The sequence below is a fragment of the Taudactylus pleione genome, unplaced genomic scaffold, assembly GCF_031769625.1.
Source record: "Taudactylus pleione unplaced genomic scaffold, aTauple2 ptg000135l, whole genome shotgun sequence".
NCBI lineage: Eukaryota > Metazoa > Chordata > Amphibia > Anura > Myobatrachidae > Taudactylus > Taudactylus pleione.
Genome location: NW_028284537.1, coordinates 12,178,612 through 12,250,700, shown reverse-complemented (window position 1 = coordinate 12,250,700; position 72,089 = coordinate 12,178,612).

Genomic DNA, 72,089 nt, shown 5'->3' with positions numbered 1-72,089 from the left:
TGTACATTGGGGGTTACAGCACCCTTTAACGGTCAAGCCAGCCGACCCTTTACTTATGACACAGGCGCACGCTTGGCACTACTTTGTTGATGCACGTGCGGCTACTGCGCACACAATTCACAAACACAGAAAATATTTTTTTATTTGGATTGGAGTGTACTTTGGGGGTTACAGCACAATTTAACGGTCAAGCCAGCTGGCCCTTTTTCTTATGACACAGGCACACGCTTGGCACTACTTTGTTGATGCACGTGCGGCTACTGCGCACACAATTCACAAACACAGAAAATAATTTTTTTTTTGGTTTGGACTGGAGTGTACTTTGGGGGTTACAGCACCCTTTAACGGTCAAGCCAGCCGGCCCTTTACTTATGACACAGGTGCACGCTTGGCACTACTTTGTTGATGCACGTGCGGCTACTGCGCACACAATTCACAAACACAGAAAATATATATTTTTTTGGTTTGGACTGGAGTGTACTTTGGGGGTTACAGCACCCTTTAACGGTCAAGCCAGCTGGCCCTTTACTTATGACACAGGCGCACGCTTGGCACTACTTTGTTGATGCACGTGCGGCTACTGCGCACACAATTCACAAACACAGAAAATATTTTTTTATTTGGTTTGGAGTGTACTTTTGGGGTTACAGCACCCTTTAACAGTCAAGCCAGCCGGACCTTTAGTTATGACACAGGCGCACGCTTGGCACTACTTTGTTGATGCAAGTGCTGCTTCTGCGCACACAATTCACAAACACAGAAAATATATATTTTTTTGGTTTGGACTGGAGTGTACTTTGGGGGTTACAGCACCCTTTAATGGTCAAGCCAGCCGGCCCTTTACTTATGACACAGGCGCACGCTTGGCACTACTTTGTTGATGCACGTGCGGCTACTGCGCACACAATTCACAAACACAGAAAATATATATTTTTTTGGTTTGGACTGGAGGGTACTTTGGGGGTTACAGCACCCTTTAACGGTCAAGCCAGCCGGCCCTTTACTTATGACACAGGCGCACGCTTGGCACTACTTTGTTGATGCATGTGCGGCTACTGCGCACACAATTCACAAACACAGAAAATATATATTTTTTTGGTTTGGACTGGAGTGTACTTTGGGGGTTACAGCACCCTTTAATGGTCAAGCCAGCCGGCCCTTTACTTATGACACAGGCGCACGCTTGGCACTACTTTGTTGATGCACGTGCGGCTACTGCGCACACAATTCACAAACACAGAAAATATATATTTTTTTGGTTTGGACTGGAGTGTACTTTGGGGGTTACAGCACCCTTTAACGGTCAAGCCAGCCGGCCTTTTACTTATGACACAGGCACACGCTTGGCACTACTTTGTTGATGCACGTGCGGCTACTGCGCACACAATTCACAAACACAGAAAATATATATTTTTTTGGTTTGGACTGGAGTGTACTTTGGGGGTTACAGCACTCTTTAATGGTCAAGCCAGCCGGCCCTTTACTTATGACACATGCGCACGCTTGGCACTACTTTGTTGATGCACGTGCTGCTACTGCGCACACAATTCACAAACACAGAAAATATATATTTTTTTGGTTTGGACTGGAGTGTACTTTGGGGGTTACAGCACCCTTTAACGGTCAAGCCAGCCGGCCCTTTACTTATGACACAGGCGCACGCTTGGCACTACTTTGTTGATGCACGTGCGGCTACTGCGCACACAATTCACAAACACAGAAAATATATATTTTTTTGGTTTGGACTGGAGTGTACTTTGGGGGTTACAGCACCCTTTAATGGTCAAGCCAGCCGGCCCTTTACTTATGACACAGGCGCACGCTTGGCACTACTTTGTTGATGCACGTGCGGCTACTGCGCACACAATTCACAAACACAGAAAATATATCTTTTTTTGGTTTGGACAGGAGTGTACTTTGGGGGTTACAGCACCCTTTAACGGTCAAGCCAGCCGGCCCTTTACTTATGACACAGGCGCACGCTTGGCACTACTTTGTTGATGCATGTGCGGCTACTGCGCACACAATTCACAAACACAGAAAATATATTTTTTTTTGGTTTGGACTGGAGTGTACTTTGTGGGTACAGCACCCTTTAACGGTCAAGCCAGCCGGCCCTTTACTTATGACACAGGCGCACGCTTGGCACTACTTTGTTGATGCACGTGCGGCTACTGCGCACACAATTCACAAACACAGAAAATATTTTTTTTTTGGTTTGGAGTGTACTTTTGGGGTTACAGCACCCTTTAACAGTCAAGCCAGCCGGACCTTTAGTTATGACACAGGCGCACGCTTGGCACTACTTTGTTGATGCAAGTGCTGCTTCTGCGCACACAATTCACAAACACAGAAAATATATATTTTTTTGGTTTGGACTGGAGTGTACTTTGGGGGTTACAGCACCCTTTAATGGTCAAGCCAGCCGGCCCTTTACTTATGACACAGGCGCACGCTTGGCACTACTTTGTTGATGCACGTGCGGCTACTGCGCACACAATTCACAAACACAGAAAATATTTTTTTATTTGGTTTGGAGTGTACTTTTGGGGTTACAGCACCCTTTAACAGTCAAGCCAGCCGGACCTTTAGTTATGACACAGGCGCACGCTTGGCACTACTTTGTTGATGCAAGTGCTGCTTCTGCGCACACAATTCACAAACACAGAAAATATATATTTTTTTGGTTTGGACTGGAGTGTACTTTGGGGGTTACAGCACCCTTTAATGGTCAAGCCAGCCGGCCCTTTACTTATGACACAGGCGCACGCTTGGCACTACTTTGTTGATGCACGTGCGGCTACTGCGCACACAATTCACAAACACAGAAAATATATATTTTTTTGGTTTGGACTGGAGGGTACTTTGGGGGTTACAGCACCCTTTAACGGTCAAGCCAGCCGGCCCTTTACTTATGACACAGGCGCACGCTTGGCACTACTTTGTTGATGCATGTGCGGCTACTGCGCACACAATTCACAAACACAGAAAATATATATTTTTTTGGTTTGGACTGGAGTGTACTTTGGGGGTTACAGCACCCTTTAATGGTCAAGCCAGCCGGCCCTTTACTTATGACACAGGCGCACGCTTGGCACTACTTTGTTGATGCACGTGCGGCTACTGCGCACACAATTCACAAACACAGAAAATATTTTTTTTTTGGTTTGGAGTGTACTTTTGGGGTTACAGCACCCTTTAACAGTCAAGCCAGCCGGACCTTTAGTTATGACACAGGCGCACGCTTGGCACTACTTTGTTGATGCAAGTGCTGCTTCTGCGCACACAATTCACAAACACAGAAAATATATATTTTTTTGGTTTGGACTGGAGTGTACTTTGGGGGTTACAGCACCCTTTAATGGTCAAGCCAGCCGGCCCTTTACTTATGACACAGGCGCACGCTTGGCACTACTTTGTTGATGCACGTGCGGCTACTGCGCACACAATTCACAAACACAGAAAATATTTTTTTATTTGGTTTGGAGTGTACTTTTGGGGTTACAGCACCCTTTAACAGTCAAGCCAGCCGGACCTTTAGTTATGACACAGGCGCACGCTTGGCACTACTTTGTTGATGCAAGTGCTGCTTCTGCGCACACAATTCACAAACACAGAAAATATATATTTTTTTGGTTTGGACTGGAGTGTACTTTGGGGGTTACAGCACCCTTTAATGGTCAAGCCAGCCGGCCCTTTACTTATGACACAGGCGCACGCTTGGCACTACTTTGTTGATGCACGTGCGGCTACTGCGCACACAATTCACAAACACAGAAAATATATTTTTTTTTGGTTTGGACTGGAGGGTACTTTGGGGGTTACAGCACCCTTTAACGGTCAAGCCAGCCGGCCCTTTACTTATGACACAGGCGCACGCTTGGCACTACTTTGTTGATGCATGTGCGGCTACTGCGCACACAATTCACAAACACAGAAAATATATATTTTTTTGGTTTGGACTGGAGTGTACTTTGGGGGTTACAGCACCCTTTAATGGTCAAGCCAGCCGGCCCTTTACTTATGACACAGGCGCACGCTTGGCACTACTTTGTTGATGCACGTGCGGCTACTGCGCACACAATTCACAAACACAGAAAATATATTTTTTTTTGGTTTGGACTGGAGTGTACTTTGGGGGTTACAGCACCCTTTAACGGTCAAGCCAGCCGGCCTTTTACTTATGACACAGGCACACGCTTGGCACTACTTTGTTGATGCACGTGCGGCTACTGCGCACACAATTCACAAACACAGAAAATATATATTTTTTTGGTTTGGACTGGAGTGTACTTTGGGGGTTACAGCACTCTTTAATGGTCAAGCCAGCCGGCCCTTTACTTATGACACATGCGCACGCTTGGCACTACTTTGTTGATGCACGTGCTGCTACTGCGCACACAATTCACAAACACAGAAAATATATATTTTTTTGGTTTGGACTGGAGTGTACTTTGGGGGTTACAGCACCCTTTAACGGTCAAGCCAGCCGGCCCTTTACTTATGACACAGGCGCACGCTTGGCACTACTTTGTTGATGCACGTGCGGCTACTGCGCACACAATTCACAAACACAGAAAATATATATTTTTTTGGTTTGGACTGGAGTGTACTTTGGGGGTTACAGCACCCTTTAATGGTCAAGCCAGCCGGCCCTTTACTTATGACACAGGCGCACGCTTGGCACTACTTTGTTGATGCACGTGCGGCTACTGCGCACACAATTCACAAACACAGAAAATATATCTTTTTTTGGTTTGGACAGGAGTGTACTTTGGGGGTTACAGCACCCTTTAACGGTCAAGCCAGCCGGCCCTTTACTTATGACACAGGCGCACGCTTGGCACTACTTTGTTGATGCATGTGCGGCTACTGCGCACACAATTCACAAACACAGAAAATATATTTTTTTTTGGTTTGGACTGGAGTGTACTTTGGGGGTACAGCACCCTTTAACGGTCAAGCCAGCCGGCCCTTTACTTATGACACAGGCGCACGCTTGGCACTACTTTGTTGATGCACGTGCGGCTACTGCGCACACAATTCACAAACACAGAAAATAATTTTTTTTTTGGTTTGGACTGGAGTGTACTTTGGGGGTTACAGCACCCTTTAACGGTCAAGCCAGCCGGCCCTTTACTTATGACACAGGCGCACGCTTGGCACTACTTTGTTGATGCACGTGCGGCTACTGCGCACACAATTCACAAACACAGAAAATATATTATTTTTTTAGCACTTGGGGGGAGCACCCCTGATGGACAGAGCACCCCCTGGACAACACTACAGCACCCCTTTTGGACTGGGACACTGCACAGGACTTTGGAGTGGACACAGCCCCTATGGAGAACTGACTGCACAACACAGTCCAGCCAGCCCCTATGGACTTTGAAGTAGTGGACACAGCCCCTATTAACAACAGCAGCACAGCACAACACAGCCAGCCCCTATGGACTTTGAAGTAGTGGACAACAGCAGCACTACACTACACTACACAGCCCAGCCAGCCCTAACTCCCACCCTCCCTCTTCACTGTCCACAGCCGAGTGAGAAAATGGCGCCGACGCGGGTACCTTATATAGGATCCAAAACCCGCGAGACTCGGAAGGCGGGATGATGATGTTTTGCCTCGATTTCAGATCCGAGTCAGGCGGGAAAAGTCGAGCCTGACTCGGATCGGACTCGGATCGGGGGGGTTCGGATTTCCGAAATCCGAACCCGCTCACCCCTAGTTAAAAGTATGACAATAAAGTATTTTATACAGGTTGAATTTAATGTAATGAAATCAAACATTTATTTTTTCTTCTCCATAATCTTGCTAATTTGACTCCCCCCTCTCTCTCTCTCCCTATCCCTCTCTCCCTCTCCCTCTCTACCTTAGGGGTATATTTACTATAGTCAGCAGTTTTAGAAGTGGAGATGTTGCCCATAGCAACCAATCAGATTCTACTTAACATTTAACTAGCACTCTCTAGAAGATAATAGCTAGAATCTGATTGGTTGCTATGGGCAACATCTCCACTTCTAGAAACTCAGACTGGCCACACATGTTATGGTTCTCATTCTTACCTGAGTATTGAATGACAGGTCCACTTTGGTCACATATGTAATCACCCCAAATTGGGTGAGTTCAGAATAGTTGGTGTAATGGTTAGCACTACTGCCTTTTAACACTAAGGTCTTGGGTTCAATTTCCACAAAGACGCTGTGTGGAGTGTTTATCTCTTCCCCGTGTTTGCTTGGGTTTCATCCAAGTGCTCTATTTTCCTTCTGCAATTCAAAAACTGGTAGGTTAATTGGATTCTGACAAAAATCTTTCCTAGTTTATATGTGTATGTGTGTACAGATGTGTCCATGGTCATCTAGCCTCAATATGCCACACAGCACAATCAGCTTGGTGTGCGTGAGCTGCCAGATTCCATGCAACACTGCTAACGTTGCGTGTTTTTTTTCTGTTGAAAATGCATTTAGATGGAAATGTTAAGTGACTAGTATGCACAAGGAGACTATGCTGATTAATTTGATATGCAACACACATATATATATATATATATATATATATATATGTGTGCGACTGAGTCTATAAATGGAACTTGGCATGGAAAAAAGCTGTGGCTGCTGCTTCATGGCACTTTGCATGCTGATTCACAGACTAAGTCGCACACAGGTATACAAGTGTCACATATCAAATTTATCAGCCCAGTCTCCTAGTCTCCTGGTTCATCCTAGTCCTTTCCTAACTCCATCCCATTCTCTCTTATACCTCTAAAACAGCAGTGAGTCTAGGCAAAAGTCTCTTCTGGATTAGGGATCAGTGCCATTGGCAGGGCCGCCATCAGGGGGGAACTACTAAGACTGGAGACCTGGGCCCGAACACTCAGACAGCTCCCCTCAGTGGCCTACCATGCTAAAACAGCCTCTGTCTCTCACCCCCTGGGTTAATTCCTAAACTGGGTGCCGGACCGGCTGCTTAGCTCTGTATAGGCAGCGTCTAGCCTCTTTGGAGCATCTGCACATGTGCAGAAGCAGGACTGTAATGAGGATGCTCCAGCCCATCCTTTGCCCAGCCGACTGCCTACCTATTGCCGGGCACCTGTCTGCTGGTCTTCCTCCTCTGGTGATGATGACAAAGCTGCATCACTGGGGGACCCCAAGAAGACAACGAGGAGCAGGCTGGTGCTCAGCTGCCTAACAAGTAGGAATGCCAGCTTCCGGGGCCCAGGAGGACTATGCAGAACCCAGACCACCCATCAACTTAGGTGAAATAAGGTTATAAATCATGGAATATAACAATATATTATTTGAGGAGTGAGGTTAAGGGGGGAGAGACTAATTAAATAAATAGAGGGTGAGGGTAGAGATATGTTATATAATGGGAGGGGGTGAGAAAAATTAAACATAAAGGGTGGGGTTGAAGAGTTGTTTGCAGGGGGAAGAGGCCATAGATAGATAGATAGATAGATAGATAGATAGATATATTTATATTAGGGATGTGCGCCAGCCCCCGTGTTTTGGTTTTGGACATGGATCTCCCCTGGTTTTGGATCTGGATTGGTTTTGCCAAAACCATACCTCCGTGTTTTGTTTTTCGTTTTGGTTCTGGATTTTTTCTTAAAAAATAAAAAAAACAGCTAATATCACATAAAATGGGCCTTTTATGTGCCTTCAGTATTAATAACCTCAATAACATTTATTTCCAGTCATTTCCAATCAATTTTGACCACCTCACAATATAATTTTTTTCTTCTAGTTAAGGCCAAAGGTTACATCCAGCTAGCTGGCTGACTAAGCTAAGTGACATAGTGGGCTGTACTAACATTTGGCAGTTCAGCTTCCAATTTCCAACACACATACAGTGTGTAATACAGTGTTGGTTGGATACACCAATAGTGCACTTACTGTGACAGCAGTGTCGGCAGAGCGGGATTGTTGAAGATGTCCTCAGAACATGGAATGGCAGTGCTGCAGTGCTGGCAGAGTCCTCAGTGCAGGGAATCGACGGTATCATCTGAGTGGGGGTGCCAGCAGTGTCTTCAGTGCAGGTTTGCTGGCTGTGTCGGCAGTGTGGGGGTTGCTGACGGTGTCCTCAGTACATGGAATGGCAGTGCTGTGGTGTTGGCAGTGTCCTCAGCAAGGCTGGTTCTCCCATTACGCATGGTACGCAGCTGCGTAAGGCGCCACATAGTGAAGGGCGCCTCAGCTGCATACCATGCGGGCCATGGGCAGACTGTATCTCTGTGACAAAGCTGCACCGCGTGTGTAGCGCTGACCAGACGGAGTTCGGTCAGCGCTACACAGCACAAACACACAGCCGCCGGCTTCGGCAGCTGTGTGTTTGCTTTAGCAGCTGATGAGAGTCAGACAGACTCTCATCGGCTGCTGCTCCCACTGCCAGAGCCAGACATCTTCCGGCTCCCGCAGTGGGTAATGGGAGTGATGTCATGACGTCACTCCCTTAATGCAAAGCGGCGGACGGAGGAGCTGATGTCGGCTGCGGGACCAGGAGCAGGAGCAGGTTTCAGGTAAGTGGTTTTTTTTAAACATTTCTTTATTACGTCTCTACTGTGGAGGGGGGGAGGTGGATTACTACTGGGGGGCTACAACTGGGGGCACTACAAGGGGGGGACTACTACTGGGGGCATTATAAGGGGGGCTACTACTGTGAGCACGACAAAGGGGGCTACTACTGGGGGCACTATAGGGGGGATTACTACTGGGGGCACTACAAGGGGGAGGATACTACTGGGGGCACTATAGGGGGGATTACTACTGGGGGCACTACAAGGGGGAGGATACTACTGGGGGCACTACAGGTGCGGATTACTACTGGGGGCACTACAAAGGGGGGAAAACTACTGGGGGCACTACAGGTGCGGATTACTACTGGGGGCACTACAGGTGCGGATTACTACTGGGGGCACTACAAAGGGGGGGATTACTACTGGGGGCACTACAAGGGGGAGGAATACTACTGGGGGCACTACAAGGGGGGTAAATACTACTGGGGGCACTACAGGGGGGATTACTTCTGGGGGCACGACAAAGGGGGGAATACTACTGGGGCACTACAAGGGGGGGAAATACTACTGGTGGCACTACAAGGGGAGGATTACTACTTGTTGCACTACAAGGGGGGCTACTGCTGGGAGCACTTCAGGGGGGGCTACTACTGGGGGCACTACAGGGGGGATTACTACTGGGTGCACTACTAGGGGGGATTACTACTGGGGGCACTACAAGGGGGGATTACTACTGGGGGCACTACAAGGGGGGGATTACTACTGGGGGCACTACAAGAGTGGGGACTAATACTAGGGGAACTACAAGGGGGGGACCACTACTGGGGGCACTATATAAAGGGCACTGCATAGGGGGTACCACTACTGGGGGCACTGCATAGGGGGACTACTACTGGGCGCACTATATAAGGGGAATACTACTGGGGGCACAAGGGGCACTGCACAGGGTGGACCACTACCGGTGGCACTTTAAAGGGGCACTGCATAGGGGGGCACCAAAAAATATACTCGCTTACCAAAAAATTTGGGCTAGGGCCGGCCCTGGTCCTCAGTGAAGGGTATCGGTGATGTCGGCAGTGCCAGTGGTGTCTTTAGTGCAGGTTTGCTGACTGTGTCGGCAGTGCAGGGGTGTTCTCAATGCAGGTGCCAGTGGTGTCGGCAGAGCGGGGGTGCCAGCAGTGTCCTCAGTGCAGGTTTGCTGACTGTGTTGGCAGTGCAGAGGTGTTCTCAATGCAGGGTGCCGGCGGTGTTGGCAGAGCGGGGGTGCCAGCGGTCTCCTCAGTGTGGGAGTGCTGGCAGTGTTGGTAGTGTGGGAGTCGCTGACGGTGTACTCAGCACGTGGGGCAGCAGTGCAGGGGTGCTGGCAGTGACAGCACCGTTGGTGTTGGCAGTGCGGGATGCTGCCAGTGGGGGTGCCGACGGTGTCGGCAGCTGGGGGATGGTGGGTGCTGTCTTCTTTTGCTTCCTGACTGTGTGCATATTAAATGGGCTTAACGCTAATTGGCTGAGAGCCATGACAGATGGCTCTCTCAGCCAATCAGCATTAAGCCCGCTCAATAGAAAACCTCACGACCCAACAGCGGGATCGCAAGGTTTTGCCTCGGGTGAGGGATCCGGGGCAGGCAGTGAAACCCGCTCATCCCTAATTAATATGTATGTGTATATATATATATATATATATATATATATAAAATTATTAGTGACAGGGACAGCATGCTTCACATGAAGTTAATGTGGAGCAGCAGGTTTGTGCAGAGATGGAGCTTGGTAATGAGATCCAGTCCAGGTTTTCCTAGGATCAGTAATAAGCCACAAGCAAGGCTAATTAGCAGCACCTGTTATCTGTCTTTAAAGTTTTGATGTGCAAATCCACAATGCTTCTGAATGTGATTCAGTCACCTCGGCGATACGCTGGGGGTGTGGGGTTACGATAGGAAGCCATATGGATGTGTTACCAACTTGCTTGTGTAAACTGCCATGCTGTGAAGTATATGCTGTGCGAAGTTTACCTGATGCTGTTCACCTGCCTGAGAATAAAGGAACTGCTTGAACCTTTTAAATCAGCGTATGTGATCCTTTTCAAATTTGGCGCCCAAACAGGGACACATTGCTGGATGCTGCTACATGGCAATTGGAACCCAGAATACAGTTAAGTAACCTGGCAGTTGTTTTCACAGCTTGTGCAAAATTTTTGTTCTTATGCATGTGGCTTGAAGCTAGATATATTGTTTGTATGTTTATCTATGGTGAAGCGGCTAGTGAGATAAACTGTACACAGGTAGAGTGGTGTTAATTTGCTCTAGTTTAAACTGGCACAACAAAGAGAGTTTATAAAGCCTCCTTGGTTTGTCCATAAAAGGATAAAGCAGAGTGGAATGGAGGAGCTTTTGAAAAGTTTTGCTGAACTAGCAGCAGGGCAGCAAGCACAGGTGCAAGGACAGCAAACTTTGATTCAGTGTCAAGACTCAAATTCAGTTATTACATGCGCAGTTAACTGAAATGAGGAAAGGTGAGCAAGAGATGTTACAGAAGCCTACCTCATCCGATGACATTGAAGCTTTTCAGTGCTAGAGAAGAAGGCGGTGAGACAGTGGGGAGGAGGACCCTGCTCCTAGGAGCTTACAATCTAGGGGAGAGGGGAGACAGACAGATGGCATGAGTGCATAGAGAGGGACCTGAGTGCAGGAAGTAGGCAAGGTAGAGATGGCTGAGGCAGGAGGGACAGACTTGGTGACACGGTTATGTGGTGGAAGGGTATGCTTTGATGAACAGGTGGGTTTTCAGTGCACGTTAGTAGCTCTGCAAGGTCGGGGAAAGCCTGATCAAGCAAGGGAGCTCATGCCAGTGAAGGGGGGCTGCACTAGCAAAATCTTGGATATGAGCATGAGATGAAGTAACCAGAGTGGAGGAGAGGTAACAGTCATTGGCAGACCAGAGTGAGCGGGAGGGAGTATGTAAGGAGATGAGTTTGGAGATGTAAGGAGCAGTAGACTTAGAGAGGACCTTGTATGTGAAGGTGAAGAGTTTGAAGAGCAATCTGTAGGGGAATGGGAGTCATTGCAGGTTATGGTAGAGGGGAGCAGCAGAAGTGGAATGGCGGGAGAGGAAGATAAGTCTAGCTGCAGCATTGAGAACAGACTGGAGGGGAGCAAGATGGCAACGTGGGAGGGCACTAAGGAGAAGGTTGCAGTAGTCGAGCTGAGAAATGATTAGTGGATGAATATTCAGTTTGGTAGCATTCTGGGAGAGGAAATGCCTAACGCGAGTGATGTTGCATAGCTGGAACTGACAGAATTGAGCCAGAGACTGAATATGGGGTGTGAATGAGATGGTGGAGTCAAGGGTGACACCCAATCAGTGAAGTTGGGAGACTGGGGAGATGATGGTATTGTCAACAGTGATAGTGAGATTGGTTGGAGTGGAGACTCTATTAGGGGGAAAGATGATGAGTTCGGTTTTGTCCATGTTGAGCTTGAGAGACATCCAGGGATGTGATGGCAGAGAGGCAACTGGATACCTGAGAGAGGAAGAAGGGGAGAGTTCAGGAGAGGAGAGGTATAGTTGCATGTCATCGGCATAGAGGTGGTATTGGAGGCCAAAGGAGCTGATGAGTTCTCCTAGTTTAGACATGCACAGGTAGAAGAGCAGTGGGCCCAGGACAGAACCCTGCGAGACAACATTGATTAGGTAAGAGGTGAACCAGGCATGGAAGGTGTTAGAGATGCCAAAGGTCTGAAGGGTGTGAAGGAGGAGAGTAGAGTATGATCCATGGTGTTGAAGGCTGCAGAGAGGTCCAGGAGGATGAACAGAGAGAAGTGGATCCTGGATTTGGCTGCAAGAAGGTACTTTGTGACTTTGGCTAGGGCAGTTTCAGTGGAGTGGATCAAGGATGGAGTTGTCAGAGAGATAGCTGGTGATGCGGCTGTAGACAAGCTGCTCAAGTAGTTTGGAGGCAAAAGGGAGAAGAGAAATGGGGAGGTAATTGGCAGGTGAGGATGGGTTGAGGTTGATTTTTTAAGAATAGATGTGACAAGAGAATGCAGAATTCTAAAAGGAGACTCATTATCATCTGAATACTGCAAGAAGGAAATCCCCATACAGATATCACTAATTAGTCACACTATAAATAAAGCTATACCAAGGCCCACCCCCTTCATCCTTGACAAAGGACCCGTGGAAGGTACTAAACGCGTTGGAGATTTGAAGGAGTGCACAGGAAAAGAACAACTGCCACTGCCGCTACAAGCCCACTGAACATCCACCAGCGCCCTCTGTCATAAAGCAGCTCCAGCCCGGCTGGACACATGATCGCGGCTCAGATGGGAATCTGCAGCTGAAGTCAGCAGTCAACGCCGAGCTAGTTAGGGTGAGTCAGGTGGCAATAGCACAGCGGACCCCTCGTGGGGTACATGCAGAACTGGCAAACCCCCAACTAGTCTATAAAGACTATAAACATTAATTCCATAATACTGTTTATGCCTTTTCTCTCCTTTGCTGTTTTTTTCTCTATTCTCATATTTATTTTTTTATATTTATTTTTGTTTTATTGATTACTGATTATTCATTACATTCATATATTTTAATTTTTGTGCGGTCCACCAATTCTAATCCATACCAGCGCTCATATACCCATATTTTTAATCTGACCACTATTTATTGAGCTGCAGAAATACAAGCGTGACACACCATTTTTATTTTTTACTTGGAAGAAGGATTACTTGGCGAGGGAGAGGGCCGAGCTATAGGAAGAGAGGACAAACTTTAAATAAAGGAAGTCCGCCATAGAGTGAGATTTCCTCCAGAGGCACTCGGCTGTGTGCGAGCATTTTTGGAGAAACTGGGTCAGTTTGGAGTGCCAGAGTTGGGGTTTGGACTGACAGAGGGGGACAGAGGAGGTGGGAGCAATGGAGTTACAGTAAGTGCAGAAGTGAGGGTACATTTTGACTAACGTGCAGGATCCTAGGTTTAAGTCATACGTCATGTCTTTCTTTCCAGCGGACAGATCTGGAGATGCAAAGAGCTGTTTGTAAGGAAATTGTCAGATCAAGCTGCACGTGATGTATTGATGGCTCCTCCTTCAGTTTCTCCAGCAAGTGCGGCTGCCAGGAAAAAACTAAACTTTCCCAAAAGACCCACTGGTGATGCAGATGAGTCAACACAACCAAGTTTTGACATCTGGTGGGGTCTAAAAGAATTGCTTACAATTAATGAGACCTTTACGGTGACTCCATCTGATACAGTCACCATTCAAAGAAAAGTTAAGGACTATTTTAATGATAGCATCCAAATAGGCATCAAAATGAACTACAAATTTCACCAATTACATCCAAAAATAACAGGCACCTGAGACTGTAATGTTGGATTCCAAGCAGGGACAAATTAATATTGTGTGAAGATGATTTACACACTGATGAAGATGAGGTATCAGATGATGATGGTGCCAACATCATGCCTCTGTAAAGCCAGTTTGTGCATGGAGAGATCATTGCCAGCAATGTCAGCTGCCCGTTGGTACGTTGTGGGGGCCCAAACACACCAATCACTTCAGCCACAATTGGCATTCCCTGAAGTGATTGCTTTGTTAAACTGTGCTTGTCCTGTTTACTATATACAACATAAGAGTGGGTGGAAGGGTCCAAGGACAATTCCATCTTGCACCTCTTTTCTTTGCATTATGTGCTGTTTGGGGCATTGCTGCCTGACATTTTTAATTTTATTTATTAAACTGCCATCCTGTCTGCCACTGCAGTGCCTTGTTGGAAGCTGAACTGCCACATGTTAGTGCCGCTCGCTGTTGTTGCTTATTCAGCCAGCTAGCTTGATGCAACCTTTTGGCCTAAACTGGATGAAATCAATATTGTGAGGTGGTCAAAATTGACTGGAAATTACTGAAAATAAATGCTATTGAGATTAATAATATTGTAGGAACAAAAACAGGCCCAAGTTACTGTATGTGATTTCAGCTATTTTTATGATTTTTTTAGAAAAAAAAACAGATCCAAAACGCGCAAGGGTGGATATGTAAAACCAAATCCAGATCCAAAACCTTGAAGGAGATACAGATCCAAAACCAAAACACAGAGGTTTGCACACATCCCTAATAATAATAGCTTCTGTTCAGCTCTTATGAGTGCTGAACTTGTTTACATGGAAAAATAAAAACACAGCATTCTGCCTCCGCGGTGTGACATTAGCTATATAATTTGTGCCTCCCTTTATTTCAGTAATTGAGGATATCCCTTTAGGTTCAAATAATAATTATTATAAATTTATAAGTGTCATTAAAAGTACAATACAATTTATGTCATGGGCAAACGTAATACTAAATTTTATAAAACATTTTCACTATTTATAGACCATAAATTGATATTATATAAAAAAATTATTTTTTAAAAAAGACAACATCAGAAAAATAACATTGGGCTGTCGAAGCTGAATAATTGGCTAAGACAAGTTCAGGTTAAAATTTAATCGCGGCGATGCCATCTTGCGACTGGCCACAAGACGCCATCTTGAAAATGAGATCCCAAGACGCCATTTTGCGATGGCCACCTAAGCGCCACCTAAGCGCCATTTTAGATAAACTCACATTTTAGTACATGTGGCGATAATACTAATTACACCATGCGTTTGCATCTTTCACCATTTCTCATACACACATTAATACACACAATTGCGCTGTTAACTAGTCGCATATTAGCGAATGCATAGGACTTTGTATGAAACCACTGTTTTATTAGCTTTATGCGCCGCATCTGCCCCAAGTTAACCAGCGTCCTTATTTCAAACCCTGAATACCCACACATTACATATTCACACATAAGGTTCAATAAGCTCTAAAGTATATGATTTAAGTTGGCTCAGTTAGTTTAAATGCTGAGAAATAAAGATATTTGATAACTAAGGTATTATACATGCTAAACAAGTCATGTTTGGAGTTGTACTGATGCGTATCCTTTTTACATTATTCCGGTGTTATCGGTGGGGAGATTGCATCATGCATTCCCGAGTTATGGATCGCAGAGCCTGCAAGCAACAAAATGTATATTTTAGAAACAACTGTTAGGATGCTATGAGAGGCGTGAAGAGGAAGACCCCCAGCTGTTAGAGGCAGGGAGAGTCTGTTTGAACCAGCCTGTTAAATGTGCTGTAACAGATGCTTCACCCCTGAGAACCAATGATATCAGCAACAGACTTCCCTATTGTCCTGTATATTCTGGGGGGGTATAAATATGAGTGCATGAATGCTGGTTCTGAGTCTTCGTGCTGAATGCTGAATGACGATGGGTCTCTTGCTGATGCCTATCTCTGGGTCCGGAAGCGCCTGCGTATGTATACTGTACTTGGGTCTGTATAATTTCCTTTTGCGCCTAAATTGTGTCTTGATCAATTGCGTGTAACTGTGAACTTTTACCTGAATATCACTTGTGCTTTGGAACCACAGATTCCACATCTAAGTCTTTATTTATGGTGTGACTGCATACGCAAATTAGCGTTATCCTTCGAAGGTATAGGCAGGACATTAGAAGGTATAGGCAGTACATTAGAAGGTATAGCAAGGTGTGTATAGAGGTTCTGATCCAGTATCGTTAGTTGGGGGCTCGTAGTGAAGTCACTTTCCTGCTCACACGGTACATACGGTCATCGATATTTCAGCAAAGGGTGGAGTGGCCACATGCAGGGTTTGCCTGCAACCGCTTTGTGCTGAAAGATCGCTCTCTGTCTCCGTGTGAATCAAGGGAGCTGACTAGAATCCAGGGACAAGAGAGGAAAAAGTTTGTTTTCCTCTGTTGATAGAACCTTACGTTTAAAGGGGTGTCACAGTACTGAGTAAGCGGCTAAGTCGCAGGTTTGCGCATAGCAAAGACGCACTTTTGTTTACGCAGTTAAAAAGCCATTATACGGTTGTGTGGTAGTCGCATTATTGTGTATGCGACTGGTCGCACAATAGCTTATACGTACTTCCGGTTGTGCTGCCACGTGTTTGAACAAAGCCATTGAGGTTTTCAGTTTTTTCTATTACCAATATCTGGGTTAACGTGTATTTTTCTGCGCAGGAAAAAGTGTGTAACAGTGAATACTTGTTGAACAAAGTTAAGGGCATCGTATGATCCTTAAGGGCTAGATGCAAGGGTTAGCCTAGCCCCTCGGTAAGCAGCTTTACCGTTCTATTCACAGTAGCAGGTGTACATGTTGTCTTTGTTGTAGAGAGGTGCATGAGAGTAGCCGACATATAAACTTTCATAGGTGTGGAAGTTGCCTTACTAATTCTTATCCGGGTGTGGAAGTTGCCTTACTAAATCTTAACCAAGTGTGTGGGTGCCGCCGTCTTAAATCGTCCACAGGTAAGTGAAAGTGTCTTGATTGTCTTTCACCGGCTTAAATCTTTATTGAAAAGCGTAGGAGTTGTCTCAGAATGGGAGCCACGCAAACAGTAGCGATGTTAGGCAATGATGTGCTGCTAATGGAGGCGCCGATCGGATTGGCCCGTTGTATCATGCATACCAAGTACGGTACTTATGCAATAAGGTATTGTGATTTATGGTTAAATATGACGAGGAAGAGTGTTAGACCGTTTCCCAGAATTGGTAGTTTTGCTAAAAATGTGTTAGACAATGTCCGGGATCACATCAGTTTGATGCGCTCCCGAGAGAAAAAGGTTAAATATTTTGAATGTTTAAAACTGTGGCAGCATGAAGGGGATGCGTGGCTTAACAATGTGCAAACGACGCAAACTAGCGTCATGAGCACATTGTCAGAAAATACATCCGCGACGCTAAATTGCAATACGGGCGAGCCGCAAAATGGCACGCACGTGCGACAAGGTAGCATCATGGAGAGTATTGCCAGCAGTTCATGCTCACCTCCCCCACCTTATGTGGATGGAGTTGCAAGTACAGTTACCAAAAATACCCATAAAAATGTAACAAGCAATTTGTACCCTCTCTTAAGCAATTATAAAGAAAATGTTCATGATGCGGATGATGAGCCTATTGTAATGTCTGCCATTTCCCATGCTGTGCAGATGATAGATGCTGCATCACCACAATCATGAGTGATGCTGCCATCTCGATCGGTAAAAGCAAGGGAAGTGTTAATGCCCTCTGCACACGTAGAGGAGGTTGTTCATACCATATGTAGCAGCAGCAGACTAAACCCCCAGCCAGGTAACCAGGTCAAAGGTAGCAGCGCTACCGGTCTGCATCCCATTAGGACGATAACTGTTCCAAATGGAAATGCAGACGCAAACGGTGTAGTGCCCACGATGGAAGTAGTAATGCATTGTCCTTGGACAAGAGCTGAACTAAATTCCATCAAATGATTTCCCTGATCCCAAAAAGGAATTAGCCAAATGTCAAAGATTTTTGAGAAATTTGGGTAGTTCACATGAACCCACTAATAAAGATTGGTGTATGGTGTTAAGGGCCTGTCTGCCACGCAATACCGACGTGACAAAATTTATCACGGATTGTGTACTGGATGATGACGTTCCCTTAACAGACCAAGTAAACCAAGGTAACATTTCCCGCATTGTAACTCAATTGGGTATATATTTTCCAGTAGTAGTTAACTGGAACTAAATTTTCACCATTAAGCAGAAAGAAGAACCAACTGCACCCAGCTTACAGACTTGTCATTGCAATGGGCATAGAAAATGCCCCTTTGTACTATAGATACCTGCAAATGTTAATCCAGCCTTGTAGTGATGAAGTACAGCAGAGCAACCTGCCTATAGTCATGCTGGACACTGGTGTCAGCAGTGTGACATACACAGCTTTTATCATTATTATCCATTATACGTAATATCCATTATTTATGTAGTACAAACATAATATAATGCGCTTTACAGAAAGAGAAAATTGCAGCACAGACAGTGAAACAAGAAGCATAGAGGTGTCTGCTCATATCATTTTACAATCTGAAGGAGAATGAAAAGCTTAACACAAACGGAATGGGGGTAAATGTAATAGGATGCGAGGTTTGTACTTGCCTAGGCTCACCATGAGGTTTTGGTGAATTTGCATAGTAACATTTCAGATGTAATAGGCTGTGATTAAGAAGCTAACAATGTTAATCTCCCATGAAGTCCAGTGTGTTTGCACAAGCTAAACACAGAGTGAGACTGCAGAAGATTACTGCGATCGGGCTCTGCAGGCTATCACCCAGTACACTGGGATAGAGGATATTAAAGATAGCACTCACCACAGGGGGATGATAGTTACAGTACTTGTGGACGGTCTGAAAGAGAGTTTAAAAACTCAGGTTCAGACCTCACAGCCTGGCTGGTGGGGACTTACAATAGATACTCTAATAGAAACCGCCATTGAACATGATAAGAACATCTCCAAAAAGAGAGAAACCCAGAGCGAGAAACTAATGGCTGTCAGTATACAAGCTCTGGAGGGAATGATGGTAACATCACAGCCAACAGACACACTTGCACTTGCGCGCACACACTCACTTCTGAACAAGTATGTGCTCTCACTAACCCCACTCAACAACAAACACAACTCTATCCCACTAACCTGATGCAACCACAGGTCCCAGGCTATCCACCAACCTCTTATCCCCCACAATACCCTTATCCTCCCTATCCTTACCCATATCCACCACCTTTACCCTCTGCGCAAACCTCACAACACCACATCTCTTTACCCGAAACACGAACATGTTTTAACTGTAAACAAACAGGACACTTAAGTAGAAACTGTACAGTAAAAGGAGTAGGGATCTCACATCAGGGAAGACCTAGATATCCCCATAAGGGATATGCACAGAGGCCAGCAAATGTTCAGCAGGCACCAGCTCCAATTTTAGCAGTAAATGCTTTATTGGAGAATGGTAGCCAATGCCAGGGGTCAGGTCATACCTGTAGTCTACAGATGGTCAGGTTAACGGGAAGTACTAGGGAAGAACCGGTCATGATGGTTGATGTAGCTGGTACTGAATATCCTTTTCTTGTAGACACAGGGGTGACCAGGTCGGTGATAAAATCTCCCGTTAATTTGCAGGTGACCAACGAGACAGTACCAACAATGGGTGTAACAGGTAAAGTGGAACATTATCCTTTAACAAAGTCCACAGAGGTTACTATTGGGCCGTTGCATACCAGGCATTCTTTTCTCCTGGCTGCTGTGGCTCCTACTAACCTACTGGGCAGAGACTTGTTATGTAAGATGGGATGTGTTATATATTGCACCCCTGATGGTGTATTTTTAGATATCCCAGAGAGAATGGTATACGAGGTGCGGGATATGCTAGACACTCCACAAAGGATAATGTATCACTCTACCAAATGCAACCAATTTCACTGTCATTGACCTCTGTTCAGCTTTCTTCTCTGTGCCTCTCCATCCTGACTGTCAGTATCTATTCGCATTTACATACAGAGGTTTACAATACACATGGACACGATTACCCCAAGGTTTCATAGACAGCCCCAGTATCTTCTCCCAGGCATTGCACAGCTGTTTACAATCTTTTCAACCTGCCAATGGATCTGTTCTAATTCAATATGTGGATGATTTATTGCTATGTTCTGACTCGTTTATGTCATGTTTGAATGATACTAAACTTTTGTTACTTCATCTCTCACAAACAGGACACAAGGTGGCTAAGGACAAACTACAGCCATGCCAATCCAGAGTAAAATATTTGGGACACTGCCTAGCCCAGGGGTTACGACACCTTACAACAGATAGAATCCAGGCCATACAAAACATGACACTGCCGCAGAATCAACAGCAAATTCATACCTTCTTGGGAATGTGTGGATACTGTAGAATGTGGATACCAGGTTTTTCTATTTTGGCCTTACCTTTACAGGAATTAGTCTCTTCCTCAAAGCCCGATTGTGTCATACACACACAGGAATCAGAACAGGCTTTCCTTAATCTTAAGGATAGTCTGACAAGAGCTCCTGCATTGGGAATACCTGATTATGAAAAACCTTTTGATTTGTATTGTACGGAAGCAGATGGTTGTGCTGCAGGTGTCCTTACATAAAAACATGGTGATGCCAGTAGGCCCGTAGCATACTACAGTGCCCAATTGGACACGGTAGCAAGATCACTCCCCACCTGTTTGAGAAGTGTAGCAGCTACCGCTTTATTGGTGAGTAAAAGTGAGGACATAGTATTGGGCCATGATATGATTGTCTACACTCCCCATGCTGTATCTGCTCTGTTGAACTCAGCTCAAACCAGACACGTCTCCTCGGCTAGGTTCACCAAATGGGAACTAGCTCTAATTGCTCCTGCAAATATTACTGTTTAACGTTGCAGTACGCTGAACCCAGCACCATACCTGCCATATGTACAACATGATGTACAAAGGGTGGAAGGAGAGGAGTTGCTGGCGGGAGGTGAGTTCGGCAGACATAATGATACGCACGATTGTATGACATATCTGAATCAGACCTTTACTGCTAGACCTGACATACATGACACACCATTAGAGAATGTGGATGTAACTTATTATACGGATGGGAGTTGTCATCGACAAACAGACACAGGTGAATTATGTACAGGTTATGCTGTTGTAAATGACACAGACATCATAGAAGCTAAACCTCTCGGTCCTCCTCACTCAGCCCAGGTGACAGAGTTAGTAGCACTAACTAGAGCATGTGAACTGGCAGCAGGCAAATCTGCTAACATTTACACTGACTCAAGGTACGCGTTCGGGGTGGTGCACGATTTTGGGTCTCTATGGCGTCTGAGAAATTTTATGACAGCAGCAGGCACACCAGTTGCACATTCCCGACACATAAAACATCTTCTAGAAGCAATCCAACTGCCCAAAGCAGTGGCAGTAATTAAATGCAAACCCCAGACATGTGAGGATGACCCGGTGTCACTGGGCAACAACAGAGCTGATGAAGCTGCAAAATGGGCAGCAGGGTTAAAAATGTTTCCTCCAACTGAAACAAGTATGTCATTTCAAACTATTGATATGTTGAAATTAATTGAGATGCAAAATTTGTGTTCAATTCAGGAGAAATCCATTTGGAAGTCCAAGGGGTGTGGGCAAGAGTTCTCTGGGCTCTGAAGGGACGGACATGGTAAGCCAGTAGCCCCCAAGGCAAATTACACCAGCCTGGCTGAGGCAGCACATGGTCTGACTCATCTGGGTAAACAGGGTATGTGCAAGTTGGTGAGGGCATACTGGTGCGCACCAGGTTTTTCTTAACAAGCAGAGAAGATAGCAATGTCCTGTCTGACCTGCTTAAGAAAGAACATAGGGAAAGTGATCCCTACCAAACCGTCCTGCATTCCACCGACTGATGGACCTTTCCAGGTGATACAAATTGATTTCATCCAATTACCACCCTGCAGGAACCTTAAGTATGTATTAGTGTGCACAGACGTATTTTCTAACTGGGTTGAGGCTTACCCAGCGGCCACTAATACTGCTGCGTTTACTGCTAAGAAAATAGTTCAGGAATTTGTATGCAGGTACGGTATCCCTAAAATCATCGAGAGTGACAGGGGAACCAATTTCACAGGTGATGTTTTTCAAAATATGTGTAAGCTGATGGGTATTAATAGCCGACTTCACACCCCCTACCGACCGCAAGCCAGTGCCAAGGTAGAGAGGATGAACGGGACTATTAAAAATAAGCTAAGTAAAATCATGGCAGAGACTGGACTAGGATGGCCAGAAGCTTTACCTTTGGTCGTACATAGCAATAGCATAAGGACCACTCCTAGACCTCCTCTGAATCTGTCCCCATTTGAAATATTGTTCAGTAGACAACCTCACTTGATTATAAGTCCACAGGAAGATCTAAAGGGTAACAATGAGGTAACTGAAGTATCTTATATCAATGAGTAAGCAGTAAAAGCAACAGAAGCAGAAACTGAAATTGTTGTCTAATGATATGCCTGAAACGAACTGTCATGATGTTGAACCAGGAGAATATGTAATGATCAGAAATTTCTTGCGTTCAGGTTGTTTGACTGATCGGTGGGAAGGTCCGTACCAGGTGCAGCTGACAAGTACTACATCTTTGAAGGTGGCCGAGAGAGATACCTGGGTCCATTCCACTCACTGCAAAAAGGTCAATCAACCAGTGGAGAAACAAGTCGGAGACAAAGCTGATGGCGTGGATCTGTCGCTCGCGAGCTTGTTCCGGGAGGATTGAAAAGGTCGTAGTAAGATACCTGAACTGAGAGAAATTTGCAGGTCTTGTTGTAACAATGGGCGGGCCTGCTGTGTTCATTTTCATATTCTCTTTTAGAGTGTTCACCATCCTGGTCAGTCCGGGGATATCCAGTGTCTGTGATGGGGGACCGATTGAGGAAACGGGAGCTGATGGCAGTGCTGATGGAGTGGAATCAGGAGGAGTGCAATGCCAATCAGGGGAGTGTCTTTCCAATCTTAGTACTGTTATTGTTAAAAGAGCTGTCATTCCGGATACTCGGGGAAGGTGTGGAGGGTTATCGTCTGAAGATTCCTGTATTTGTGAGCTTTGTGGGTCCCTAGTTGATGAGAACTGTATCCAACGGTGCCAACCTAAATATAATCCGTACTGGGGTAGGTATCCTCTAGAGGATTATCATAGCATGGTAGGAAAAGTGTTAAATCAAACTGATTGCTGGGTGTGTTCACATGTACCCTAGGGACAGCATAACGTAGGGTTGGTGCCATTTCCGCTGAATATCATGGAAATTTTAGAATCACAAAAAGGGAAAACATTGGATGGAAAATTCCTCTCATCCAAACCACCTCATTTCAAACTCTATCAATTCCAAGTAGATAGATCACTTTTGTGTTTGAACATAACCAACCCCAATAAACCCGGGAGTTGGGAAGTGATGGGGAATAATCAGACGATGACCTTCTCACAAAGAGCTGATAATGAGTCCATAAACTATGATTTATTGCGCTCCATTAAGTCTGGTGGGAAACATTTTAGGTATCGGTATACATTGAGTTCCACCAAAGAAATTATTGGTAAGGTGCCAAATGGTTATTTTGCTAAAATAATACAGCCAGAAACTTGCATGTATCAGATGGAAGAACCAGAAATAGGATTGTTTGCAAGGGAAATGTGCTTAATGATAATGATGCATACCATTCCTTATGTTCTCCCTGATAATGTATATTTCATCTGTGGAAGAAAAGCGTAAAAATGGCTCTCCCCGAGTTCCGAAGGTTTGTGTTACCTGGGAAGAATAGTCCCAGAAGTTATGACCCTCACACATGTTGAAATGCTGGGTATACATAAAAACACACCGTCACCATATCTTCACACACAATATGAACACAGAGGCAAAAGATATACATAAAGCCACTCAGTTAATCAGTGAGACAACTGGCTTTCAAGTTCTGGTCGCATTGGACCCCACCAGGATCGCTCGGGGTACATTAAATTTTAGATATATCCAGGAACGTGCTAAATTAATAGATAATATCACTGAGATGTACGATGACACATTTAGGTATACAGGGAAAGAATTGCAAGCGTACAAGAAAGAACTGGTGCAACACAGGCTAGTGTTGAATTATTTAACTGCTGTTACTGGAGGGTATTGCGTAACATTGGCCACCCAATTTGGAGTAAAATGTTGCACCTATGTCACCAATGATACCAGCGACCCTAAGGAGGTGATAGACCGGAAGATGGATGAGATTCTGCAGCTAAAGTGGGAATTTCACAAGAACCATGACGCTTCAGTGGCTGAAGTAGGGGAACAGATAGAAGGATGGGTGTCATGGCTGAACCCAGTAAAATGGTTCTCAGGTCTAGGGGAATGGGTCCAGGAAGTGATCGCCAGCATAGGCAAATTCTTAATCCTTATACTGATTGTCATCATAATAATTGGCATATGCGTCCGGTGTGTTCCTATTGTGTTGAAGTGTGGAAAATGTAGAAACAGAGTGAAACGAAAGAACGAAACTATGATGGTGGTCAGTAATGACAATATGTATACTGAGGTAAATATAGAACTGCATTACAACCCTGAACTAGGAAATACAATCGTTTGATGTATTATATTTAGACATGCATAGAATGTATTATTGAAATGTTATTCATAGAACACCTCAGATGATGTAAAGTCTCAAATTCCCCTTCAAGACTGCTATTATAAGACTGGTGCATTCCCTCACCTTTCACATGATCTCCCAAGATCCGCGGTGTGCATATAATAGTAGTTTTATGACCCCACCCAGATACTCATTATTGATGGACAAAGAACCACCTTGTGCCATCCCATAATAACACCAAATAATATGTAAATGTAAGCCTAAATTAAATTCTAATAACAGATTGTGATAGCATGTTGTTTGCTATCAAATGGTGGACTGTTGAAGCTGAATAATTGGCTAAGACAAGTTCAGGTTAAAATTTAATTGCGGCGACGCCATCTTGCGAATGGCCGCAAGACGCCATCTTGAAAATGAGATCGCAAGAAGCCATTTTGCGAATGGCCGCCTAAGCGCCATTTTAGATAAACTCACATTTTAGTACATGTGGCAATAATACTAATAGCACCATGCGTTTGCATCTTTCACCATTTCTCATACACACAATTGCGCTGTTAACTAGTCACATATTAGTGAATGCATAGGACTATGTATGAAACCGCTGTTTTATTAGCTTTATGCGCACGCATCTGCCCCAAGTTAACCAGCATCCTTATTTCAAACCCTGAATACCCACACATTACATATTCACACATAAGGTTCAATAAGCTCTAAAGTATATGATTTACATTGGTTCAGTTAGTTTAAATGCTGAGAAATAAAGATATTTGATAACTAAGGTATTATACATGCTAAACAAGTCATGTTTGGAGTTGTACTGATGCGTATCCTTTTTACAGTATTCCGGTGTTATCGGTGGGGAGATCGCATCATGCATTCCCGAGTTATGGATCGCAGAGCCTACAAGCAACAAAATGTATATTTTAGAAACAACTGTTAGGATGCTACGAGAGGTGTGAAGAGGAAGACCCCCAGCTGTTAGAGGCAGGGAGTGTCTGTTTGAACCAGCCTGTTAAATGTGCTGTAACAGATGCTTCACCCCTGAGAACCAATGATATCAGCACCAGACTTCCTTATTGTCCTGTATATTCCACGGGGGTATAAATATGACTCACGAACGCTGGTTCTGAGTCTTCATGCTGAATGATGATGGGTCTCTTGCTGATGCCTATCTCTGGGTCCGGAAGCACCTGCGTATGTATACTGTACTTGGGTCTGTATAATTTTCTTTTGCGCCTAAATTGTGTCTTGATCAATTGCGTGTAACTGTCTGAACTTTTACCTGAATATCACTTGTGCTTTGGAACCGCAGATTCCACGTCTAAGTCTTTATTTATGGTGTGACTGCGTACGCAAATTAGCATCATCCTTAGAAGGTATAGGCAGGACATTAGAAGGTATAGGAAGGTGTGTATAGAGGTTCTGATCCAGTATCGTTAGGGCATACACTCAATATAATCCTAAATACTGTATATGAATCTCTCTTACTGCTTGAGGAAGCTTCCCAGCCTGTAAATAGCTAAAAAGTTGTACAGTATATGTTATAATATTACACTTGTCCATGACAGAAATTGTTTTGTACTTTTAATGCCACGTATAAATGCATTAGAAATGTGCGCTGAGCCCCGTGTTTTGGTTTTGGTTCTGGATTCATCTTCATGTTTTGGTTTTGCAAAACCACCCTCAAGTGTTTTGGTTTTGGATCTGGGTTTTTTAGGAGAAAAAAAGTTTTAAAAACAGCTAAAATCATGGAATTTTTGCAATCCAAAACCCGAAATTCAGATTTAAAATCCAAATTCTGAACCGCGGGAAGATCAGAACTGTCTGGATATCCTCAGGAAATAAGAACCGCGACTCACATCTGTCTGGATTCACTGAAGTCGGGTGGTTTCGGATTTCTGGAGTACCGGACCTCACATCTCTAAAATTTATAACAAATGTTATTTGAACCTAAAGGGGTATCCTCCATCCATTATTGAATTAAAGCCTTTATTAATGGTGTTGGTATTACCCAAATGTATAATAGCTGTGATAATTACTTTGACCTCTCCCAATCTGCACATTAGCTCTCCCTATATCGATGAGTAAGGGTAGATCTAATCACAGTATAGGGTCATAAGGCCTGATTCACTACCAATCGCAACTGCGATTCTGCACACAGACAATTGTTGCGCTCTGCGTATGGTCCGCAGTGCACATACGCGAACCAGCCACTGTGATCAGGACTGCGATCGCAGTGACTATGCAGACCCATCAAAGAGTGATTTACAGTACATGCTGTTTGTGGGTGGTGATGGGGTTGGTCGGCAAAACATAGGCGTGCCAGTGCACTGGAACGCCATTGCAGGGGTGTGCATAAATTATCCACTTTGATGCTGTGCGCAGCCTGAGTACTCATAGTTTGCAATGAAGTTAGCAATTACTGGGTAAGGTCAGAGCTTGTGCAAGTGTGTGTGAGGCTCCAATTGTACTCAATGGTACTGATGGTTTCACTGTGGCGTGTGTGCAGCTGCTAATCACTCAGTTGCGTGAACACCTGCATTGCATACAAGAGGTCACATATGCGCAAACCCACTGGGGAGGCAGTGAGGAGGTGGTGGAGGGATCTGCATGGTGCCTCTTCGCATCCCTGGGACTACTTCCCATAGGAAGGAGCAATGCTCCGTCAACAAGTGCCATTCGGAGTTTGCTGAATATCAGGTGGTCCTATCAGACCCCTGATGATGAATGGCTCATTACCATAAATATGCAGAAATTAGAGTTTCCGCATGTGTAACGGGCATTAAGGGATGATGAATGGGATAATTTTTCTATTTCTTCATGTGACTATTTAAGCTTCTTGCATAAATATGCTTTGCAATGTCTTTTACCATCCATGCCTGTGAAAGTTCTTCTCCCTCCATTCAATCTTCGAAGTGTTGAGCCGAACATTATATTTGGTTTTGAAGTCAGGGTAATCAGTACTACCTGAGTATATAGTGCTTGGTTATTGAAATCGCAATCTCCGCTTCTGGTGTCCAATTCACTGACTGTTTGCTTTTAGTGAGAATAGTCACAGAGGCAACAAGGATAACATTTTAGTTAAAATTAAATATACTGTTGTCATGTCATTAATTTTTCTTAGGAATGCCCTTCTTCTTTATTCATGGAGATGGTATAGTTAGTGTTCCTATCTAACTGATTAAAGTCCATCTAGAGTTGGAGGTACATCAATTTTAGGGTATTTGGTTGGTAGATAGACCGTAACTATATAGACACCAGAAGGTAGACCGTGAAAAGATCAACATGGTTAAAAGGTTGACAGTCTACATGGTCAAAGGTCTACATGTAAATGGTTAACACAAAAAAGATTGACACATGTTTTTTCTTGATATTTTATTATTTTTAGCGTCAGGATTAGGGCTAGGTTCAGGGTTAGGATTAGGCACTCGTAGGAGGCTTAGGGATAGGCTGCAGAAGGGGATGGTTAGGGTTAGGCACCAGGGTAGGGTTAGGGTTATGGTTAGGAATAAATTATAAATAAAAAAATGTCGACCTTTTCCGTGTTGAACATTTGCATAACGACCTTTTGAACCTGTTGACCTATGTCCATGTTGACCATTTACCTGTCCACCTTTTAACCCTGTCCACCTTTTGTCTCAGACACCAGAAGTTAGACAGGCAATAGGTTGACAATCTATTGGCTGTCTATCTAGATAATGTCTATGTATCAATCCAGACCCCAATTCTAGTGTCATAAATTTGTGTATTTCCTTTGTGTACATGGATAATAAAATGCATTCATATCTAGATCTGAGCATATCTTAGACTTTTTATACTTAACATCTGTAGAGGTGGAGTGGGGCGGAAAATTACAAGTTGAGTATAGTGAGATGTACAGTACCTACAGTAAGTGTAGCAGATATGGAGCCCTAATGAAACTTGGATGGATCCTCTGATGTGCTTCTTAGGAGGTGTATCTTCTGCAGGTACTAGAAGCCTGGGTGTTGGATATGTGGTAATGATAATGATGTGATGACACAAGCTGCACTATCTTGTCACTCATGATTGGCTCTTTGTGTTGACATCATTCATAAAATCAGCATTGAGACCTAGTTAAAAAAAACTTTTGCAATGTTTCTTCAGTGGTTTTGTAACCACCTCCCTACCCCATTATACTGTATAACTCTGGACTTTGTGTAGTACCATCCATTTCTAAGATTTGGTTGACAATAATAATTACCCCTTTTATTCAATTCCCCATGTATGGATAGGAATTGTAGAGGTTTATGTTCTACTGCATATATGTGCTATAATTTCCAATTCATTTATTACTTTTGCCAAGTGTTAATTGGATTGCAGTGTATGCTAGTTAAAGGTTTATGGGTCGCAATTTTCATTTCTCAAGATGCCCAGATATGTAGGAAATTCCACCCCAATATGGGATTGTGGAGTATAGAAGATAACCACACCAACAAATATGCCAGGGAGCCATGGAATGTTAAATTGAATTTCACCAAGGTAGGAGGCATTCTGAGTATTGCAAAGTAGTTACTTGCTTTTACACAAAAAAATTTGCTTTTTGGTTTCTAACTGAGGAATAGCAATTCAAGATCCTTGTGCAAATGACAGCAAAATAGAAACATACATTAATGATTGTCAACAAAGTATATTGAATCACAGATGTAGCTCATAGTTAAAACTCTGGTTTATTTGCAGGTTATGCTGGGCATACACTGTCCAATTTTTGGCCTAATGAGCTGATGATCATCTGATCGGCCAATAATTAGACAGTGGATTGCCATGATCGCTAAGTAATTATTGGTCTATCTGACATGCTGTAGTCATCCAGCATGCCTTATAGATCCGATATGCAATTAATGCCTAACATTTTCCATGTTTATTCACAAGGGAGGAAAGGGGAAATGTTTCCTCCCAAGGGGAGGAACCCAGATATTGTGTGGCCATACACTGTGACATATCTCTATGTATGGTAACATTATCTTCTGGGTTAATGCATGTCAGATAAAATATCTGTCAGTCTGACAGACATTTAATCTGACAGTGTATACCCAGCTTTGGCAATGCTCAGATAATTCATCCTTAACAATCTTATCAATAAACAAACAAGTGCACATAGGGTACCAAAATAAAGAACTCTACAGCTCTGAGGTTTGTTTCCAGTAGTGAAAGGTTTCGGTGGTTCCTTATTGTTGTGAACTATTTTATTCAGGGGTGGTTTGGGTGCAGTCATTCCCATAGAATGTAAATCAGAACTAAATGCTACATATGATTATCATCACCACTTGTAGCAGTATCTCATTCCTGAGTGGTTGTGTGTCCTTTAGGATGACAATGTCCCTATTCACAGAATAACAGGGATACATTTCTCTACTGTTCAATTTCAGGCATTGGTAGACTCTGTGCCACAAATAATACATATACTGGCTATAAGTTTGGTGTTTCCATATATTTTGTCCACTACCTTTAGATCCGTTAGATTATTTTCTGCTATTTTATCAGAGTGCTCATTTCTTGACCAGTATTCCAGATGTCAGGTCCTAGGTCTACATTTTCATGCGATTGCAGCCTTTGAATTCAGATATCTTCTTGTACAGTATGCGGCTATATAAAATTAGGACAAAGTCAACCCTTTACCTAATATGTATACATTAATTCACACATCTCACCCGGATTAACCCAGTCATGGCTCCTTTGCCAACCAACCATGAACACTTTCTGGTGAAGCTCAACTCGCTTCCTCACAAGTCTTGACCCTTTCAAGGTCCACAAATAGAGACCATTCCACTGAAATACTGGAACTTGGGCATGCCCTACAGATGTCACAAAAATATTGGTGCAGTTCGCAGCTGTCACGGCCAGGGTTTCTCGGCATGGTGGTCAACGTCTAATACCTGTGAGGTCACTGTGGTGGGGGGTGTCTGGCGGCGGTGCTGGTGTTTGGCGAGGGTCATTGGCTGCGCATGGTTCTGTGCGGGCACATTGTCACTAGGAGCTGGTGAGGCCTGGCGGTGTTTCCATTCCACTTGGCATGGGCACCGCCATCTTGCCTCCGGCCATGTGATTCAGTTGTCCAATCCTGGTGGGTCATGTGCTCTCTCCAGCCAGTCATAGCATGGCACTTGGTATTTAGGAAAGTCCAGAGTCTTCCTTCCTTGCCAGTGCAATGTGTTTCTCAGCTACAGCTGAGAGAGAGCACCTGTGCCTTACCTGCCTCCTTGGAAATGCTACCTAGCCTGTTACCTTGCCTGCTCCAACCTGCTGAACTTACCCTGCACCCTCCATTTACCTTTCCCATGCCTGAGTGCTTAAACCTGCTGTCTCCCTGCACCTTGCCTCCACTTACACCCAGCTGGACTACATCACCTCTGCCTGCATTTGTTTTCAGCTCACCAAACCTGCATACTGGACTGTTCCTGCCTGTCACTTTCTGGACATTCTCCCATTTACTCCACTACAGTTATCAAGTGCACTTTAGTGCTATACCTGGACTATTTCTTTTGCCATCCCCATGTCTACCAAGACACATTAAAAGCTCCACTTTTTTATTTAAATCTGCTTCTGTGTCTGCTCCTATCACCACCCGGGGTCCACAACAAAGCCAGAACCTCACAACAGCATGGCTGCTTCCAGTGAATGTAGGTAATGAGAACGTTGTGCCTCATAGCTGGCGGCAATTCATTTTATACTCTGTATTCTTACAAATATTGGTTCAGCCCACAAGGTGTTCACTTAGAATTAACTCCCAGGGGCATTGGAAGCATTCACCTCCAGGCTCTAGATGTTAGAAAACTGGAGTTTTCCAGGAATGTTACTGCTAGGCTGTTTTAGTGATCAATCCCCCATGGGGTGAATAGATGCCATGAGCATCCCATGAGGGGAGAGCTTGGGGGAAGTCCAACACCTCCATAAGTGCTGGGCACTCTCCAAAGTGTGCCGAATTAGGGCGTGTCACAAGGACACATCCCTCTCTGGTCAGCACCTTTGGCACTTGCAGTGACTCCCTGCCCGCACACTCAGTGCTTTGCCCTGCCCACGGTCTAGCAGGAACACTATTTCCAGTATGGTTGCTTGTAGCACTAGAAGTGCAGCGCATGCTCATTCCTACAGGCTGCATGACTGATTGTACCATCTCCTGCAGTAGCTTTGGCAAAAGAAATGGAGGATGTGGTAGAGAATACTTTATCTCTGGGCACGAAGGACAGTGGGCCTGATTCAGACTCATTCGCGAGTGCATAGCACTCGCAAGAGGGTCACTGGTGGCCCAGAGCACACACGCAGTGCGTGCGCAAGCCCCAGTAGAGATTGAGAACTTCACTAGCTCCGGGGCTCGCAACAAAACAGGGTGGCTGTTGATGTTGGCGTTTTGTTGGTGGGTAGGGGGGTGGCTGCACAAACTGAGGCATTTCCGAAGGAACGCCTGATGTTTGTGGGCGCACCTACTGACTACACTCGTGATGCCAGTAGTGGACTTCATGCTCTATTAGAGCAGGAAGCCCACTCGGCATTGCGAGTGCTGAGACCCTAACTTAGGGTCTCCTCGCAATGCCGATGGTCGCGATAATCGCCATTGCCAGGCCGTTCGCACAAGCTGTGGGTGATTACCCACAGCTGTGTGAGCGGCCTGGAGGCCGGAAAAAAAAAACGCCCTGATTCAGGCCCTGTCTTCCACCACAAGCCCAATAGTTAACTAATTTCAAATGTGTCTCATGATGGAATGCCAATTACATCGTACAATATATTCCTTGATAAATGCAACTATTTTAATATAATTATTATGAGCATTCTGAATTACTTTTTATTATTTAATGTTTTTTTCTGAATGAGAAAATTATTCATGTTCATGGGAAATGTCTTTATTAACACAAAGAAAAGAAGGAAAAAAAGAATTTGTAGCAGCAGCTACTTAACTCATAAAATAAATTAACTTTAATATACTATCTACTGATTCATCTATGAAACTGCTTACAACTGCACATTACCCTTAATTAATACATTTTATCTTTGTATGTCTTTACTTATAACTGTATCATTATCATTCTTGGCCATTAAATGAGCAATCTCATTAATTATAACCTATTCTAGCCCATAGAGATAGCCAGGAATACACAGAGCATTAGTCAAATACTGTATTGTTAAGACATAATAATGGTCAGCAAATAACATTTAACAATATAAGCATGTTTTCTAGTCAGTGTAGCAGAGGGAAAAAAATGTAAACAGTAGATCTACAGGTTAATCATCCCAGACTCATTACCATATCAACTCCAGTCACTTTTCAAAGGAATTTCTGAAAGGAACATTAGTGAGAAAATATTGCCATTAGCCTAAGGTAATATTTCTAAGTACCAATTATTTTTTTTAAAGTGGTTGTATTATGATTTTTTCATGTTTTCACAGTACACACTTAAAAATATCAAAAAACATTCTCATTGTTGTTTTAGTTAGATTACATGCTAGTCAGAAACAACTAAAAAGAGGGTGTTCTAGTGAGTCTTCACTGCGTCATGGATGGGAATAGGCTACCATCTACAGTAATTATTTTAAAGGCTTCACCTATGCTCTTAGCTAAAGTGGCAATATTGTGGGTGGACAAACACGGTATATTCCACCTGGTTAAAATAGAAAAAATAGTACTTAGCTATTCCTTACAGTGGTGCACTGAAAGGAATCCCTGTGTTGATCTGAATGCCCAGAGAGGTGGAGCAAAGCTTCAGAAGCTGGTGATAGTAATGATTATAGGAGCAGGGTGGAAACAGTACTTAATAAAACCAATATGGAATAGTCTTAATGGAAATTAGCAAATAGTCTATGAAAATGAAATATAAAAATAATAATAATACTAATACAGGTTGAGTCTCCCATATCCAAAATGCTTGGTACCAGGGGTATTTTGGATATCGGAATATTCTGTATTTTGGAATAATTGCATACCATAATGAAATATCTTGGGAATGGAACCCCAATATACACACATAATGCATTTATGTTATATACACCTTATACACAAAGCCTGCAGGTAATTTTATACAAAATGTTTAATAATTTGTGCCTTAGTCAAAGTTTGTGTACATTGAACCATCAAAAATCAAAGGTTTCACTATCTCAGTCCTGCCAAAATAATTCCGTGTTTCGGAATATTCCCTATTTCTGAATTTTTGGATATGGGAGACTCAACCTGTAATAATAATAATAATAATAATAATAAAATTCAATTAGAAAATATACAGTGCAAAGGTGATGAATTGAAGAATAATGTTGTTAAATATCAAATTATGGGTTAAGAGGCAAGAATTATTGATAATAAGCTGCAATTATTTTCAGGTATTAGAATTTGTGTAGACATATAACTGAATATTAGGCATAAATTTATTTTATATTTTTACATAAAGTCTCACATTGTGGAGAATGAGAAAATGACATATACAAATGATTATCTTAAAACAATTATGATAGGTTAAATTATATGGAAATGTTTAAATGGCTGAACCACAATATAATGGAAATTTGTACATTAGAAAGAGATAGATACAGTAATAATAATAATAAAAAATCTTATAAAAGCAAATAATGAAATTGAGAACTATAGATAACTAGTTAATATAGAGATTAGGTAAATCCATTGCATTTGTAGTCTGTTGTGTAATTTATCTCAAAAAGCATTTTTCCACAGTGGGTTCTTTCATTTAAAATTGAATGAAGAAAACCCACAGTATTTAATATCTAGGGTGGTTCTTATGCCCAAAAATCATATATTTATTGGCTGTGCTTCTGTGGATTAAACCGTATATTTTCTGGTATGCAGTATAGCTTTGGCACTTATTTGCTTGGTGGCATTTCAAACATCACTAGTTAAACTGTTCATGCACACATCCACTCTTGATGTTTGAGTGCATTTCTTATGTATGAAAGTGCTGGCTTTATAAGAATATGAATATATATCCAAGTACTGTACATTGGCCATGGCTTCTATTTACTTGGTGACCAGCTGATCACAGCATCCATTCCCTGGGGATCCTCCCCTATAAATTCCATTTCCTAACTGGACTCTGTTGCCAGTACAATGTCGCTTTTTGCTGAAGTTACAGCTCTGTGCTCAGCTCCCAGGTACTCTGTATCTGAACTGTCTCAGTCTGTTAGTTTCTTTATCTGGTAAACAAGTCACCTATACCATCTTGCACACCAGTCTGGTTTTACCACTGAGACTTGTTATTACAGCCTCCATCAGTTCCAGCCAATACCTCCAACCATCGGTCCTATACAATCCCTCCAACATTGGACTCTTTTTAATTAAGTTCTTCAATTCATCAACATCTGTCCCAACTGATCAAGTTCATCAATTCATCAACATCGGTCTCAAACTGATTCAGCATCATCGGTCCCAATCCAATTCTGCCCATTCCTTCAGTATTTTATGTCCACTCCATTCCAACCTCCTGTTCAATAAAAACATTCTATTCCTGTTCTTGCCTTTGGGCCCATCATCCACTACCGTATCTCTACCTCCTCACATCTATACATGAGGAAGTCATGGCTCAAGCCACCTAAGTTCATTCACGCCCCTCAAATCTCCTCTTGAGCCTCTCACACCCGTTCCAACCCAAAACCACCCCTCAGGTGTGACACATGGTACATAAATATTAATGTAATGAGAATAAACAAAGGGTAATAATAAAATTATAATATATACCACTAAATGTAAAACAGGTATAAAATAAAACAGATATGAGTAAATATAGCTATAACAATTGCAATAAAAGAATAAACAAATATAATGAAAATAATAATAACAACATCATAATAAAAAATAAATATATAAAAAATATATCAATACAAATCAAATGAAAGAAAATTAAATGTTAATTAAAAATTCTTATTTATTATATTTTAATGTCTATATTTATATTTTAGTAATATGAATGCAGTACAGTTCTATTGAATTTATATATTTAATTGTTCATTTTAACATCCACCTCCTGTATTCATCCACCATCTCTGTGAAAAATCAGTTAAACATCTACATTTTATGTATTCCAGATCAGGATATTTACTATTACATCTACCATGTTGCTGTGAAGCATACTGTAAGTGAGAGGAAACCTGTGTGTGCTACTGTACATCAGTCTAGGAAAAATTTGTACCATCTGTGTCTTGGAGGTGCTGAAAAGTAGACTCAAATGGTCACCATGCACTTTATTGGTGATCCCTTACTCCTCATGCACATCTATGTGAATCCCGAGTTCCATTTACCAGGCATAGGACAAAATGTTCCTCAGACCAAATACAAAATACAATGGCAATGCAAACAGATGTTCTTCTAAGGATTATAAAAAGAATTGATAAAGGGCCATAGATGCAAATATGTAGTACAAGATGAGACTGGGAAGATGCGTTGACATCCAATTGGCCTTTTTTGAACTCTGTGTGAGGTAAGAGGAGACATAAGAGCATTGCTGAAGCATTACAGATACATGGAACCACTCGAAGTTCATGCCTATGGTACATGAAAGGTAATTATCATTTTGTTTTTATTAACTTGATTCTTTAAGTCCATCCACTTTACTCCAAAACATACAAAGGTTACCCAGTAAATGCATATTATTTTCTAAGCATTCAAACTAATTACAATACTTATTCTCTGTGTTTTGCCCTGTGTTTAATTATATAATTATATTTTTTTACTTTGGGGATAAATGATAAATTAATGATTTTTCGCCATCACAATTGTTGCTTACTATATCAGGTAACAACTAGAATATAGAGGAGACCATGGAAATTGGACCAAGAGTTGACAAACCATTCTAAGCAGCAGTAACACTGTTATGAATGATCAATTAGATGCTCACAAGCTTATCACAAATTACATGCCTGCAATATCTATTAATGTAATGACCTTGAAAACAGACTAGTTTTATGCCTTAACCCAATGAGCATAGTGTGTGTAATCAATTAGCTCCACAATTAATGTCATAATTTGTCCAAAAACTGCTAGGCCATCATGTGCCTGGAGGTACCGTACTTAGTGGTATTGATCAAAACTGTAGTTCTATTTGCTTTAGAGATGTCTTACATAACTATTTTTGTTTATTATCAGTTATTTATATAGTGCTTCACAGAGAATATTTAGCCATTGAGATTAGTCCTTGTCCCAGTGGAGCTCACAATCTACTGTATGTTCCCTACCACCTGTACACACGTACAACACACTAAAGATAATTTTTTGTTGGGAGTTAAGTAACCTATAATTATATTTTTGGAGTGTGGGAGGAAACCAGAGTACACAGAGAAAACCCACACAAGTACTAAGAGAATATATAAACTCCACTCAGTTAGGGCCATAGTGGAAATCAAACCTAAGACCTCAGTGCTGTGAGGCAGCAATGCTTAATCATCCATGCTTCCTTCTTCTCTTACACTATTTTTAATTTGTTATGCTTAATTTGTCAATTAAACCTAACTTTTGATTGGAGATTTGTATGTGTATTTCTTTACTTTTACTTATTTACCACTTCTACAAGCTCTGTATCCTAATATGTGTCTTCTCGTTACTCCTCACACAAGTGCAGCCTACTTAGCACCACAACTAAGGATGTGAGACCAGTACCGCCACCCAGGGTGCAAGGTCAAGGGGACAGCACCATTGCAGTCCTAGTGGTACCTGTATTTGTCTTGCCTGGAATGGCACTACAGTTTGAAGAGTCATCTGGCACATCCTGTGGGATGTTCATGGCACTGAGCTTCTTGGTCCTTCCCCCTATAACATCACGATGTCACATATGCTGGGATTGGGATGACATGCCAGGCCAGAGTTCATTAGTACCCTGCTATGTCACAGTTCCTACTACTAAGATATATACTGTATATTAATTTACTTTAGATTTAATGCATGGACATGTGTGGAGCATTCCCAGACTGAAGGTAAGGTTAGGGGGATTGAAGGGGGTTTTTATGAATGGGAGGAACAATTTATGTGGACCAGAGTTAGGGCTTTTTTTTGTCCCCATTTTGCTTGGCTTAATGGTGGTAGGTTTGCTATAGAGGTTTATAGTTTCTGTCTTGAAGCTAGAAAATTTGTTTGCTGAACTTGACATTCAGTACAGGGACCATTCTTGATCTCTCTTACTATAATCCATTTATTCTCAGCCAGAGCTTTCCCATCAATCTTACTGAGGTGCAACTGATTAAGTTTGCTCATAGTTAGAGGTGAGCGAAGTTGTGGTGAAATATTAGTGGAAATCAAGTTTTATGTAAATAGGCCACTCCATAAAAAAGGGGCAAAATTTCATTGATTAAGGTAGATATGTATCAAACTTTGATTATTCACCTGTCCTTAATAGAAGTTTTTATACATCTTCCCAATGAACTTTTGCTTAATCTTCACTGGTGAAATTATTTTTGAGGTTTGCAATTTCCTCACCATTAAATGGAGTGTCATTCAGTACTTGCTATGCTCTGCAGAGTTTAAAATCTATACAAATTTTTGGAGTTCAATCTGCTCTGTGGTGTGATAGAGAATTCCAGGGATACAACAAATTATAGGAAAATTCTGGGTATATTCTAATTACTAGAAGGCACCTGCAGCTGTTAATGAGAATGTAAGCCTCCAAACTTGAAAACAGCTATAAAAAAATAAACGGGTAGAATGCAGTGCTTTATACCTTAGAGTGTATATTTTATAAAAATATTTGTCACAATAATAGGTATTGAACATGTCAGCCATAATCAAATTGAAAGAAATTATTTATTTATTAAACAAAAGTCTGATCCTGACAGGATTATTAGGGCATAAAAAATTATTGGGATTTCCAGGCAAATGGAAAATAGATGGGGAATTTGGGCAGAAGGAAAATTTAATCAACCAAATGAAAAAATATTGGGGAATTCGATCTGGAAGTAACATTCTACCAGAATTCTGGGCTCAAGAAAAATAATAGAAGAATACCAGGCAATAGAGAAATAATAGTGTAAATCAGGATGGAAGAATTACTGAATTACTGATGAAAAAAAAATTAGCTAAAAAATATCAAACATACTGTAGCACTTAAGCCTAAATTCAGCAAACAATGAAATTCTGCAGCCAAATGAGATTAACATTCTGTGGAATTGTTTTGTACATTTTATTAATCTTTCCTGTGTCTAGATTATAAATTCTCCTGTGCCAGACACAATTAACCAAATAAGAAACAATACAGTAAACATGTTGAGGTTACTGTATATATCAATATATCATTTAAATTGCAATGTGCAAAATTTAAACATACATTTAAAAATAATTAAGGATAAAAAAATATATAATTTCAAGTGATAAGGCAATAATAATCAATGGTGTTTCAAAATGCAATGTCATTTGTCAGCCTGGAAAATAATGTGGCTATATTTCTCATGTATTGAATAATGTTACAGCCTTATGCTTGGCTCTTTAGAAAAGTGTTCCAAGAGATATCATATAGCATGTCATGGTGTGCGCATAGGCTAAAAACAGGGCATCCTGGGCAGTCGCCCAGGGCCCCCCACAAACAGGGGGAGCCCTTGCACATAGCTACATCACCGGCATGGTGGCTGCACTGTGGCATATGTGAACCGGAGTTCATCTCATTCACTGGGGGTAATACAGTGTGTTTAATAATGTTTTGTCCTGGGATTATTTACAACATTATGATTTTTTAGAACATTGCCAGCATATCATATTGACAATTTTATTTGTAGGGGTCCCACAAGTTATCTTGCCCTGCGGCACCCACAAATCTTGATCTGGTCATGGTCTGTCACAATGCTGCATGTTTTAAATGGGACCTGGATTTCTGAAGGGGGAGTTAAATAGTTCCAGTCCTGAAATACCAAATTTAAATTTCTGTATATCTTTAGCTCCAACATTTAAATAGCAACTTTTGCTATCAGATAACATTTTGTTCAATAGCTAAATAAAAACTCTATCATGAAAACTGAGTGGGGCTAATTAAATATAGATGTATATTACACTGCAAACATACTTAGGGAAAAGGTGCACTTAGAAAAGTAATATTTACAGTACATGCATATGTTGAGACAGACATATCTCAAGACGCATCGAGTTCAAAAACAGTAGAGCTCACACCAGGCTTAAATCAGTCATAATTAATGTGTCTTCTTAAGGCCCCCATACATCAGCAATCTGAAAACCACAACTGAACAATTTGAAGATTTATTGCCCGGTCTTATTATTTCCCAATCTAGCAATCTGCGCCCATACATTACAGATCTTTTTCAGTGATTTGCAGATCGATTGCAGCAAACACAGATCTGCCAATCTTGAAAGGCCCATCATTTTACTAGTAAGTGTCTGCAAATCTGCTGATCATGTCCATACACTAGCAATCTACAGCCCCAATCCATCTGTGAAATCCAACATGTTGGACAATCTGATTTAACAGTTCCAATCACTTTTTGGTTGTAGTCTGCGATTTGTGAAGCCCATATATTGCAGATTTTTATACACAATCGATTGCTGATGTATAGAGGCCTTTAATCCCACAATAATGTATAGGAGGCAGTGTTGCACTGGTTTTAAAGGGGAATCTGGGAGATCCCTAGTGGATTCCGCTGCCTCAAAGTCCCACCCCCTACCATATAGGGGTGGGGACAAATGTGATCTGCTAACTGCTGCCCACAATGAACAGCATTACAAAGTCAGCCTGCAACACTTTGGAAAGGGTAGAAGAGAAGTAATAGGTAATTATCTACTCAGCAACTGAAGATAGGAGAGAGGAGCAAGGAGGTGAGGGGTGAAAAGTGGTTCTGCAGAGTGGAGAAAGCTGTGCGGAGGCTGCTCTCTATTTTGTCCTCTATTATTTTGTGTTTTTTTCTTTTTATTATTTATTATATTCAGCCAATGTCTTAACATTTATTCTTTATCTACTTAAATTTGTTTTTATAGAATGTCATTCTTTTTTGGTGTCACATACAGTATATTTTTTTACAAGATATGTTTCTTATACCATATGTGTTAATATATATAAGGTGAATGTTATTTAGTATAATGAGAAGCACAAATGAATTAGTTGGAAAGTCAAGGATTGATATTAGGAATGAACTGGACTTCAATTATCCAATGATATTACCAAATGTTTCCTATAAAATGGAGCTTGTACTGTACACGGGCATTCAGCTTGAAAACGTCCACAGTTGTGTATGAAACGCGTAGTTGCCCAGTAGTTACGTCCACTGTGTCCAGTCAGCATGCCGCCCTTGAAGAAACTGATACCGGTAATTTTTCTCCGAGACCTGCAAAAGCCATGACTGGAACATTGAAGCTGATGGGCTTACTGAACTTACTTATGAACAGAGGAGTGGATCGGATAGAGAAGTAACAGCCTGCCACCACGCTGCCTAAAGACCTTACGTGGCCAAAATAAAACTGGAGCTCCAGGTTCCAACGTGAGTTTTGGGGTTTTACCCATTTGGGCATTCATTTACAATCTCTGAGAGAAAGGAGATTTAAAATCAGACTTTGCTTATATTGTGGTGAACCAGGTCATCTTCTCTCCGGCTGTCCAAAGCGTCCAGGAAACGGGAAGGCCTAACTGATCGAGGGTTGGTCAGATTGGGTACATTTCAACACAACCCAAAGAACCATGTAGTTCCCCAGTTCTCCATTGATATGACACTGGTCCTGGGAAAGTTCTCTGAAGTCATTAGGGATTTCCTGGACTCAGGTGCCGATGGCAACTTCATTACATCTAAAAAAGTTCAAGAGCTAGGAATTCCTATTATGCCACTTCAAACACCTCTCAGTGTCATCGGGGTGGATGGGAATAAACTTCCTACAGCGACCATCCACTCTCTGACGGCAGAGATTATCATGCAAGTAGTAATTTTCCATCGAGAATCAATAGCATTCTACATACTTCCATCAGTTGAGAGTCGAGTCCTGTCATCTTGGGTCTTTCTTGGCTCAGTAAGCATTCTCCTCTACTAGATTGGGAGGAACCTCAAATTCTGTCGTGGGGTCCTCGATGCCATGGTTCCTGTTTGTCATCCGTCAAACCTTCCCAGCAAGCCATTCGGAGTTCAATCATCTCTCCAGAAGTTCAGCTTCCAGCTTTATACCGGTCCTTCTAAGATGTGTTTAGTAAGAAAGCTGCTGAGACACTTCCTGCTCATAGAGACTGAGATTGCGCTATTGATCTATTACCTGGGAGATAGCCACCTTGGGGAAGATCTTTTTCTCTTTCACTTCTCGAGTCCCAATCAGTAACTGAGTATATTAAGGAGAATCTGGAATGTGGGTTCATCAGGGAGTCCAAATCACCCGCGGGTGCCGGTCTATTCTTTGTCATAAAGAAAGATGGAGGCCTGAGACCATGCATTGATTACCGGGGCTTGAATGCTATTACCATCAAAGACTTGTTTCCATTACCTTTGATATCCAAACTTTTTGATCGAATCAAAGGAGCCAAGATTTTTACCAAGCTAGATCTTCGCAGGGCCTATAATTTGATTAGGATTCAGACTTGAGATGAGTGGAAGACAGCCTTCAATACTCGTGATGGTCACTTCAAGTACCTAGTCATGCCTTTTGGGTTGAGCAATGCTCTAGCTGTTTTCCCAAAATATATGAATCACATCTTCAAGGACTTGCTCTATAAATATGTTGTGGTATATTTAGATGACATCCTAATATTCTCAGAGGATGTATCAAGTCATCACCTGCATGCGTGTGAAGTGCTGACACGACTTCAGGCCAACCAGCTGTTTTGCAAACTAGAAAAATGTTACTTCGAGCAAAAAGAGCTAACATTTCTGGGATACATTATTTATGGTTCCTACCTACAGATGGATCCGGCAAAACTAGCTGCTATTACTAACTGGCCTCACCTTGTTGGGTTGAAAGCAATACAACGCTTCCTGGGATTCTGCAATTTCTATCGCCAGTTCATCAAGAACTACTCCATCATAGCAGCTCCAATCACTGCGCTTGCCAAGAGAGGACAAGATACTCAGAGATGGCCTCCTGCAGCTGAAGAGGCCTTTGTTCTTTAAAAACAGTGCTTTATGTCAGCTCCTATTCTAAGACAACCTGACTGCGATCTGCCTTTCTTCTTGGAAGTGGACGTCTCCATGGTGGGATTGGGGCGGTACTGTCACAGAAGGATGAGTGGGGCAAGCGGTACTCCTGTGGGTTCTTTTCCCATAAGTTTTCTGCTCCAGAAAATAATTATGCAGTTGGGGATAAGGAGTTACTAGCCATTAAGCTGGTTTTGCAATAGTGGAGATATCTGCTGGAGGGGGCAAAATTTCCGGTGACAGTTTACATGGATCATAAGAACCTCACTTATCTCAAAACTGCTCACTGCCTGAATTATTGCCAGTCCAGGTGGTCGCTGTGTTTTTACCGTTTTAACCTGGTTATCATCTATCATCCAGGTTGCAAAAATGTAAAAGCTGATGCCGTGTCTCGAGCATTCAATTTTGCCCAGGAAGATGAAGTAAAGGAAGACAAACCTATTTTAAATCTGGGGTGCTTTGTTGCAGTTACCAAGGTCAAGATCCCGTCAGGGAAAATATTTGTATCACCCAAACTCCGATCTAAGTTACTTCAATGGGGCCATTCTTCATGAGTGGGGAGAACTTTGGAACTGATCCTCAGGAGTTATTGGTGGCCAATTTATGTTGTGATGTCAAGGACTTTGTGGCAGCTTGCACCATCTGTGCTCAGCATAAGGTGCCTCCTCAACTTCCTGCGGGGTCTTTATGTCCACTTTCAGTACCTGATCGTCTGTGGTCTCGTATATCCATGGACTTTATAACAGATGTACCCTCCTGCCAGGGATTCAATACAATCTGGGTAGTGGTGGACAGGTTCTCTAAGGTCCCATTAAAAGTGTTACCTCACTTTGTCCCATTAAAAGGGTTACCATCGGCTCTGAGTTTGGCTGAAGCATTTATAAAGGAAATCTTCAAGCTGCATGGGTTTCCCAAAGACATTGTTTCAGACCGAGGTGTACAATTTACTTCCAGGTTCTGGAGGGCGTTATGTAAATGCTTTAACATTAACTTAAGTTTTTCATCTGCATACCATCCTCAGAGTCAAACGGAGCGTGTAAATAAAGATTTGGAGAAGTTCATTCGGATATATGTCTCAGCTAATCAAGACGATTGGGGTTTCTTGCTGCCATGGACCAAATTTGCTCACAATAATTTGTACCATGAGTCATCACGGTACTCTCCATTCTTCATCCAGTATGGGCTACATCCTGTGATACAAGCAGTACCAGCTCTTTAGTCAGTATTTCTCCCAGCTGTCGGTGTCACATCAAGTAATTTCTTCATGATTTGGAGGGAGGTGAAAAAGAACTTGTGTAAAGCCTCTTCCAGGTATAAGCGGGTAGCGGATAGGAAAAGAAGGAAGGGTCCTGTGCTGAACCCCGGTGATAAGGTCTGGTTATCCACTAAGCACTTGCGATTAAAGGTTCCCACCATGAAGTTTGCTCCCAGATTCATTGGCCCCTTCCAGATTCTTCAGGTCATCACTCCGGTAGCTGTTCACTTAAAACTTCCAGGGACTCTTAGGGTTCCCAACATATTCCATACCTCACTTCTGAAACCATTGGTGCTTAATCGATACTCGAGACAATGCAACCCTCCCCCTGCAATTTGAGTGGGCCATCAAGAGGAGTATGAGGTTAGACAGATTTTAGATTTCAGAATGTCTCGGGGTTCAGTTCAATTTCTGGTGGATTGGAAGGGATATGGGCCGGAGGAAGGTTGTTGGGTTAAGGCATCGGATATTCATGCACCTCAACGCCTTTGAAGGCTCCATCAGAAGTTTCCTAGCAGGCCATTTGTGGGGTGTTCAGTGCCCACCCCTAGAAGGGGGGGTAATGTCACAGCATCGCCGAATCCAGGTCTTGCTTACCTGGTCCGGTGGCGCTAGGGTCCAGGCCAGCGTGGGACAGCGGGCGGGAGATCCCCGGCACCCGCTGTCAGCTGTTCCCCTTCTCCGGTGGCTGTGTGCAGAGACAGACACTCCTCCCAGAGACAGACACTTAAGTTAGGGAAGTGCTGATTGGAGACTGTGTGAACTCTGACCTATATAAGGAAGTTCCTGGGAGCACTCCAGTGCCAGAGTATAGGCTCTATTACCATACTCCAGCATTCCTGTGCATACCCTTTCAATTGGTTCTGACGTTGGCTTGTTTGTGACTCTGATTCTGCCTGACCCCTGGTTCTACGTTGATATCTGGTTCTGACCTTGGCTATTCCCTGTGACCCATTTCTGTCTGCTTCCTGGTACCGTCTCATCTGTTTGGTTCAGACAGACATTTTCTGTGTTCCTTCCCATGGAAGGAACAGGGAAATGTCTCCTCCCCCGGGGGCTGAGCGCAGATGTCGGGGCTAATACACTGTGAGAAATCTCAAGTGCATGCCGCGGACATCTGTGGCTGGCATGCTGCCAGATAAAATGTCTGTCGGTCTGACAGGCATTTTATCTGGCCATATATGCCCAGCATTAGGAATCACTGTACTACTACATGCTACTTTGCGCAATTAATCGCCTTTGATTAACCTCTGTAAATCTCATTACGTAGGTGAAGGTAGCAAGAATGAGAGATTAATCAGCTTATCCCATTAAAGTAAAATGACTCAATTGATATCTTGACGTTTGTGCAAATTGATCCAATAACAGCATTGCACAATCAAAGGGGATGGTCAGGCAACACAGTGATAAAAAATTCACTTCTTTCAAAAAGAAAAAGGCTGCTGCAATAAGAGCGACGGTATACAGATCTAGCGCTGCTTTTTCCCCTTTTATATTATACTGTATTTTAAATCACAGGTTCTCAAACTCGGTCCTCAGAACCCCAAACAGTACATGTTTTCCAGGTCTCCTCACAGAATCACAAGTAAAATAATTAGCTCCACCTGTGTATCTTTTAATATGTGTTACACCCCTTTTACTCCAGATCAAAAACCTAGGTTTTTGCTGGGTCTACCCGGGTCGCAGCTCTGTGTAAAAGGGTCCCTGAAAAATAACCCGGGTCAAGTGACCCTGCAATCCAACCCAAGTAGCTACCATGGTCCAACCCAGGATGGACCTGGGTAATGGTGCAGTGTAAATGGCACAACCTGGGTTATCTGACCTGGGTCATGCCTAAAATGAGCTGATTGGTGGCTGTGGAGCAGTTACCTTCCACTTTTTAAGACCTCCCAAGTTTAGCAGGGCAGACCCAGGTTTAGTGTGAACGGGGCTGACCTGAGAATAACCCAGATCGATGGTGCTGTGTAAACTGTGTCTGGCCTGGGTCTGACCTGGGTTGGAACCATGTCTGAAAATCCAGGTCGGACCCAGGTTTTGGTGGAAAAGAGGTATCAGTGAGTAATGACTACACCTGTGCACCTGCTGGGTGACCTAGAAAACGTGAACTGTGTGTGGTCCTGAGGATCAACTTTGAGAACCACTGTTTTAAATTTGAAAGTACACAGCCTCTGTCAGCAGCAAATTTGGGTATTTAGTCTTCTGTGCCTGCGCCTAGTGCAGTGTCAGCCGCATTGAGCACACACAGCGATTGTTTTGTGATTATGCCTGCACACAGGATACATTGCAAAGTGAGTGACATGAAGTCACCGTTGGGGGAGCTAACAGGGACTGGCAGGGTGAATGCAGACGTGTATGTCCATTTAAACGCCAGTTCATGGGCGTGCATAAATTAGCCATTGCAATCTCCTTCGCTGCATGAGAGCACACTGCATGTGAGAGCTGCTGTGTTTGCAGCTGGTCAGACTTGCCCCATATGCTGATTGGCTGCCCGCTCTGCGTCGATGTTACAGATGTTTACGCAGTTGTACGTCATCGGACAGATATGAGAGGGCAGCAGTGGGCGTGCTATGCTTCGGCAGGTATTAGCATATTTATCAAGAGATAAAGCATCAACCAATCAGCTCCTAACTGTCACTTTACAGGCTGTATTTGAAAAATAACAGTTAGGAGCTGGTTGGTTGGTATTTCTCACAATTTTATTTCTCTCCAAGCATTATTAAATCTCCCCTTATCCCTCAAGGCACCCTAACAGTCCAGGTTTTAAGGATATCTAAAATTTTAAATCCTGGGGGACTAACCCGCAACTGGGTAGTTAGCCATCCAAGGTGAAAACTTTGACGATTTCGTAGCAATGAATGATACTGTCTGAAGTGTTCTGTTTTCGACAAAAACTCCAACAGATTTGGACTCTGATGACATTAAATTTGTATAATATATTAGCAAGGAGAGGAATGTAAGGAAATTAAGTTAATTTAAGTGTCATGTGTGGATTTAATAATTATGTGATGTCTGCCCTATACTGACTGGTGAACTAGACCCAACTATGAGAGTTTGTGGAGACTCAGAGGACGGCTCCTAATCAAGCTGAAGTTAGTCATCTAATTGCATTTTGACTGCAGTTATTAACATTCTCTTTTATGAGACATACTTTAGAAGTTTGTGCCTGCTTTATTATGCTGTTTGTGCAGCCAAACCTAGATTACAGGGGTGACATGAAGCACACTGACAGATGACAATTATTGCCTTATTTGCAAGTATGTAATGGAAGTTGGAGATCTTTTACTTGCATACAAACAACATAAGTAAGATAGAAACTTACAGAACTTCATCAATTTTGGTAACACAGTCACGAAGACCAAAAATACATGTATACAAACTATGGTGTCCTAATGAACTGTGGAACAGCTAATCACTAGTGCAGAGGTTCCCAAACGCAGGATATCCATGGTTAAGCACAAGTGGTTATATCAAATTAACTTTGGTACTAATTAAATCACCTGTGCTCAACCATGGATATTTCTAAAATCTGAACTGTTGGGGAGCCTTGAGGACCATGATTGGTAACCTCTGCACTAGTGTATCACAATGAAATCCTTTAAATCCTTTATACTACAGTACTGTTACTAAAACTCAAAATCAATGCAATAAGAATTAACATAATATTCTCACTGGGCTACCCCTTTTTGTGCAAGCGACATAGTAAAACACCAATACGCAGGGATTTATAAGGTAATCCCCCCCCACCTGAAGAAGGGTTTTCTCAGCATCATATAAGATTAAATACACCACTATGTCAATGAAAGGCTGTGCTATCTACACATCTACAGAAAGACAATTTGGGACAGGGTTACAAAGGTCCTGATTAAATGATGTATTCTGCTGCATCCGCGCTTGTATCCGTTGCCGGAGTGGGCAACATTCAGATACAAGATCTGACGCAACAGCATACAGACGTGCGCAGCCACAGAACTGCAATAGCACTGTGATCACACAGCTCACACAAAGCCATCGCAGACCGAGGGATGGGACGTCAGCGTTTGGGGGTGGTGACAGGGGAGTGGTCTGAGAAACGCAGGTGTGCCTGTCCGTTTGAAAGCCGTTATATGGGCGTGCATAAATTATCCACTGCGATGGCATACGCAGCTTGTGTACTCACTGCATGCAAGGAGGTCAGACCTGCAGTAATTGTGCATGAGGGGCCAATGTTTCTCAATGTTCCCGATGTATATGCAGGACTGCAAGGTATTATGGATGTGAGATAGCGGTAGTGGGCTTTCCTATGCTGGCATATTTCATTATTCTTAGCTGTGTACTGTTGAACACTGCCAGGATAAAATAGTTCTTTACCATTTATTGCAGGGATATCATTTGATTAGAACATTAACTCTGCAATAAACACTGTAGAATGGTGATGAGCTGTGAGATGCAACAGCATGTCATACCAACAGCTTAGTAAGTATATCTCACAGTATGTAGCAATACGTGGGACTCAGCCACGCAGAGCTTCTTTTTCGCTAAAAAAGTGCATCTTATTAGCATATTTAACATGCATAAAAGTGACAAAACTACTTTGTTAGCTTACACTTATCAATTCAGTAAGTGACATCTGTGTGTGTCTGAATCTGTTTAAAAAGTAGAGATGTGCGGTTTTCCTGAAAACCGAACACACCCAAACTTTGAGGTTCCGAACCAAATCGAGTCCCAACTCGCATCACTTTTGGGGTTTTGCTTAGAACTGAGTTCTGGCTCTGGTCTGCTGTAAATTCGGAACTCGGATTTATAAACCGAATCTTGTGTTTTGGATTGCATGTAAACCATACTTGCCTACTTTTGAAAATGCATTTCAGGGAGAGTGTGAAAGCACCACCTATGAGCGTGCGGTAAAGTGAGCGTGTTCCTCTACATCTAAGAGGCGTGTCATAAAATGTATTTAAATGTAAATGAGCCCAAAAGAAGTTAGTAAGATCTACTTGTTGATGGAAACTGAAAACACAAAGATACTTTTCAGAAAACGCATGTAGCTGTAGGGATTATTGTGCCTTATACCCAATGCATGGAAATGATAGTAATGATCCAATTTGAATGTACACATCTCTGTTTTTTTTATATAACAGCTTCATAATGGGAGTAAGGTGCAATCAGGGAGATTGCTAGGCTGTTCAGGGAGATTGCTACTATTTCAGGGAGTCTCCGTGACAATCAGGGAGAGTTGGCAATATGCTATAAACAGGTACAAATGACATGATTTTATCTGTTTTCATCAATTTTAAAGAAATCCTAAACAGAAAAGAACATAAGGGTGGTATTGCCAAAACCAAGATACAGGGCTGCGCACATCTTCAGTAAAAAGTTCTCCGATGCAAGCGGCCGAGAATTTTCCCACTGTTGTGCTTCATCTTTGTACGTGTGTAAAACCAATTCCTGTGCAATGAAAGTTGCAGCCCGGCGTCTCTGGTGCACTGTGAGCGTCTTTTCACTGCATTTGCGATGCCAATAAGAAGCAAAATGTAAGATTCAATATTTACTTACATCACCGATGTTTGCAGATCTGCCATGCGCAGGAGCCGCGCTGTGCAGATCTGTGTCTGCGATGTCGCACACCTTGCACAAAAACTGCATCCTTGGATGTAACTTGAGTGGCCCCGGCAGCGTGATTTCACCGGACATCCAGAGTAACCTTAGGGTTACTCAGATGTCCGATCTTCACACAGTTGATTCGACGCTGTGTCTCCAGACACAGCAGTAAATTACAGAAGCCTGCAGGTGTCATCTTTTTACTAGAGACATCTCCTGCGGCTTTTGTATAATTTTGCACAGCCACTGCGTACAAAGTTGCAGAGCCTGTGCCTTTAGTGTCCATCTCTTCATCAGCCCCTCATCCACATATGGACAAGCAGTAAGTGGAGACACATCTGTACCAGTCAATATTGCCTTTGTCATCATAGTGTGCCCCTATAGGTGGCTTACTAGCAAGTATCCATCACAGGCCTTCATAAATTTGGTGTGAGAAACATTATTTAGCTGGGTCTAGCAGCAGTGACGTCCTTTGTGAGCTCCGCTGCATCATTTTTGGCTTGCCCACACGCGTGATTCAGGAAAGCTGATCCCTCTAGAACTGTATCATTGGCAAATCATTATAAATGGTCATCACAGCTTGAAAGGGGATGTAGTCAAATTTTGACATTTACAATGTCAATATCCATAATACCAACAGTGAACATGTCGCCATGTGCAGAATGTCGACATGTTCACAATGTCAACATCTGAAATGCTGACTTCCCTCACGGACTGGCAGCAGAGGTTTAGGGATAGGCTATGGGAGGGGAGGTTTAGGCTATGGGAGGGGAGGTTAGGGTTAGGCTGTGGGAGGGGAGGTTATGATTAGGCTATGGGAGGGGAGATTAGGGTTAGGCTATGGTAGGGGAGTCTAGGGTTAGGCTATGGAAGGGGAGGTTAGAATTAGGCTTTGGGATGGGAAGTTAGGGTTAGGCTATGGGAGGGGAGGTTAGGGTTAGGCTATGGGAAGGGAGGCTAGGGTTAGGCTATGGGAGGGGAGGTTAGAATTAGGCTTTGGGAGGGGAGGTTAAAGTTAGGCTATGGGAGGGGAGGTTAGGGTTAGGCTATGGGAGGGGAGGCTAGGGTTAGGCTATGGGAAGGGAGGTTAGAATTAGGCTTTGGGAGGGGAGGTTAGGGTTAGGCTATGGGAGGGGAGGTTAGGGTTAGGCTATGGGAGGGGAGGTTAGGATTAAGCTAAGGGAGGGGAGATTAGGCTGCAGGAGGGAACATTAGGGTTAGGCTATGGGAGGGGAGGTTAGGGTTAAGAGTTGAAGTTAGGTGTTAGGCATACTCACCAACAGAAGCACTGCAAGTCCTCATCACCTGACCACTAGATCTGGAAAACATTGCTAGTGCTGACAGACCACGTAAGTTACCGCTAGATCACCAGGGACATTTTGTCAACATTGTAACCATGTCAACATTTAATCAGTATGGACATGATGAATGTCGACCTCAGTGTTGTCCGGTGCATGGGAGGGCTGTAGTGTTCATGGTTAAGTCATGTGAATGCAAAAAGGGGTGTGCCCTTGCATACAGGGGGCGTGACCTCATGGAAAGTTGGAGTGGCCTCGTGGCCCTAACCCCCATTTTAGTCACTCCAGCAGTCCCGGAGATGCGGACTGCCCCCGGGGTCCAGTCTATGTGCAGTGCCAGCTCCCTCACTGTGTCAGGAGCCGAGTGCTGCATGCAATGCTACAGTGCAGCAACTATCTCATGTCACTGAGGAGTCGTCACTTTGGTGTCATCCCTCAGGGGGTAACACCCAGATGCAGCCCGCACCTGAGCATGTTGACATGTGACATTCTCATATCAACTTGATGAATACCGAAAAAATATACCACACACACCCGCAAACCTTGCCAGATTATTCTGTTCTGGTACCTTAGGGGGAACTGTATCAAAACTTTTAAAGAGTGGAGAAGTGGGCAAATGGAGAAATCACCCTATTAACCAATTAGCTTTCATGTAGCATTTATCAAGTACATTATATAAAATGGTAAATAATCTTATTGGTCGCTATTGACAAATTATCCACTTCTCCACTCTAAAGAAGCTTCAATTCATTTCCCCCTGGCCCCATGTATCACATACCTGTATCCTTTCCTGTGATTGCCTGTGCACCGAATCTTTGACTTCATCCCTGTTTACAAGTCTGGATCATCCCCTATTTATTGTCAGTAGATCCTAGTTCATGTACTGAATCTACAGTATTGGCTTTGTCTATATCTAGGATTCCAGTTTACCGCATGACTACAGTACATACCATTGGAATCCATCTTAGGGCCATAACCATCAGCCTCACTGATGCTAAATTTGCCTCAGCAGCAGCATGTTTAGCAGATGCCTTCACAGATCAGTGAAATCAGTGTGGGCTTCTGTCTGTTAAAAGGTAATAAATAAGGGAAACAAAATTATGTGAGGTCCCCCCAAAAAAGCATAACCAGCACCAGGCTCTGTGAGCCAGTCCTGATGGTGAAAAAATAGGGGGAATGTAGGAGTACCCAGTATTTTCATTTACCAGCATCAGGCTCTGTGAGTTGGTCCTGGTTGTGGAAATACCAAAACAAAATGTGTAAGGACCCCCTAAATTATTGGGGGTGTAATGTCATAGCAGGGGACACACTTAACGGGGTCCCCCAGCCAAAGCATTCATAACCATGCACTAGTCAGCCCAGAAGTGGGAACCCCTTCAATAAAGGGGTCCTCCTCCTGAACAGGGCCCAGGCCTAGACTTATAGCCTGGGGCTATCCTCCGCACCCCTGGGCTGTATCGCAAGCTCTGTCCCTGCATGCGGATGTTAGTACATCCGAGTGATATTTCCTTCATTCAAAATGCAAATTTAATAAAAAATATTACACTACAACCGCTTTTAAATGCAGATTGTAGTAAACAGGGGCCTAACTGTTTTCATTTTTGATTCTGAGTGAATAGAATGATCTCAATTCAATTAATTAACAGCAAATGTATAAAAATAATATTCCAAATCACTGCAGACTGGGATTTCAGAAGTCACAATTTTATATAAAGGGGGTGATTCAGCAATTCGTGAATCTGCGCATGTGCTGAACGGTTCTGCAATCACGCACGCAGTCCAGCAGCAGACTGTCAGTGATTGACAGTCTGCTGCCGTTTCTGGGCGTGGAGCGACAGGCCTATGTTTTGAAAAAGGGAGGCCATTGCCACCGTTGGGGGTTGGAGAGGTCAGGATCTCTGTCAGCTGAAGGAGATTTCCTGGCCACTTTTTCTCACCTGCGGCGGCCGGCTTGCGAGACACCATGGTCACTCAGCTGGTCAATGGGATCGCAGATGATCCGATGCTGCGTGCTTGGACGCAGCTTGGATCAGTAATGTGATGCCTCCTGCTGCACTACCATATTACAGTTATCACAGTTGCTACCATGTTAGCAGCTGCGGTAGCAAATCTGTCCTCTGCTGAATCAACCCCCATAAACTGCACAAAGGGTTTATCAGGCTTTTCGCATAAATTCCTAGATGAGAATATTTACAAATTTTTTTAAATATTCATATTTAAACATTTTGTTTGTAATTAAACAATCTTTACAACACATACTGTATGTTTTCAAAAGCTGCTAAATATCAGAATGTTAGCACAATCATTGGATTCACAGCTTTGAAAATGTGTCAGTATCCTTGGCTAGCAATGTGCTATCAAAATCTTTTTTTTTTTTTTTTAGAAAAAAAATTATTTCAATGTACGTCTCTGTTTTTCCTGATAATTTGATTCTGTTCCCAAGTTGTTTGAGTCAGCTTTGTAAAACATATCAGTATGTTCTTCACACAAAACACAACCTCAATGTCATGAGCAAACTGCTGGGGCTTTTGTTCACTTCTCTATCAGGATTTCTGCATAAAACTTCTTTTCAATGTCAGACCTATTGATATTTAAAGCATTTATATACTGGATCTGAGAAGCTTGAACACAAGAATCAATAATTCACTAAAATTGTTCACATTCATTGCACACTGTAATTTACTCAAACGGGCTAGCTGGCTGGCAACTTTTAGCCTGGGGGGCAAACACAAGTAAGTGACCCAGTTTTTCATCCAGCGCATTGCAATGGGGAAAAAAACACATGATAATAGCGGGTTGGGTATGAAATGCCGGGGCTCAGGATCCCGGCTGTCAGAGGGCCTGATTCAGAGCCGGACGCAATTAGCGCTCGCTCGTCCAGAAAATAGGGGTGGCTATTCAAATGAACGTTTTGCTCTTTGCGGTCTGTTCACGCCTCTAGGTCTGAACGAGCGAACAAAACTTGCGGTCGTTTTTTGTAAAAATACACCCCCTGGCCGCTCGCATCCTACGTCATGTCCGCTATTTATTAGATTAATCGAGTACATCAACCAGGGTATGAACTGCTCGCTATTCTTGTGGTTGGTTTTTGCTACCACAATTTTGCGAGCAGTTCTGGCTATAAAATAACCCAGTGACGTGGTCAATGACGCTGCTGTTTTAATTATGCACACCCATAAAACGCCCATTTTGACCTTTAAGCACGCCTGCGTTCGGATCTCCACTCCCCGTTTTCAAGCACCTTCCCCTGTTACCACCCACATACGCCTCTTTCTGTCACTCAAATTATCAGGCATTCGCTATTTTGCGAGCACATGAATTTCGACCGCACTGACTGGTTCGTGCATGCGTATAACAATCCGTACGCATGCGCAGTTGGGCAAACATCGCTCGGAGTGAATGAGCGGCCGCTTACGAGCGGCTCTGAATCAGGCCCAGAATCCATACGCCGGCATCCCGAAATGGCTAGCATACCGACACTTGTTCGGTATGCTAACCCTCCCCCACTCCCTACCCTAACTCTCCTTCCCCGGTGCCTAACCCTAACCTCCCCCTTCCTGGTGCCTAAACCTAACCCTTCCCACTTAGTGGCTAACCTTAACCCTCCCTCTAGTGCCTAACCCTAAACTCTATCCCTCCCCTAACCCCCTGATATTGACCTTTGGGATGATGGGAGTTGGTTTTCTGGAGTCGGGACCTGTGTGACAAGATGCTGACTACATCCCGATAATAGCCTCTGTAGGTAAGGTTTGTCTAATGTGGGTGTGCTTAATAGAAAATTAAATAAATGAATAATTGTTATGTCAAAGAGCTATAAACAAATAAAACACCCAGCCCCATCCCAAACCAGAAACCATTCAAGTGACCCCTACATAATGCACACAGCACTCTAGTGACAGATATACAATACAGGAACCATTCTACTTACCATTATACAATACAGGGACCATTCCTGTGACCATTATACAATACATGGATTATTCTCGTGACCAATATACAATAGAGGGACAATTCCTGTGATATATATATATATTACAGGCAATTCTAGTAACAGGTATGCAATATAGGGAATTTCCCAGTGACTGGAATACAATACAGGGTCCATTCTCGTGATTTATGAAAATTATGGTTATTAAATTCCTATTCTATAAGTAAAATATAAATAAAAACATTACAAATGTGGATTAATAATAATGTATTCTTCTACTTGTTAGTGAACAATAAGCAAATGGCCCAGGTAGAATATCTGCATTATGCTCATAGGCTATGAAGCTGCAGCACATGTACTGTTTTTATTGATAAGTTCAAAGGCGATGGAACGGCAAATATCAATCAATTAAAAACCTCTTATGAGAACTTATTGGCCACAGTCAAGCAAGAGTTCAGTGCAACTAACAATGGCAGCAGCAGTACAAGTGTGAAATACATATTTTTGCTCATTCAATGACTTAAAATAGTTTAGCAAAAAATTGTAAATATAAGCAGCCTACCCAAGATCCTACAATTTTGTCTGGTTCTTTAACAGAGCTATGTCCACTGTCACACGCATAGCTGTACCTAGACATTTTTGCACACTGGGCAACCTGTCCTTAAGAATTCTTCTTTAATTTCACATAACTTTTTTATATTTATAGTGTAAGGCAGGAGAGACTTTAGAAGATTGAAACAGTGGCCAGTAACCGGTATATAATATACAGAGAGCGTTGCAGTGACCACTATTGTAATGCAGAAAATATTACGGCAACTGCCATGTAAAGCAAGGAACATCACAGTGACAGCCATGTAAAGCAGAGAATATTACGGTGATCACCATATAAAGCAGTGAACATCACAGTGACTGCCGGATAATGCAGAGAGGTTTGCAGTGACCACCAGATCAGGTAGCATCGCAATGACTGCCATATAATGCAGAGAGGCTTGCAGTGACCACCAGATAAGGGAGTGTCACAGTGGCTGCCATATACAGCAGAGAAGTTCTCAGTGACCGTCAGATCAGGGAGTGTCACAGTGGCTGCCAGATAATGCAGAGAGGTTTGCAGCAACTGTCATATCAGGGATTGTCGCAGTGGCTGCCATATAAAACAGAGAAGTTCTCGATGACCGTCAGATCAGGGAGGGTCACAGTGGCTACCATATACTGCAGAGAGGCTTGCAGTGATCGCCAGATCAGGGAGCGTTACAGTGATGTGCCATATAATGCAGAGAGGTTTGCAGTGACTGCCAGATCAGGGAGCATTACAGTGATGTGCCATATAATACAGAGAGGTTTGCAGTGACTGTCAGATCAGAGAGCATCACAGTGATGTGCCATATAATGCAGCAAGGTTTGCAGTGACCGCCAGATCAGGGAGCGACACAGTGATGTGCCATATAATGCAGCAAGGTTTGCAGTGACCGCCATATCAGGGAGCGACACAGTGATATGCCATATAATACAGATAGGTTTGCAGTGACCGCCAGATCAGGGAGTGACACAGTGATGTGCCATATAATGCAGAGAGGCTTGCAGTGATCGCCAGATCAGGGAGCGTTACAGTTATGTGCCATATAATGCAACGAGGTTCGCAGTGACCGCCAGATCAGGGAGTGACACAGTGATGTGCCATATAATGCAGAGAGGTTTGCAGTGACTGTCAGATCAGGGAGCATGGCAGTGTAATGCCATATAATGCAGCGAGGTTCGCAGTGACCGCCAGATCAGGGAGTGACACAGTGATGTGCCATACAATGCAGCGAGGTTCGCAGTGACCACCATATCAGGAAGTGACACAGTGATGTGCCATATAATGCAGCGAGGTTCGCAGTGACCGTCAGATCAGGGAGTGACACAGTGATGTGCCATATAATTCAGAGAGGTTTGCAGTGACCGCCAGATCAGGGAGCATTACAGTGATGTGCCATATAAGGCAGAGAGGTTTGCTTTGACTGTCAGATCAGGGAGCATCACAGTGATGTGCCATATAATGCAGCGAGGTTTGCAGTGACCGCCAGATCAGGGAGTGACACAGTGATGTGCCATATAATGCAGCGAGGTTCGCAGTGACCGCCAGATCAGGGAGTGACACAGTGATGTGCCATATAATACAGAGAGGTTTGCAGTGACCGCCAGATCAGGGAGTGTTACAGTGATGTGCCATATAATTCAGAGAGGTTTGCCGTGACTGCCAGATCAGGGAGCGACACAGTGATGTACCATATAATGCAGCGAGGTTTGCAGTGACCGCCATATCAGGGAGCAACACAGTGATGTGCCATATAATACAGAGAGGTTTGCAGTGGCCGCCAGATCAGGGAGCAACACAGTGATGTGCCATATACTATAGAGAGGTTTGCAGAGACCGCCAGATCAGTGAGCAACACAGTGATGTGCTATATAATACAGAGAGGTTTGCAGTGACCGCCAGATCAGGGAGCGTCGCAGTGGCTGCCATATAATGCAGATCATCAGTGACAAATGGGATGTAGTTAATAGACTGGCGGACGCAATGCCGCCGGTCTAAATCCCAACACTACCTGCCCGACACGGGACTTAAGATAGTCATCAAAATACCAACACCTATCTTAATCCCGACGCCGGAAGACCGACCTTCGCCATACCGATCGTCGTGTGCCGGGTAAGTATAACACTTAGCCCGGGGAATGGGGGGGTTAAGTTTAGGGACCCCCAGGGGGACTTGGGGTTAGGCACCTCCCCGGGGAAGGTTAGGGTTAGGCTAGGGGAAGGGAGGTTAGGGTCAGGCACCACCATGGGGGAGGTTAGGGTTATGCACCCCCCCAGGAGGGTTAGGTTTAGGGTGTGGGGAGGGGGGGTTACATTTAGGCACCCCTAGGGGGAGGTTAGGGTTAGGCACTACAAACATATAACACAGATATTATGAATATACCCCTCACATGCAATAATAATACAACCCACATACACACACATTATTACACCACCCTAAGCACAGACAGTATTAAACCCCCTATCCCCCCCAAGAATAAAAACAACTACATCACTCTCCATTGCAGTATTCCATCCCCACCCCACCCCCCCATAAATGTAAGTTTAAACATTTTCACACATCCACCAGCACTTACCTGTCTGAAATGAAGATGTGCCTGGTCCCTGTGGACCGCCAGGGTACAGGAAGAGATGACAGAGACAAGATAGACTTGAAAAGGGCTGGAGGGTCGGGGTGACGGGGCGGGGTCTTAGCCAGGAAGGAGTTTAGAACAGTCAGAGAGTGTAGAGGAGGGGGCAGGGCCTTGCCCGGGACACTGGAGGGAGTAGATTCAGTAGCAGATTGTGAGGTCAGATAGATTCAGAATAGTAACAGGGGATAGCAGGGGCGGAGACTCAGGGTTTTCAAGCAGGGAGGGGAGGGACAGGCGCAGGCAGGTACCAGTGCACACTGACTGCACACAGCCCCTGAAACAGAGCTGACTCAGAAGAGAAGTGCTCAATGTGCAGCCATGGATGTGACAGACAACCCGGTAACAGGCAGCGGAGGCTGCCCAGCTGCTCTGATGTTTCTATAGTCAGAGAGTCATGCATTTGCAATGTGTCACTGCGGCCCTGTCTGCAGGAAAAGTGTATCAACCCTGTGCCGATCCTGCCCAGTGCACACAGCTACAAGGGATAATTCCATCCCTATTTGCTACCCGGACCTCCTTCCAATAGGAGTTTGCTGAATATTAGGAAGTCCAATCGGGACCCTAATAATGAATATGGACCAGTTATTAAAATAAAAACATTCAGAAACTAGCATTTTTGCATGTGTAAGACCATTACTGATGAACAGGCCCCATAAAATATTAAACTTGCTTAATGCTTAACTTGATAAAAGTCAGAATGCTGTGTTTTAATTAATGTCTGTCATACAGAATATCCTTATCTGTAAATGGATGAAAATGGAAAAATCCCTTTAAAAAGTCAATGTGAGATTTGTGAGTGAGGTTGATTAATGACCCAATAGGACATAGAGGTTGAAGTTAAACTGATCAGACATGAGGCTCTATTTAGTAAATATTCTGATATGTTATGGAAATTATCAGCATGTTTCACTTGGTTTATTTACACCAGCATATGTATATAAAACTAACTGCAGGGACAGTCCATGTGAAAAACACCTCTCGCAGTGAGGAGAAATCTGGCCTACGTTTGCCATCTTTTGCAAATGTGAAAGACAGCAACATATACTTTTAGCCCAGTGTGCGTACGACCATCGCTGCATGCGCAGAACGTTTCTATGGAACCCACAAAGCATTGCACTCTGGGAGAAAGCAGGAAGAGAACTGGAGATGGCATTATGCTCTGCACAAAATATTCTCTCCTTTATATAAATACCCAGGGCATTATGGCCCTCATTCAGAGCCGTATGCTCTGAGCAGAGCGCACGCTCTGAATGAGGGCCGGCCTCCATGAAAATGGAGCGTCCTCCTGGACGCTCGTATAGCTGTAGGTCACCACCCACAGGCTATACGAGAGTGCAGTTTGATGGCCGCGATGGTCTTGACCATCGCGACTATCGAAACTGCAAGCCGGAGCCTGCGGTTGAGGTTTTCAACCGCAAGCTCCGGAGTGATTTTGGCTCTATCAGAGCCAAAATCACTCCCACTGACATCACTAGTGATGTCAGTGGGCCGGCTTCTGACGGGAGGCGTTCCCATGGGAACGCCCCCGTCAGGGAGGCACGCCCCCGGCACGCCTACCAAAGGGGGCGTGCTGTCAAACAACATCGACAGCATGCCCCCTTTGATCAGACACAACGAGCGAAGGAAAGTCCTTCGCTCATCGCGTCTGGCGCATGCGCACGACGGAGCTCCCTCCGTCGTGCGCATGCTCAGTCCAGAACATCGACCCACTTGCGAGCAGACAGCCGCTCGCGAGTGGGTTTGAATCAGGCCCAATGTGCCTTTGAAAAACGAGGGGGGCACCAATGCTCTTTCTGGCACAGGGCACCAAAAAGTCTAGGTACGGCTCTGTTAATATCGTTCTTGCGATACCCTATTAAAAGTTAAAACCAATAGGGACTGCAGGATCTGAACAGAAGAACAGAAAGGCAGAGGAATTGGTGATTTTTCCATACTATTCAATCATAAAAGATATACAGAAGACAAAAGTATGACTTTCTCCAGCTAAAATGCTGGCGCAGACAATGCCAGCGGACATAGGGCCTAATTCAGACCCGCTCGCAAGCGCTGAGCGCTCACAAGCGGGTCGATGAAAGCCCAGTGCACATGCGCACGATGGAGGCGGCTCCGTCATGCGCATGAGCGAGACCCGGATAGCGACGGGCAAGCAGTCGCTATGGGTCTCGCTACAAAGGGGGCATGCTGTCGATGGTGAGTGACAGCACACCCCCTTTGGTGGGCGTGCCGGGGGCGTGGCTGCCCAGACAGATGCGTTCCCATGGGAATGCCTACCGTCTTGGGCCGGCCCCACTGACATCACAAGTGATGTCAGTGGGAGTGCTTTTGTCTCTGATAGAGCCAAAGCACTCCAGGGCTTGTGGCCACAAGACCCTACAACAAGGGTCTCGTCGCAAACCCGATGGTCCATCACGACCATCTTTTTGACCATCTTTTTGGCTGCTCGCTATAGCTGTGGGTGGTCACCCACAGCTATGCAAGCGGCCAGGAGGCCGCTCTAAAAAAGAGAAGGAGGGCACTGATTCAGAGCGAGCGCTCTGAAAGAGCGTCTGGCTCTGAATCAGGCCCATAATCCCATGCATAATCCCAGCAGTCAGAATCCCAGCTCCAGAATCCCGACAGCTGCGATCCTGATGGTGAGTATTAGAGTTAAGGTTAGGGGATAGGTTTAGGCACTAGTGGGAGGGTTAGAGTTAGGCTGTGGGAGGAAGGGTTAGGCTGCTGGAAAAGTGGCTTAGGGGAAGGGTTAGAATACTGTCTGGCTTACGCTTCCGGGATTCTGACCACCAGCATTATCAGTGCCAGGATCATGTACACAATCCAAATAGACCACATAGACCTTGATAAAATATGTTGGCCTTGGATGACTGAAGTAGTCATCTTCTGAATAAGATGATCATGTGATGAATCTTTATCCCGTGGCTACAGAAGTTATTCCAGTTATTAGGTGAGATATAACTCACAGTATATGCAATTAAGATAAGGCTCTTTCAGTAGTTACAAGTCAAAGTGGATTTATTGGCAGAATTAAGAAAACAACAAGTATTGACAATGTCACACCTGCTACTACAAGGTCCATGAGGGTGCGTACTCTGCTCAGGGGCTCCGAGGGAAACAAGTGCACAGCAGGAAGGTACTGTAACTACTGGTGCAGTGCTAGAACCCTGTAAATGAGCAAAGTACAGTATCGCTGCAGTAAAACTGATACTTAGTTTACAAACTTCTGCACTGAAAAGAACCTAATTTTGGAAACCAGGATTGCAGAATTTAAAAAAAAATCACTGAATACAGAAATGAATAGTCCAGAAAGAGACTTTGCATCTAATAATCTCAAGAGTCAAAAACACAAGAACCAAGGTGAATATTACTGTAGATCACCAACAGAGATATCTCCCTTTGCATTCACACTCACCTAATCTTGGGGAGAAATGTGTATCAAAAGGTTCTATTGTCTTTAGTCAGCCCCAAATGTGTATATATTTATTTTATACCACAGTACACGTCCTACGGTATAAAAAAATACACACACCTAATATAAGGTGGATGTGTTCATTGACAGGTATCTTTCAGCCGGTATGCCTATATGGACAATTTTCTTTTTTCTCCCAGAACATGTAGGGTGAATTAGTAAAACTTTATAGTTGGTCCATAAATCATGAGTATAAAAATAGGCAAAAAGTGGCTGTATAGTATCCCCTTAAAAAGTATTTATTAAAATATATCCATAGAAGATCAAATGAACTTACCTTAGGACAACCAATACCCATCACTCAGATTGCAATGCATATACTATGGTTACAACCGTACTCCAAATCCCGGGATGAAGGGGGCCTCAGCCTTCAGATGGAAACCATTACAATCACAGGTCCGGATAAGACATGTTCCAATCTCTTTTCCAACACATTTCAGACTTCTATGTCCTTCCTCAGGGTGTGAAGGGAAGTAAAAAGGAAACCCTATTTATACCATGCCCAGTGGTCACATGACCTCTAACACAATCCATATATATCCCACTTTACAATTTGTGAAGCAATGAATACATATCATATTACAATAAAAAATCCATATGCTACAAATACCTAATATTACACAAAATACACATAAAAATAAATATCTTCAGTAACTTAATAAAATATGTTTAGAACATGAAATAGAGTGCTATGTTATCAGATATTTAACTCATTTAATATAGTGTCAGTTGAGAAAGAACCGCACCTTGTTTCTTGAGGATCTTGAAAAGACAAAAAATACATATGTGCTCAAATGACCTAATGCTACATTGTACAAGAAAAGAAACAATGTATGTGCCAATGCTAATGAAGCAAAGAAAAATAATGCTGATGTGTCTTTATCCAATAAACAAGTAATAAGTGGAATACATTTGTCACTTGTGTGCACTGCAAATCTGTATTTCTAGATTGTGGAGTCATTGCTCACAAAATTAACTTATTATTATTATTATTATTATTATTATTATTATTATTATTATTATCATCATCATCATCATCATTGATTTAAGGTACCACGGAGCTCCACACATTATGTTAAATTAGGACATGCACGAAAAATGTATATACATGGAGGGGTAGGGAGAATCCTATGTACAAGAGAATTTACAATTGAATTAGACAACTTTTCTGCTTGTGAAGTTGCATCAAGTGGTAATTATGAAATGTTATGCAAGCAGTTATGGTTCATGAACTTCAACTGAGACACATAATTTCCCTCTTTCAAGCCTCCAAAAGACATTATACGATGAGATACATTGTAATTTATCATAGTGTATGTGAAAGCGATAGCACAGAGAAAACAGTTACATGGCTGGTAGTTTTCCATCACCTACAGTCTTATAAACAAGCACCAAAATTATTCCAGATTCAAGACACAAAACCAATACATGTGAAAGGCCAACCATCACTAAAATCTGAAATTCATCAAAGTGACATGAATAACATAGCTATGACCCAAAGCGTGATATTTGCGCAAAGGGTGACTGGAAGTTCAGCAATGTTAGCCTTGATCCAAAATAATATATTTTAGAAATAAAATGCTGAGAAACCAGATGGCTGTTCCAAAAAAAACCCCAAAAACCCCACATGTTAATTTTACATCTTGCATCGTTGTCCTTGTTGATAGTGATGATGGTGCATTTTGAGTGTCCGGTGACTTAAACTATACATTAATATGGAACGTAAAGAGCAGGAGACTTGTTAATTTCAAATTGTAATTTGTCATTGTTACTTAATGATTTTAATGATTCCACAGGAAAATCCCAAGCCAGAACTTTCACCACCAACCATCACTGCTAGAATATTAATATAAATATTATATGCTATTATAGAGAGCAACAAAATACAGCAGGAGACCTTCAAACGCACTCGCCTCAAATGCACTCTTGGTAGAAAAGACAGCTGTAGAAAATTATGCCTTTTAAGTCTGTTGAGTAATTTTTTTCATTTTTAGGGATATATGGCACGGGGAGGACTGGCTGCTTTTATTTTGAATACAAACTGCAATCACATCATATGCCAAAGATAAAAAGAAAACAACCTCAATTTTAAGCATCTAGCTTGCTGTGTTGTGCTACCTGCTGCTTCCACAGAGATTGTAGGTGGCTGAAAAAAAGTGTGCTGGTAATTTGAAGATGGATCCAGTGAATTGGTGATAATCCAATTGGATTTAAATTTACACGCAGAATGAAAATAAAATATATTCAGCTACAATTACTAGATTTTGATCTAAAATTCGTTTTTATTGGTGTGAACAAAACGTCTATAACTTCATAAAACCCTAAAATACAGTAGATTGCAAAGATAGTAACATTTATGGTGCATACACACGGTCAGATTTTTCTTCAGATCTGAACGATAACGATTTAAAAAATCATTCAATCATTTATATCTGAAGGAAATCTGACATATCTGACAGATCTGTCAGATCTGTCAGATGAACGATTTGAACGATGCGCGTTCCTGATGGTCAGATAACGATATCTGACATCTGATGTGTTTGCAGTCAGACTTGGACGATTCCATTCATTTTAATGCAGTCAAAAATCGTTCAATCGTTCAAATCGTTTAAATCGTTCAAATCTTTGGTCAAATCGTTCAAATCGTTCAGTCGTTCATCTGACAGATCTGACAAATCTGACCGTGTGTATGCTCCATTAGATAGGTGTTATGGTACCATATAAAGGCCCAAAGCAGTGACCCATTTGTTTTATATTAAGGACACAGGACCAGTAGTGGATTTTTACTTAGGGGCTGCAGGACTTAACCCTCCCCTCCCCCCCCCGACTAAAATCTACCACCCACATATAATGCCTATCAGTGGCTTACCATTGGAAACTCTCCCTGCTAATTACAGACAAACAGGTGTTTCTCCCCCTGGGGCTGCCATTCCAGACATCAATTAGCAGAGAGTGCACTTCCAATGGGAAGCCACTCCCCTGCTATAACGGCAACCATATCTGGCTTCTAGGGGCTGCAGCTAATGCAGTCCCTCAATACCAGGGCTGCTTGTCAATTTGTGCGCATGTGCAGTATCTCATACATGTATTTGCTACAATTAGAATTTTGTAGCTAGAGCTCTTAATGGTCCCAGTTGACTGCTCACAGCTAACTCATAACTCTATCCGGCACCCAATGATGAGTAGGCCCCTAACTAATACTTATTTTCAATGTACTCATTGAAAAAAAAGATATTCTCTAAATTAACAGATTTGGTTTTGTCCCAGTGGCTTCTTACAACGAAAAAAATGTTTTATTTTAATCTAACGTTTGCCCGCTGCTTTGCTCATGTGGATGTATGTTATTGCTCAGCGGAACTAATTTTACAATGAAAGTAATAAGATGTGCAGCGACTCTATGATATGTAGTATTTATCCTGGTGCGCCATCTACTGGTTTGACATCAGTGGCATAACTAGGGTATTTGAAGCCCAGGGCAAGTTAAAAAATGGATCCCCCCCCCTCAACTATGTGCTGGAAAAATGGACTTGGTCACATACCACAAGGGACATGGCCACTGGAAAATGGAGGCATGTCACATGGCACACCACTTATTTCTTGTCACTCTGGGAACATTCCTTTCCATTCCATATGCACCTTAATAACCCCAGAAGTAGTGCCCCTCTTGCTATACCCACTGTAGCAGTGCCCCTTATGCAGTGCCCATTATAAAGTGCCCCCAGTAGAGCCTCTTATACAGTGCCCCCAGTAGTGCAACCTTATGCAGTGCCCCAGTAATGCACCCTTATACAGTGCCCCCAGTAGAGCCCCTTATGTAGTGCCCCCAGTAGTGCCACTTATACAGTGCCCCTTTCACAGTGTCCCCAGTAGTGTCACTTATACAGTGCCCCCAGCAGAGGTTCCCCCCTATGCAGTGCCCCCAAGTAGTGCCCCTTATACAGTGCCCCCCAGTAGTGGTCCCAAATATGTAGTGCTTCCAGTAGTGCCCCTTATATAGTGCCCCCAGTAGTGGTTCCCCTTATACAGTGCCCCCAGTAGTGGTCCCCCCTTTGCAGTGCTCCCAGTAGTGCCCCTTATACAATTCCCCCAGTAGTGGTCCCCACTATGCAGTGCCCCTTATACAGTGCTCCCATTAGTTGTCCCCCATAAACAGTGCCCTCAGTAGTGGTCCTCCCTATGCAGTGCCCTCAGAAGTGGTCTGTCCTATTCAGTGTTCCCATTAGTGCCCCCAGTAGTGGTCCCCCATACAGTGCCTCTTATACAGTGCCCCCAATAGTGGTCCTCGCTATGCAGTGCTCCCAGTAGTGACCCCAGTAGTGGTCTCCCCTATGCAGTGCCCCTTATACAGTGACCCTAGTAGTAGTACCCCCTATACAGTGCCCCCAGTAGTGGTCCCCCCTATGCAGTGCCCCCAGTATTGCCCCTTATTTAATGCTCCCAGTAGTAGTCCCCTATGCAGTGCCTCCAGTTGTGCCCCTTATACAGTGTCCCCAGTAGTAGTCCCCCCTTTGCAGTGCCCCAGTAGTGGTCCCCCTATGCAGTGCCCCCAGTAGTTCCCCTTATATAGTGCACCCAGTAGTAGTCCCCCCTATGCAGTGGCCCCAGTAGTGGTCCCCCCATGCAGTGCCCCCAGTAGCGCCCGTTATATAGTGCCCCCAGTTGTAGTCCCTTATGCAGTGCCCCGAGTAGTGACCCTTATATAGTGCCCCCAGTCGTAGTCCCCCCTATGCAGTGCCAGTGCCCCTTACATATATAGGACAAAGACACACAGAAAAAAAACACTTACCTGAATCCCTGCTCCTGCACCCGCTGTTCGCTCCTCCATACTCCCAGCCCACTCTGCACTATGAGAGAGACATCATGACTTCTCTCTGATCACCCACTGTGGGAGCCAGAAGGTGTAGCTCATGAGTGAGCTCCAGCCTGGCTTCGGCCGTGGGTGCAGCAGTCAATGAGAGTCTGTCTGACTCTCATTGGCTGCCAACACAAACATGCTGCTGCTGGGTAGTACGAGTGTACTACCCAGCGCCGGCACCGGTGTTTGTTACTGTGTAGTGCACTGACTTAAAACCAGTGTCCTAGACTGTGGCCAACGGTGCCGCCCACATGCCGCCAGTCCCATTGTACCCGCGGCACATGCCCTGCTCGACCCCCCCCTGGATACGCCACTGCTTGACATATATACTAATACTTTATGAGTCAAGATAAACTGCCTGATTATTGTTTAATATATATTTGTATTTTCCTGTGAAATAGATCTTCAGATATATATGTATGTATTTATATAAGCATACATATATACTGTAATTGCTTGCGTTCGAGGTGTACAATATATGTATATATTGTATATATATTTATATACATATAGTCATTTTGGACTTGAGGAACCTGTGCAAATTCTGATAAAAACATTTTTGTTTCCAAAGTCCAAAAACAGTCCCTAAAAGTATATTTGTCCCCAAACAATTATATTTATATTTTATATACATCTAGTCATTTTTGGCTTTAGAAGCCTGCACACTGCACTCGCCGAGTATCAAACGTCTGGTTTTTCCTTTATTGCTCCTCTCCCTAATATCACATTGAGATAATACATACCTCTGTTTCTTTCTCTGTGACTAAGCTATACAATGTCGAAAACGTAATCCAAATTAATCCCATAGTTTTTGTGTGATTACGGAATGAACAGACAGACAAACAAACATTCTGAAAATTATTTTGTCTCCATAGTTCATACACAGGGCCTTATTCAGACCCGGTCGCAAGCACTGAGTGCTCCAAACCAGGGCAATGGTGGCCCAGAGCGCTTGCGCACGATGGAGCCGGCTCCGTCATGCGCATGCGTGAGACCCGGATAGCGATGGACAATCCGTTGCTCTGGGTCTCGCACCAAAGGGGGCGTGCTGTCGATGTTGAGTGATAGCACACCCCCTTTGGTGGGCGGGACGGGGGGGTGGCTGCCCAGATGGAGGTGTTCCCATGAGAATGCCTACCATCTGGGGTCGGCCCCACTGACATCACAAGTGATGTCAGTGGGAGAGCTTTCGGCTCTGTTTGAGCCGAAAGCTCTCCGGGGCTTGAGGCCACGAGACCCTACCACAAGGGTCTCGTCGCAAGCCCGATGGTCGCAATGGTCTTGACCATCGCGACCATCATCCTGGCCGCTCGCATTAGCTGTGGGTGATAACCCACAGCAATGCGAGCTGCCAGGAGGCCACTCCATAAAAAAAAAAGACGCCCTGATTCAGAGCGAGCACTCTGTCAGAGCGTCCGGCTCTGAATCAGGGCCACAGTCCAAAAATCTGTGAACTATTAAAAGATTATTTTTTACATCCTGAGGCAGGGGCATATTAAGAGAGGTGCAGGCCCATGTTCATTTCCCGTCAGGGGCCCCCTTCTCTCTTCCCACCACCAGACTGATGCGTCTGACCACTGACCGCAGCATCAGTAGACTCTGGGCACCCAAGAAGGCCCAGAGTCTACTGTGCATGCACAGGCCACTGGGGAAATGGCGCGGCTGCCATTTCCCAGCGATTTCTTCACTTCGCATGCGCAAAACGCCAGAAGAATGGCCGTGGTGGCCATTTTCAGGCGCTTTGTGCAGGGCTGAGACACCCGATGGGGAACCTCAGAGAGGTAAATAGTAGATAAAATGGGTGCAGGGTTTGCAGTTCGGGCCCCCACTGGACCCAGGGGCCTGTGTGCTCCCAACATAGATACGCCACTGCCCTGAAGATCATGAAGATGAATCATGAGTTGAGAAAATGCAAAATACATTCTAGATTTTCATTTAAACTTTTAATATTAAAGGGTAAATTTACTAAGATTCGATTTGGTCCCGATTTTTCCCGTTTTTCAACTCGGATCGGATTAAAAAAAATTTAAATTTACTAGCTCCCGGTTTGGACAGGATCGTTTTGATTGATGGTGTATTTGGTCGATCCTATCCGTTTTGAAGTCCCGATTTAAATGGCCGAATTTCTCTCCCAAACAAGGAGGCTGCACATATCCATGAAATATGTGCAGACTGTTTGTTGTTTTTTTTATTTTTAGTGTTAATTTTTTTTTTTTTAAATTGATGTGAGGTCCCCCCCAAAAGGCTAACTAGGCCCCGGACTAACCAGCCTTGTGAGCCCCTGCCAATGAACAGCTCCTCCATTCAAGTTATTGGAGAGCTACAGGTTATTAAAGTTCATTCTGCGGTTCCCACCATTGACTTCAATGGAGGAGCCATTCATTGGCTGGGAGAGGCGGGGGCTCACCCCTCTCAGCCAATGAATGCTCATATACGACTCTACAAAGGCTAGAGCCGTGTCTGAGCGACTCATTCGGGACATAACAACCATCCTGGTTGTTATGTGTTGCATGGATCGGGTAATGTTGTTATTTTGTTTTAAGAAGACCTTGGATGCCTACTTTGGACAAGAGGACCACTCTTGGTAGTGTAGGTGAGTATGTGTGTGTGTGTATGTATGTAATAAAACTGTACTTTCACGGTGTTTGTGTTTTGAGTTTTTTTACACATTTCTTTAGTGGTGAACTACAGGTACCAGCGGGCTATTGATGCCCCACATGCTGGTACTTGAGGTTCTCCAAGTACCAGTATGCAGGGGAGGTTTGCTGGGACCTGTAGTTTCACTGTAAAGACAATGTTGTTAAATCTATGTTTTACACACTACGTACACTATCAACCCAACACCCACCACCCTAGGGTGGCAGGGAAAGCCCCAGGCTATCAACCTAGGCCAGGGGTGCCCTGGAGATGGGGACTCCTTTATTTGGGGGTCCTCAACCCCCCAGGGATCCCTGGCCTGGGCTGACTAGCGGTCAGGACTGCTGCTGCAGCTGGGGGCCCGGTGAAAGGTTTCCCCTGGTTGTGGCATCAGCCCCCCCCCTAGAAAGGGTCTGGTGCTGGTTTTAATTATAGGGGGACCCCTATACAATATTTTTCCCCCTATAATTAAAACTAGGACTGGCCCTGCAGCCTGGTGCTGGAACTTAATTTAAGGCGGAACCCTACTCGTCTGTTCCCCATAATTTTAGGTACCAGGACAGGCTGGCAAGTCCAGGGCTGGTTAAGCTTTTGGGGGGGGAACCTCACATAATTTTTTTTTTAATTAACCCTTACCACACACGTTCCATTCAGAAACATACACAAATCACACTGATTTGTGTATGTTGAATGACAACTCGCAGCTCAGGAGGTGGTGCATTGAAAACTTCTACTGAGTCCCCGATTTGAGTGTAAAATGGGCAACTTTAGCAAAACAAATAATGGTAAATTCCCGATTTGTATGAAATAAGTGAAAAGTACTTCCAAATTGAGCTGATGGTGATATAATTTCTATTGTTCAAAATGGGCAAATTTGCGGCATTAAACCACCCGATTTCAAGCTGAAAAAATGAAGAAATCACCCAACTTTAATGATAGTAAATTCCCGATTTGCAAAAAAGTTATATTATCACCCGAAAATTTTAAATCGGAACCAACATGAATGTTGATAAATTTACCCTTAAGACTCCTGAGTACTTACATCCTTTTCTCTGCATCACATTACTAACTGTACAGTAAGGGCTTGTAGAGATGGGCATTTGCAAATAGCACTAGTTAAACATGATGGCAAAAGCCTTCAATTTGTCCACTTATTCAAAATGCATATTTACAGCATTCAGTGTGGTCAAACGCAGGTCAAACACATTATGGCAATCGCTGCTAAAAGCTTTAGCAAGTATTAAATTATCATTTCTATAGAACTCCATTGCAATTTTAAGGTACATTTAATGCTTTTGAAAGCTGCAACCAGACTGAAAACTTCTGTAACACAAACCGAATTGCAATTAGAACGTTCTGTAAATGTGTACAACTCCAGTAAGCTTATATTATTTTTTAGACTTTCATTGCTATAAAAAATACAGGAAGGAGAAAAGAAATATGAAAGGGAGACATGATTCGGGAATAAATGGGTAATGGTTTAATGGGAAAATGAAGAATGTATAAAATTACTTTTATCTCCATTCCAGAAGGACATATTCTGTTATCTGGTGCTAAAGGAAGGCAAACACAGCTTTTTACACTACACCTACACTATCAACCCACCGCCCAGGGGTGCCGGGGATAGCCCCAGGCTATCGGCCTATGCCAGGGGTGCCCTGGAGAGGGGGACCCCTTTATTGGGGGGGCCTAACTCCCCAGGGATCTCCAGCCTGGGCTGACTAGCGGTCAGGGTTGATGCCTTGGCCGGTGGACATGGTGAAAGGGCTCCCCTAGCTGTGGCATCAGCCCTCCACTAGAAAGGGTCCGGTGCTGGTTGTTGAAAATACAGGGGAACCCTTTGCATTTTTTCCCCTGTAATTCCAGAACCACTGGTTGTGCCAAGTACAGGGGGAACCCTACGCATTTTTTTCCCTGTACTCACACAACCAAGACTGGCTATGAAAAGTCCGGGGCTGGTTCTGTTTTAGGGGAGGACCCCACATCAATTTTTTTTTAATTGTTCTCTTTCTAAGCTTTTTACAGTAAGATACATGCATGCATCTCACTGATGTATGCATGTATCTGTGTGAAAACGAACTGCTCATGCTGAAAATGAAAGCATGAAGCAGTTCTATTCAGTCAGGGCTTTGAAGTTCATTTTGAAGTGGGATTTGCTGTTCGATTTGTACATGAACATGCAAAACCGAACAGCAAATCACTGTTCAAACTTTTAGTAAATATGGGATTTGAAGAGGGATTTGTACTTTTGTTTTGATTCGATTAGAGGTGAGTTAAAACAAACATTAACACAAAAGTAAAAATGAACTTTGATAAATATACCCCAGTTTGTGGCTTTAATATCCATGCATCTACCCCACACATGTTTAGAAGACTAGAGAGATGATGGAGTGGCATTGCCGGACCCCTCCCCTTAAAGCCTGGAAGCGGCCACACTCCATAGTGTTTATATTTAGATCATAATTTGTCTACAACACTAACACATTTAGTTCTTTATTCTGATATAATCTGGATATAATATATTTATGGAATTAAAGTCAGATTTCATAAAAGTGACATAAAACCACACAATCTGCATGAATGTCTATTCTTGAGATCATAGACATTTTCTTACTTAATCCTTAAAATACTGATTATATTTTATTAGTTTTATGGACCACGGGCCAATATACTGCTTTTACTCTCTTTGATTGATGTTGAATACATCGTACTGTGTTTTCCAGTCTTTGATGTTCATTTCCGTAGGGCAAAGTGAGTTAGAAATTAATCAGAAGCAAAAAAAAGAAGCTAATTTAATTGCAATCATTTATTAATTTTTCTATCCAAGAAAATGTTTTCCTGTTGTATGGATTAAACATATTAATGCTTTTTCATAAATGAATTGCACATGGTGTACCTGCAAATGATTAAATGCGTTCTGTATTTGGACACAATATTTGAGTTTTCATTCATTAATTTAATACTGGTTGAGTAGTCTGATAATTTGCCGGTCAATTCAATCTAGTGAAAATAAATTATTTGATCCTATTAACCTCTGCAAATGGCTATGCATTGAAACCTTGAAGACAAATCTGGGTTTTGAAGGCCTCGAGCATTTCTTATTCTAGTCACATCATTTATTTGCAATGGAGATATTAAAAGACTGGGGAGTTCCTTTCTAATCAGGCTGCAACTGAAATAGCATTCTTCTCATTAGTGAAAACCAGCAATTATATACATATATAATTATATATTGCATTAATAATAATAATAATAATCAGTGCTATTTTTCTAGAAGAATAGGATCAAATAGGGTGGAGCATTAGTACTGTTCTCT